A 72089-nucleotide genomic window follows, 5' to 3' on the forward strand; every position below is an offset into this window, starting at 1 on the left:
TTCCTGCTGACTACAATAAACAAGACCAATGTAAGAGTCAATAGTACTTCAACTTCAAGATAATACATTTTCCCTCAGTAATATGATCTACCAACACATATGTGTTTCAGTAGCCTATAGTTGTTTTATTTAAGGATGTCTTAGGAGATTGGAACTTACAGAAAGAGAATTTCCTTAAAACATGTTCTGCAGAACTGGGTTAAAAAAATAGCCAGTGCTGGAAAACAGTGAATTAGAGAAATAAATAATTCAACCACTGTACTACAGCTCCTGCCCCAGTCTCTCTATTTCCTCAATGAGGAAGTCAATGTCAGACTTAGTTGCTGCTGGGTTTGAGATGACCATTCGGAAGAAGTTGACTTTATCGCCCTGAGGCTGATATCCAACCATGGTAGTACCTGACTCCATCATCAGTGCTTTGATTTTCGGTGCCACCTTTATCAGTTAAAAAAAAAGAAACGAGAAGGAGAGAGAAGAGTAATTAAAAAATTGTATTGTTTCTTTGTATGTCACAACTTTTCTTAATTTCAAAAAAATAAATCTACGGATCAGAAAGACACTATTTTTTATAAAAGTTCTGTAACAGAATATGTAGGATTGGATATTTAAAGGAAAATTGACAACAATAATATCCATTTTTTTGATTAATAGACTTATAGCATCCTAAAGTATTCACTGTGTAATAATTTTACATATTAAATGTACATGTCATTTCTTTGTACTGAAGATTTTGTTACGAATAAATGTTTTCTGTCTTTTTATGAAAATCTACTCCAGAACCACCTTCTTGAGGGTAATGGATGTTTTCCATGAGAATACTCCGTATTCTCAAAGTCAGTGTCGGCAGGGGGGATGGGCAAAAACGATGGAAATTTTTCAACAAGATCTATGTCATAAATAATATTTTCTGTTAGCATAAGCCATGGAAACCTTCCAGTAGTTTTGCAGTACTGTGCATTTATTGCAATCTCACTTCCTCACTTTAATTTACAAGGAATAATGTTCTGACAATCTTAATATCTGGTATTGACTGAGCCCAGTTTTTCCATCCAGACCTTCTTTCTCCTGCTCTACTCTCTGCCAGCCAAGGTCAGATGTCTGGCTCTTTTACTGTTTTGTAGATGCTTTATAATGTCCTCTAATATTTAACAGGGTCAAGTCAAACATTTCATCCTTCTTACTGGTTTTATCTGTCTTCCTCTTTTCTCTCTTTTTTGGCAATTTCTTTATCTAACATGTCACTGGGTTGACCCAGGAATTTCTGTTCTTTTCTGTTCTCTTTCCCCAGTGTGATGCAGACATAAACTCCTCTACAAAACCTCCCAAGTTTGCCCATTCTTCTCCCTTCCCAAACATAAAAAAATTGCAATTCATTTTGACAACTATAAAATCATTCTTTTGTCTCCTGAATGTATTTCATTCCACTTCTGTTTGTCTGAAATGCTACTATAAAGTTAATGTACTTCACTTCCCTCAAGTCCTAAGTAACACGATACTTTTCCTGGTGGTGCCTCTACGATGCCTTCACTTCCCTCTATAATTTCTTCAAATAAATTTATCTCAAAGTCCTCCAAATGGTATTCATTTTCACTGAAATGCATTAATGCATGGCTAACCAAGCACATTTAAAAATCAAAATAAAGACCTGAGAAGGACTTACAGGTTTCCATGTCCTTTACCTGTCCCAGCATTTTCAAATACTTACCCTTCCATTTCTCTTGCTGATATGCTGTCCTATTCAAACAGGACTGGGACGTCTTTGTGCCTAGCTACTTTTTAAAGATTCATAACACTTTTGGGAGCAAAACAAAGAACAACTGAGTACGTTCTGTATCTGGTTCTATAGGGGAAATGTGACTTCAGCCTCAGTATAAACGGGAGACGAACGTGAATAAATATCAAGGTCATAACAAGCAATTGGAGAACTGACGTCCCAAAATTTGGAACACGTGTCAACACACAGATGTATTATTTTTAATAAACAGAATACTTTGGGTTGAAAGAGTAGACTTTATTTTTGCATTTAACAAAAGCCACATACCCTGTGTAACTTTTCTCTTTTCTCATCACAGTCTGGCATGCCCCTGAGACTTGGTGGAAAATACCAAAAACATACATTTGTATGCTCTGGCTGCAAAAAGAACCAAACACATACATCAATAAACAAGATAATACAGATCAATAACACACTAAAGGCTAGTCAGTAGCATATTTTAGCACAGATGTGGAAGACAAAACATAGTATTAACTTTCCTATCTCTGCATGTTAAAACAAAATAAATGGATTATGGTACTGCTGGTTGCATCTGCCGTCTTAGATTCCCTATACATTGTCCCATTTACAATATTTTAGTGTGCTAATGAAGTGCAAATGCTTTTCACCTTCATGGAGTTTTATGAGGAACCATTTTCCAGGATCACAGCAAGGGCAACCCAATTTTCCTTTTTTTAGTAAATGGAGAGACAAAGTATATTTGTTATTCTATCAACCAAGAGCTTATGCAGTGGCACTAGCAACAGAACATACAGCAAAACCAGCAGATTCTCAGTTATGTATGTTACAGTGTGGAATCTCAGCATGAGCAGATTGTATTAAGGTAGTCTTCATGCACTAAACTGAGAAGTCCTCTGCAGAAGAGAAAGAGGGGAGCTAAATCTGACATTGATGGTACAAAACCACGTGCATTTGGCCAAAAAACTGCCCAGATGCCAATAGTCATGTAGTTGTTTAGAAAATAGGAGCAGCTTTGCATAGCTGGCTTGAAGAACTGTGAGAAGTGTGAAGACTGTTTTCAAAATTCCATACAGACTTGGCTCCTACACACAGGTTAAATGAAAGAAAACTTACCTCCCCTTCAAAAACCATCTCAAATTCTTCTCTGTTTTTGATTTTAGTGTAGAGATATTCTGCCAGCTCCAGGCATTTGTTGATCTGATTTTCAAATCCTACTGTACCCTGTTTTAAAAAGAAAGTAAGTGTTAACTATATGACCATTTTTCCCCCTCTGATGCAATCATCTTTTCAGATAGGCTTCACTCCTAAATGTTTTCAGTCATTCAGTCAGAAAACATTTAGCAGTATTATTTCTTGCAATTTAAAAGTAAAGTTAATCAACACTACATAAGTGGCTCAATGTGGCCTAACTGTAATCTCTGTTTGGCTTTGGTCTCATTTTAAGAGAATTTATTATAATAACAAGGGCTTTTGATATTTTTAACAGATTATTTTTAGCTCTTTTTTTTTTTATTTTCCAAAAATATTATGAATATTAAGTCTTGGCTTCCCAGCTCTTACTGAAAGACTACGAACATGGAATGGGAACTCAGTTGAAAGGGTAAGAGTTGGGAAGTAATTTATTTCCTCTGAACAGTTTGCTAGAAATTTGCACTTAAAAAAGTCAGCAAGCAAAAACCTGCAATATGCTTGCTAAAAGTAATTTGCTTACCCACTGATCTTTTGTCATATCTGATTTGTTTCAAAAGATCATAATCTCAGAAAAGGTATGATATGTTGATAATAAATAAAATAAGAAAAAAAGGGGTTTTTTTAAAGCACAGTTTGTACATGAATGAAGAAGTAAGAAAGACAGGTACACTCCAATTATTACATATTTGGGCTAAGTTCTTTGTACTGATAAAATGACTGAAGGTAAAGTCACAAGAATACTTCTGGACCTAGGCTGTATATTTCTACTATGAGGACAAGAGTATGATCACTCACGGTGGCTAATGCTGAAGGAAAAATTTCCATAGCTCCTAATATTTTGGTTTCTTAACATTTTTGTAATATAAACATGCAACCTGCTAGAAACAGGTTCTATCCAATACCTCAGACAATTCAGGTCCAAGAAATCGGAATCTGTCTCAAGACCAAACAGAAATCCAAAGTAACTAATTTCTGGAGAAATTTAAATTCCAGATATACAGATCAACTCAGCAATTTTAATCTATATTATTTTTAAAGAATCACATCCACAAATATTCTACTTCTGAATAACCCATATCCATTATAGTTTCCACTGTATTTTTTTTCCTTATTGTGAAGTGGTGTACTTCTTTAGTGAGGTCAGCTTAACAGGTGTATATAACAGCAGAGATAGAATCAGCATGCTAGTTTTAACAAAATGTGTTCGGCTGGTATTTAGAAAAATGTTCAGTCCATGCTTTAATGGTGTCTGTAGTCAGCACCTGGTAATTAGAACCATAAACAACACACTTCAAAGCTGCTAGTCACAGTCCAAATCTAATGTGTCGTAAGCAGTTTCATGTTACTGGATTACAGTACCAAAATGATTTATTTTGGAGGAAGAGCTGAGTCTGAACTGAAAAGTACTTAGCCTGGTAATCAAACGTATGCTGATTACTGAAGTAATTGTTATAACTATTTTGTGTTGTTGTGTTTCTTTTTCTGAAGTACTTTTTAAAATAAACAATGACAACTCTACAATCTGTTTAAAAATAACTGTATATCTAAAGTTCAGTTACTTTCTTCCCTCAGTCTTCAATATTGAGGAAATCTGCATGAAAACGTCTTTTATCATCACAGGTTATTTACTATTGCTGTCTAACTCTCACTCAAAGGGAAAATGTTTTATGATTGTACATTTTGCCATTAGATTTAATCTCAGTTTTATAAAAAAGATTAGACTGTGGACAGGTTACCCAACTGAATTTTCATTTTGTCAGAAGAAGAGCAAGAAGAACGGTAATAAGATGACTGCAGATAAAGAAATAAAAATGAAATGTGTTTTCTTGACTACATGGACCCTTGTCTTGTGAACATGTAAGCCTGTATGTAAGCCCATGCTTAAATTCAGCCATCCAGGCATATCACAGTAGTATCAGGGAATTGGCTGTTAAATTATCAGCTAGGGAAAGCTTAAGAAAAAGGCTTTGTTTTCAAAGTTGCTTATAAAACCTATGCATTGAAATGTGATGCTTAAAGGACCCTTGTAAGTCATCAAGTCTACTCTGCTGCTACTACAAGTAATCTGTCATAAAATACATATATAAGTATATAGAATCACAACAAAAGACCATTTCAGTGTCCTGCCCTCACTAGTCTTACAGCAGGACTCATCTAGTGACTTAAACCTTTCTTCTAATTTCCAACTGAATTTATTGATGGCTAACATTGTTCTACAATTCAAATGGCTCTTTTCTGACTTAATACTCAGATACCTGTGTGTTTAGAGATTGTAATTACACAAACATTTATGTTAAAAAAAGTGTTCATTACATGAGACTTATAAATTAAACAAACACATTTCTGAATTTTGAGCTGAACTTCTATGATTTACCTTTGCCTTCCACATCAACCAGAATTTGAAAATGTCCACATGTCGACCACACTGTATTGCCTTGTCTCCAGTGTCATAGGATACATCATACTGTTTGTCTTGCTGGAAGAGGTAGCCTGCACACATTTGATTGCAGCCTTGAAGTATACCCTGTAATGAAAAACATGTACTTATTTGATTTATATGGCATATGTGCATGTGAAACTGTATGCATTAATAATATATAAAAAGGTATTTCAAATATATACAAAAGACTTGTTCTTCAATGGGCCAAATTTTAAAATACTGACCTTGTTTTGTAAACCTGAGCCACAAAAGTAATTGTGCACCTAAGGTGCTTCTATTAGAAGTCCCTGAGTAATCATATGGTTTTACACACCCACACACCTACACCTGAAAAAACATTCTCGGATTAACTTGGATTCTTAGGTTTTGATACTAACTTTTTCCACTTCACTTTGTAAGGCTATGTTCTTAAGACTTAATTTTTCAATGTGTTAAATTACACACTAGAATAAAGCTGTGCTCTGTCAGTGCAGCAGATAGCTACAGAAAATGAAGAAAAAAAGTAACTGAAGGCTTCAACTTTATATATTGCCCAGCTTTTTGACACTTAACATTAGTGGTAAATATAAGTACAAATGACCTAAACTAGACATTTTTTGCTTACAAATAAATATGGTCCACAGACCAACAGAAACCTACAGATTACTGGTAAACATCTCTGAGGGAAATACAGAGGAGCAAATTCCTGTATGTTACACTGAAGTCTTATACATGTGACATTTCAAAAGCAGTTTCTATCTCCTTTAGAGTTTATTAGTGGTTCTTTGAAGAAGCTCGAAGACAGTGGTGCATTGATAAATACAAAAACACCTACCAAAGGCCTCATATAGAGAACAAAAAATTTTGCCAAAATCCTGAAATAGTTAGCGTGATAAGCATGCATGCCACTAAATAACGGCTAGTGCTTCCCTCCAATAGATGTCAGTGTTTTATAAAGGGAAATAAATGCTGCAGTCTTCAGCTTAGAAATGGGTCACTGGAAGAGCAATGGCAGACCTAAGGCTGGAACCCACAACTCCTACATCCAGGGACCATTTCTTCAACTAACCTCTTCTAGTAGCAATTGACATGCCAGAAATCAGTAGACAATAGAATTAGTCCTATCCAGAGATGACATGATTTTTTTTTTAATCATCTAAGGAAAATACATATTGCTTTAAAGAATTAAGCCACTGGTCTTGCTTTTATCAATGACAATGAAGAATTTAGAAGACCTAAAAATACATATGGAGTCATAATAAAAGCAGCATGGTTTCTTTTCAACAGAATTGAGAAATTTTTAAACCACTGTGTAAGGTAAAAAAGTTGCTTTTTATTTAAGCAGTTTAGACTGTGACCAATTACTAAGACCAAGGGTGTATGTTCAGTATATCATAGAAACAACAGGGCAGATGCTCAGATGAAGTATATTAGCATGGCTCTAGTGTTGTTATTAGAATATGCAAAGATTCAACAGCTAAAGATCTGACGCATATTGTCTACAGCTTTACAAAAAAAAAACACACACCACACCAAAAAAAAACAAAAAAGATAAAACAACTTCCTAAACACAATGTAAATCCACACAATTATTCCTTCCAAAAGAAGTTTTGAAATTAAACGGATTTTGCACTACCCTCTTAAAAAGTAGGGCTTAATATTTACATATTTTTTTTTAACTGCTTAAGTATTAAATATAAGGCAGACCTTCTCCCGGACAAGAATGGCAGAACATTGTAACAACACTCCCATCATCTTGTGTGGATTCCAAGTGACTGAGTTGGCTCTGCAAAAAAATTACACATTCAGACAGATCTGGAAAACAGAAACTTAACCCAAAGCAGTCACCTTTGTTTTCTGCTTTCAGCTGCAAATGTATGGAGTGTTGACCATGATGATTTCACTATGGAGATTATTACTGTCTCAAGTGTCTTCTTTCCCAGCTACACTGTCCAGGAAAGGAATTTTTCATGCATTAACATTGCAATGTCAGACTTCTGATTAGTTTTTGTTATTACTAATACTGGCTAATTAGTGTCAGACTATGCTGATTAGCTGATATAGTAACTTCATCCTCTGAAGACTCCACTTCTAGAAATAAAACCAACAAAAACAGTTTGACAGGTTATATTGATTCAAGGTACTGATTGGAGGCGGGAGGGTGTCAGAGAATTAAGGGAATAATATGAATTCTGGGAGAATACAGTTCTTTACTAAATAGCTGCTGGAAAGTAGAAAGGAAAGGAAAGGAAAAGACACTCTGCATGCTTACCTGCTTTTCCAGCTAGAGCCACAAGAGGCCTTTTCTGTACTAGCTTGTCAAGCCCATGGATGGTTAAAAGGCTATAAAACTTCACATCACAATCCTACCATTCTGTATGTAAAGCTTAAAACTTTTTACATGTAAGCACAGGTGGATGCACAAGATCACCTAATTTACTAGCCAAACAGATGAGATGTTCCATATTTTTAACATACTATCCTAGACAGTTTAATGATGATGCTAAAATAAAAGTACCAACATTGCACATCCACTGACCTCTTCACCCTAAGTCATTAATTACCAAATGTCTCCTTGATTCACTGTGTATTCCAGAGAAGGAGAGCGTATAATCATATTTCACAGACCATACATATATTCTTACAATGTGGTTGAAAGAAAATTCAAAGATATTTCCTCCTCTTCTACACCCTGCTCTCAGAGGACACAGACACAACCACAGTTCCTGTTTTGAGTAACACAATGAATTCTTCACCCCAGTCTGAGGACGACTAATTCCCTAAAGATTCCAGATATGATTCCAACCTCTGTCTGCACTAGGTTAGACCATAGCACCCCTCAACCAAAAGAACAGTGCAGCCTGTGCTACACCTGGGGAGCTCACCATCCCTCTAAAATATCCTGCTTAGGCAGCGCAAACCAGCAGGTATATAGCTCAGACTTAGGAGGCAATTACCTTTTAAAAAACTTCACTAGTAGTTCAGATGGAGTAGTCAAGAAACAGGAGTTTATATAACAGCTCGTTTCCTTTTGAGAGCGCTATGGTTTGAGTTTAGCACATTTATTTAACTTTCAGGGTTCCAAAGACAATTTGAAGTTGTTTTCGCAAGGAGCATTTGGTTGATTTCAACATGAAGACGTCACCCCCAACCCTGCACAGCCAGCCAGCCAGAGGCTATCCTACCACGGGCAGTCCCAGCTCTGCACCATGGCAGCATGCCAGTCCCTACACACCCATGGCTCCAGGCAGGCCAAATCTGGCCTGAGTGCTAGCAACAGACCCCAGCTGGGGCCCGTGACAGGCAATTACACAGTACACGTGGGCCCCGTCCCATGTTTGAAGATCCATACAGCTGACTAGAAAGAAATAATATCACGCTTTATGGCCTGCTGCTTTCCGTATTTGCAAAAGATCACTGTCTTGATTAGCACCTCTGAGTTGACCTCAGGTCAAGAGAGGTGTGTCAAACTACTGTGACCAAACCTGTGTAGCTTAAGGAGGTTATTTTACAGTGCTGAGCTCATATTAGACATGTTGCCATAACATGAGTGACTTGCAAATTGGATTGGGCAGAGGTTGATATGATTCTGCTACTTCAGAGTACTCCTGCCACACCACACACTGCTGTCCCTGTGACAGAAGGGTCCACATGGTTTTTCTACCAGTCCTTCTGCACATTATTCCTTATCCTGTACTTGTTCTTCACTTACTGTATGAGATACTCACCACTAGGCAAGTTTGTTTTCCCTAAGGAAGAGCATTGCTCACTGTTCTCATTTTACACCTTTACACCGTGCCCACTTTCAGCACGGTTGACTCAAGGAAGCAATTTGGTGCTAATTTGAGAGTATGTGGGTAGAGCTTGTTTCAAATCTTTTTTGCTTCCCCAGAAGCGGACAGCTGCAGCGATGGGAAAGATCCTGTGTTTCTGTTTCTTCATTGCTTTTCTGATTTTTATTCAGATGGGCAGCCTTTTACAATAGAGCAGTTTCAGAGGAAATCTAGAGATTAATACATCCCTGGGGTTATAAACATAGAATCTTCTACGGACTACAGCCTCGTCATCGTTGGATATGGGAACATCTGTGCCAAAAACTACACATGGGACTTCTCCTGCATCTGAATTGTAAGGGTGGGGGGGATGGTTATGCTGTCACTCTGCTATCACTTCCAACACAAATGCTTTGCCTTTTTAAATTTGGTTCAATCAATTGTGTAATAAAGGCAGGCTTCTGGTCTCAGTGGGCATCTTGGTAATCTGGGTTATGTGCTTGGGGGTACACATGCACTCTTTTCTGCAGACTTCACTCTGGCTTCTACAAAAGCTTCCTGCTTGTTTCATATAATCCCCCCGTGGCACCAACTCATAGGCCCCTTTACCCTGAGACATGGTGAGTATCTGTGACTCTTTCTGGCCTCCCTGCAAGTTCCCTCAGTCTTCTGTCTACTATGGTGGAACTGTATCAGCCCTGTGCTATCATAGTCCTTTTCAGCCTGATAGGTACTGAAATTTGTTCCTGAAATTTGCTGCTAATTCAGTCTCTGCCATGTGCTACTCTCTTTGTTGTACACAAATATATATTTATCTGTGTGTGTATACATAAGCAAACATATACAAAAGCAAACGTATACATATATTTATAAACTTCCATTTACAGAACACTCATTTTCAGGCAGAACATATACTCTTTATTTTCTGGAAATAACTGCAAACATCTTTCAGGAGAGAATCTCTACAAATTCCCACCATGGCATTGCTTCCCATCATAGGTATTCATGCTCAAACACCTTCTCTGGATACCTCACTTCTGTTATTCTCAAAGCCCTACATTTCAGAGATTGTCTAGCTTTCACACTTCATTTTTTCCTCAAATCCTCCTTCACCCATTCCCAGACTTATGATCCCGTCAAAGCTATGTATAGAACGGTCTCCCTTCCTTTTTGCCAAGCAATATCCTTGTCCTCCTTCAAATCTGCTGAAAACTTACCTTTCACTCAGCTGTACATCACTGTATTCTTCTGCAGTGTTGTTTCAATCTGCCTAGCGTGAACCTTTCCTGTCTGTCTTGCTTTTGTTTAATTTAGTATTTAAAATCCTTAATGCAGCAAATTCATCTTTTCATGAATTTGTGAAGTGTCACGTACCTTATGAAAGTACTTTAAGAACAGCATTACAAATAAGCACAGTGTAGTACCTTTCTATTCCATTCAATTTATGACGATGCTTTCGAGACATTAAGAGTCCACCTCCCCAGGCAGCCTGGAAGAGACAGAAAAAAGAGAAGATTCATTGTTTTGGAAAAGCCTAACGTATTTTAATTTACTCAAGATCTAGTAATAAATATTTTAATTCAAGACAAAACGTGTAAAAAAAAAAAACTTCTTTTGCCTGAATAATAGCACTTCATTTAGTTACTTACATCTACATGGAGCCAGAGGTTGTATTTTTCACATATATCTGCAATCTCCTGTATTGGATCAAAGGCTCCATATACTGTTGTGCCTGCAGTTGCATTTACAAAAAGAGGAATGTATCCCTACAACAAAAATAGAAATACTAAATACAAAATCCAACCTCTTTCAGACAAAAAATATATGTGGAAATCATTTTAGAAATGTTGCTATCCCATTTTCCAGCCTAACAATTTTTTTTGTTCCCATGTGAAAGGTACATATAAGCAACAGTAGAAACTAACAAATTGTATACATAGTAGCAACAAACTCTGTTTTCATTGTACTGTAACTTCACAAAATTTACTAGTCAGATGGTAAAGAATAAGATTTTGTCTAATCTCTTTCAGTAAGGAGATTCAAATGTTCTAGTAGAAGACTAGCAATAGTCAAATAAAGTTGAGACTTTTACAGCAGTACAAAGGAAAATGAATTAAATGTGATTTGCAAGCTGTGATTTGAAGGCTTGAAGTTATTCCTTTAGTTTTTATCTACTAATAAACAGAACAAAGCAATCCAAAACAAAAGCAATAAATGTGGAACTGTCAGATCAAAGTGAGACAATTTTGAATTAGATGAAATAAAAGTGAACTGTAATTTCATACAGTGCCCAAATGTAATGAAGTTAAGAAATAAAAAAATAATAATCTTGATTGCTCTAACTTTGGTGTTTTTATACAAAATTAATGGATTTTTCACTGTATTGATTCAAGAAATAACAATTAATGCCTCAAAAAATTAAACTTACTGGCTATATTTACTAACCCTGCAGCCTTGAAATCTATGAGAATTTTTAGTACTAAACTTCAATGGAATTTCTGATGGTTTTGGCTAAACTTTAAAGTTGGATAAAAGTAGGTTTAGTTTCATGTTTTCATACTTTTTTCCATATATCTCCAAACAGAAAGTTATTTTTGAAAGTCATAGAATACAGATGTGGTTCAAGAGTTAAAAATACTTTGTTTTTAAATAGTAAATGGAAACCTTAGCAAGACATTTAGATAATTCCCTAAACAATACATGAAAGTATAATTAAGCAGCTGAAAATATTATTATAAATTTATATCATTATAATGTTCTCTTTTAATGTTAACCCTCAGCCTTCAAAGGAAAAGGTAATTTTACTAAGCCAAGCATTTAAGCACTGATTTTTAAAAACACAAACCTTTTGTTTTGCTTCCAAAATTTTTGCCTCCAAGTCAGCTGGTATTATTTTGCCCCTGTAATTATTGTAGAAACAGAAGGACAAAGAAAATTAAAAAGTGCGTATGGAAATACTAGCTACAGTTGAAATAATTTAATAGGATTTTCTCAACAGGCCATTAGCAACTTGACACACTGTACTGAACCAGTCCTTAAGCACAATACAACAAATTTAACAGATGAACACATTTAATACATCAAAACCTGAGCATTCATCCTACCTTTCATTGCATTTTATCAAAATCACATTGTCTGTTCCAAATCCAAGTGCAGCTCCAGCTTTCTTTATTGAGTAGTGACTCTGCAGCAAAACGTATGCACATTTAATGGAGTGGTTGTTTAGTGTTGAAACATCTTCACAACATACATCAATAAATTAAGAATTAGTAGCATATTAAGCTCACATGTTCCGAGGTAAAGAGAACAAGTTTAGGGACTGCAGCCATGCCTTTGGTTTTGACTTCAGGGAAATACTTGTAGCGTGCAGCCATTATGCTGTACATGTTGGAGATAGCTCCTCCTGCGAATGAATAAATGAGTGAATAAAATAGTGATAATGAGAAAAAATGCATATTAGACCAAAGACATACGAGTCTCATTTGCATTATGCAGTGAAAGTGGCAGTGAACTATGAAAAAAAAACCCTCTGAAATGCACGGTCATCTGTCTAAACAGCACAGAGAGAGACCCTCTAGAAAGTCACGCCAATAGTTAGAATTTCCCATCCATCACCTCTTTCAATTGCTAACATTTTGTAACACATTCCTAAAAAGTTCAGCTTTCATTGTGCTGCTTTTGCATGACAATTTCTTGCTAGCAAAAATAACAGGAACTTATCAAATTGTCTGAGAGTGAAGAAATGTTGCGTACTGGATGGATTTATCCCATCTCATTGTAGATATAGAAGTAGATGCTAAAATGTGGATTTCTACAGCTGAGCTAGTTATTCTAAGCGTCCTTATAGCCAGTTAAGGGAAAGAAGCACTTAGCAGGCTATGGTTCAGCTGATCTATTTTGATGCTTACCTTTGAAGAATGTGAATTGAGGGAAAGCACCCGTTTCTCTTGGTTTACGGCTAAAAAGAGCCCAGGACAGCTAGATCAGTTCTGTGACGCAGATCTCAAGATTTAGTAATTTGAATCTCAACCATAAAGTCTAGGATAACTTATTCCTCTAGTATTTCTTTGTCAACAAGAACACTGAGAAAGACCTGTATTTTTCTAGCAGGTAGGACTGGGGACCAAGCAAGTGTGCATTCCTGGATTTTATGTGGGCTGTTCCAGAAGGAGGTAGAATTGTCCTTCATCCTCTGAAACAGGATGGTGTCCCTCCCACCCCAAACCCAGAAATCTGGAGTTCTGCTGGACAGCCATGTTGTCCACACATGGGCCCAGGACCTCCACATGGTTTACTAGTCTTTTCTGCCACTGCTGACTGCCTTTACATCACCTTCATGGGAATACACTTTGTCTTGGTCCTCAGAATCATACTTGTGAATCCAGTCAGATTATGTCCCAGATATGTCCCAGAAAGTGACAGGCAGTCACAGTCTTTTTCTGACTGTGAGACCAAATCCTCACTCACTGACCATCAAAGAAGGCAGTACATGATTCTCTAGGGCTGTTGGTCAGCAGGAGTTGTAGTTGCCCAGCACCTCCAGAAATGAAGCGCAAAAAAAAAGTACCTAACTATGAGCTCGTAGTCGTTTTAAAATGTTGGCCAGTCATGATACATAGCCATACTCAAAGATTTTTTTTTTCCCCAAACTTTTTTTGTAAGATGCTTAAATAAAGCGTGTACTTCAGGTGGGAAATTCCTACTTCTAAATATCTGATGCATTGTTTTGTGTTGCAGACATTGTGGGCATTCAGACACAGCTTATGTTTATTTTAACTTTTGAAGTTTTAGTCAAACCCCTGCAACAGAGCTAAAAAACTCACCAGGTGAGAATATTCCATCACCATCTTTATTTGACCATCCAATAATCTCTCTCATCTTTCGAAGTGTTATTTGTTCCATGAGGACAAAAACAGGGGCAATTTCATAGGTAAACCTGCATGGATAAAGCAAACAAAACCAAACAAGATCAAATACAGATTCTAAAAATGCACAATGAATTCCCAGACTATGATTCTTTGTGAAAATGCTTAAGATTCCTAGAAGATTTCCTATAAACTGAGGTTCTGTTATTGCAACCTTTACCCAAGCAAAAATCCTCAGGAAGACAATACTGGAAATATTGGTCAATAAAACCCAGAGCATTAGCACTTCTGCAACTTTCTATATAATCAACATAAGACCTAATGCTCACTATCATAGTGCTGCTGACTGCTGTACAAGATAGTACTGTAAAACATTTGTTTCCCGAAATGCCAGTTTCACACTTATGGAATAACATATTGCCAAATCCTTATGAAAACAGAGAACTTCACTGTGCTGAACACAACCATAATTAGAAGTATTGAGCCGGGGCTTCAAAGTCTAAATACAATTAATTATGTGGATTTATTCTGTTGATGATCTCCAAGGACAACTTATTTCTACAATACCATGCAATCAATAACTGTCAAGAGTAATTATAAATGATGATTTTCTAATTACAATTACAAAAAACAAGTCAGCAGTCAACTATTGTATCCACTTAACGAGGGCAAAAAGCATTGCATAGTCTGGTATGCCCTGATGTCGCAGATAGATATGTAGATGGAAAGTGACAGCCATACAACCATTTTTGGTGATCAAGGTACATGGATAAATTGTTACTGCTGTAAACAACCTCTGCTTGCTGTGTATGTCAAAAAAAAAAAAAAAGTAAAAAAAAGGAAGCTGAAAGAAATGAAACAATCAACCTGTGATTTCCAAAGGAATATGACACCCTGGCACTTCGGATCTGAGTGACGCCTTCCACTTGAATAATTTCACCAAAATGTATGTGTTGTCTCTCTAATATTAAAATGACATTTTGAGAATGGGTACAGCAAACGTTAAGGAGACAGGTGGTATGAAGAAGGGAATGTGTGTCTGAAAAGCTTGGTTTTTATTTACAGCTACACTGGTTAGTTATAATATTTTTTGTACAATCCTTGTGTGTCCTTAGTCCATCACAGAAACACTACCACTATTTTTAAAACATTCCTTTAAGATTAAACAGCATTTGTAATTCTGTTGTTGTAATTGCTATTTTCAGAAGCCAAAATAGTGCTTATTTTGCTTTTAACATCATTAGAACTGTCAGAGACAGACAGTTGAACACTGATCTGAAGTTTGGGTGCTGCCAATATTTACAGAGAGACAAAATTCATAAACCAGTTGGTGTCTGCTAACAGTGTTTTTGTTTTGGTTTTGAGCACTGCAAGTCTAGGATATCTTCCAATCTTTATTTAGGCAGAATGACGAAATGAAGTCAACAGGAACTCAGCAGTGTATACATTACTGTAGCCTAATGCAAGATATGTTTAAGTCAATGTGATTTTTGCCATCAGTTTAAATGCATTTTGAATTCTGTCCTCAGACCTTTTACGCGGATCCCTACATACTTCCCGGAAGACTTAGAGGCTTGTACAAAAATATACATAATGTTAAGCAAGTTTTTTGTATATAAAATATCAAGTGTTCACAAGGGGAATTTTGATTATACTTAAACCCAAGTAAAATAGCGTTTATTTATTTTATCATGTAATTATTTTCTGAGTCTCCAAAGACTGACAAAGAAATAAAAGAAGACTGCAGACTACTATAAATGATAAGGCCAATGCAGCTATATTAGATGGTGGCTATGACTTTAAAAATCAATCTTGCTAAAGTTCACTTATTTGTTTTAAACTTAAATGATTTTGAAAAATTCAGTTAAACACAGAAAATGTGTTTGGCTTAGAATTAACTGTCTGACTTTAGAACCAATCTCCTGACAAAAAAATGCTGGTTAGCTTTTTCACACAGTTACAGCCTTTACAGGTATTTCTATGAATTAACTAAAACAGTGATGAGTCTCAGCTCTTTACTAAACAGAATAAATGAATGGGGCTTATTGGTAGCAGCCAGTGTTGGCTTAATTCTGCTCTCACCTAAAGGCCAAATCATTTTATCAGGCCAAATCATTCTAGCTACCTGGTTTTGGGTTTGCCAGCATGTAAAAAGCATTCTGAGAATAAATGTAAAGCATTTTACATCATTTTTTCTATGTTATATTTTCATAAGCATAAATGCATAATATTGAAAATACCAATATAATTCTCTCATCTTGGCTAACAGAGGGCATAAACAGAATTTCCATATAATATTATTGCTTTCTAACCTCAGCTGGCTGCTGCATGGTGAGCAAACACCCTGCACTACAGATCCCTAGAGCTGAATGAATAATGGCAACTTCTGAAATTTCTACCCTGAAGGTCTTATGATTAGTGATTGAGCTACGAATAGCACATCGATATATTATTTCCAAGTCAACGTGGGAAGCTTATTATGTTTAATTTAATATATTATCTTCGCAGTGACATTTCAGTAACATTTCCTAATGACAATTTAAAATTTTAAGAGAGTACAGATGTTTTGATTGCTCAAAACTCAGATGAGAAAGAAAACATATTTTTTTCAATTGTTCACAAATATTTTAAGTACTGTTTATAGGTGGAAAAGAAAAAATGGCAAAAGGAAAACATTCCCTACCATAATCCAGTGTTACTGTCGCTTGTGTGTTACATGCTTGTGTAGCTGAAATAGGTTAGAGCAGTTTCTAGGTAAAGGTCAGAACCTGCTCTTCTGTGCTGGAACACTGCTCAAAACAAACAATATGTTCCCCAGAGCTCACAGAGACGATTTGGCTATTTTTAATAACCTTCTCTGTCAGTCATTTGAATCATGTTTTACAAACATCTTGCTTTAACATTGCTTGCAATTACTGTGTTATTTGAAAGCATATCATGTTGACCTTGGTTTGCTGAAAAAAAGAGAGCAATGTATTATTTTGCATTTGCTAAACCTCATACAAGCAAACAGATACTCAATTTTCATGCTCACAGACGTATTTTAAAGATATGTTCTTGTTTGAAGTATAAATGGATCAGAAACTAGCTTTACAGAACTAGCTATTTAATAATTTATTTTTAAAACCAAAGGCAAAAGCAACCTCATTTAAAAAAAAAAAGTTACTCTTTCAGCACTGAGTGTGATGTTTTTAATAATGATGGCAATATTTCATAATACCATCACAGTCTGCCACAGAGCTGAATTCTGTTATATCCTATCAGATTTGTGCAATTTCACTGATTACAAAAGGATAACTAAGCTAGAATAACTAGGTTAGTCAAAGGAAAAGGCAAAAAGTTACACTCTCTGAAGTATGTTTTTGTCACAGAGGAACAGTATTTAAGCAAACTTTTCTTTTAGAAATGTAATCAGGTTTGTTTTCACTTTTAATTGTGGTGTAAAAAAGGAAAAAAGTACTTTGCAATACTTGTTTTACAATTAAAATATATGTTGCTGGGTTTTCTTCCCAATCAGCTTTTAAATCTGAATGTCTCATACCAATTTTTAGCAAACAGAGAACTAATTGAGAAGACAATTATTACAAAGAGCAGGCTGGTTTTGGCTGGAGCACCTTATGTATTTTTCTTTCTTGCTAATGTCACAAAACAGGCACAGCTCCTAATCTACACAGAGCTACTAGTAATCAGCTATACTTAATGAATCATTTACTCATGGATAAGCCAATGAAAATACTGTTCATTTTCCGATCTGCAGATACACTTCCTGTGTTCTGCCAATTAGAAACAAAGTACCCAAAACAGAGGTAGTTTTAGAGTTCAAATACACCCAATTTAGGACTAAAACAGAAGGCAGTCTGTTACCTGCCAAGTATTTGGATTCCCATCACATTTTTGAGAATATACAAATCAATATATAAATAAAAACTGGCTAGAAGGCTTTTTTGTTTGGTGAGTTTTTTTTCATTAATTACAATCTTTATTGAAAAAATTCAACATAATACCTTACATTTACATCTAGCTTTCATTAATTTTGAGGTCAAGAAAAACTAAGAAAAGTTTCCTCATTGATATGTTCTAAATGTAAAATTTTACTTTTTTTATACTTCCATTTACTTATTTACACACAACTTTAATAAGACTAATTCCTTCTTTATCATCAAATTAATTTCTAATGTTACATTTTTAATCATTTTGAAGACACACAGAAGCCATTTTTTTACCAGCACCTGAACAGGAGAAGGTGGTGCCCCAAGCCTGCTACCTCTGAAGTCAACAGGAGAAAAGACAATAAAGTTCTGCATATTTTGTATTCTAGTGTTAATAAATGGATAACTGCAGAATTACTCAGTCTAGAGACAAAGCTTAAAAAAATCAGGAAAAGATAAAGAAGATTGGTCCAAGAGAAGAAAAATAATTTCATGCTATTATATTAGAATCAGCATGTTTTACTTACCATGTGCTCTGGGATATTTGCATTTCTATTTATCAGAAATGTAAAACTGTTCAGCTTTATGTAACTATTTTCACTGTATTACTGCCACATTAAGAAAAGCATGAGATGCTTTTACTGAAGATGCAGCAATTGGCATTTAAAGAGGAAAATTATACACAGCTATGACAATACACGTCTACCATGCTAGATAGCAGACCCTCTAAGCACCAGTCACAGATGCTGATGACAAGCCACTGCTTACATGTTTGTATTAGCAGTTGATGTCAGCCACTCCCCAGCCAAGCCGATAATGTCGAGTCCTGTGGACAGCTGATTGAAAAAGCGAGGATGTCCTGGAAAGAGAATCGAGAGCAACTTAGAACAACTCCACCTGATACCAGACGGTTTAGCAACGGTTTAGCAAGAGTAGGCCTCAGAGTAGGCTCTAAAAGGCCTACTCTGTGTTACCTTTACACAGAATCAACTTTCCTGTCAGTAATTTTCCTTTCAGCTAGAATAACAGAGAATAACAGTATGTTCTGAAGCAAACTGCATGTTTTGTAGATAGAGTCTGCTTATGGGACTGATAACAGTGTTATAGTCGTCAATGATTCTTGCTTGCGCTTAGTCTTAGAAAATCCAAGGTCTCTGTTAAATTCCTTGCTAATTATAAAGAAGGGCCAAAGACAAACAGGACTGTGAAAAACAACTTTGTGATGTCTAAATTAACTTGATTCACAAACTCTGGCGCCAGAGGAGAGATAAGTCCAGTGAGAACCAGAACAACATCTTCTCCTTGAGGCCACCTGCACTTGTGAACAAGAAGGCCTCGACCACACTTGCGCAGAAGCACAATTGGGGGGATTGCGACCACCAGAGACCCCCAGAGATCACCCAAGACCCCTTCCCCAATTTAGTACTCATGCGCAAAGACAATTACATAATGTATTAGCATATGCATAAGTTTCTTGGAATAGGTGGGCTTTTCCTGGAATTATATGAATATTCATTTTTCTATGATGTATATAAGTATGCTTTTGTTCCTAGGTGTGCATGCTAGGAGGAGAGATCCCCCATAGACCCAGCGCTGCAATAAACCAGTGTCGGTTTTCTAAACTATCATTTGGTTTAGAGAGTTTTCTTGGTTACTATTTTCTGGTAACACACCGGTATCTCTCAGGTTTCAGTTTTAAGCCATCCGACTGTTGTGACACAAAGGACAGTTTTGCCCTCATAACATGGTTGCAGCAAAGTTTTCAAAGCAAGTCCTGCTTATAGGGAGCCCGTTAACCAACATTGATGGATCTCTTGTTACAAACTTGAAAAATCGCTTTGCGGGGAGCTCCTGTATGGAATCATTGGCGTTTAAAGTAAAAGAGAGAACCTCAGAGCCCACTGACCCGTAGAACACCCCCGGAACCTGTGCAAGAGCTCGGGCCAGGCCATCTCCAAGGCTCCCCCCGCCCCGACCTCCGCCGTGCTGTGAGCTCGGGGCGGGGGTGGGATACTCGGCAGTAACAACCGGCAGGTGCTGGGGCTATTTGCATTTGAATGGAGAAAGAGAGGGCAGGCTCATCCGCTTGTAATGAGGCTGTGGGGTAAAGGGGCGTGCGGAGGAGCCCGTTGCTCGCTGAGCTGCGCGGCCACGGGAACGGCGTTCCGCGGGGTCTCTGCGGGAAACGTCCCGGTGCGGCGGGGTGCTGAGAGCCCCCAAGAGCCCCTCGGCACGGGCGTTTCCCTCGCATGGTTTAAAAGCCGGGATTCACCTCATAAGCAAAGGCTTTGCCATCAAACTGAAGTCAATCATATTCCTGTATTTCAGCCAAAGTTGTTTTAACTGCTTTGATAAGCAGTAAGGCCCGACTATGGGGGTCTACTTTTCTAACGTGAAGAGATGAAATTCCTAACAAATGATGACGGACCTTGAGGGCAAGGGGAAGGTGTCATGACTTAGCCCTCATCTCCGCTCTCTTGGGAAAGGACACGCAGACAACCCACTGGGGACAGCCCAGCCGAGCGCTCGCCGCCTGGAGAGACCCTGTCCACGTCGCGTTGGCTTAACACTGGGAACATCAGCATCTCTTGACATAAAGAAATAAATGAACCCCCTGCGATTCTGCTCCCAGCGATGTCAGCGGGAGGCGTGAGCCCGCCGGCGCTGCCAGTCCCGGCCGCTCCCGAAGAGGAGGCTGCCGCGGGGAAGCACGGAGGCGAAGCGGACAGGGCTGCTCCCGCCCCGGGGAGCCAAGCGGCTCAGGGCTAAAGCCCAGAAATACCACCGTGGCTTAACTATTTGCTTTGCAAATCAGCGCTTCTCTCCCTTGCCATGACACACAGTTTGGGAAGTTATTTTAAGACACACGTCGCTGGCCTCCAAAAGCTGTCAGCCGTCTCCTGAGGCTGGGCTACAGCTTCAACCCCGCTGCCTTTGAAAGGAGCTTCGTCTCGAGAGATGACGTGAGCCTTTGGGGCTCGGAAAGCCAGGGCGTGTGTCCTGGGTCGTCGCACGGCCCGAGCAGCTCTTCTTCAAAGCTGCACCAGGTCCTGCTTTGAACAGAGCTTGTGTCTGACCGGATACCTGCATCTCAGCGCCCGGGGACAGCTCCTGCCGGTCCCACAAAAGCTCCAGGGGAGGTGGGGGTGAGGGGAAGAGGTTGCTCGACATTCCGACTCAATCAATACCGGAATAACGGCGCAAGCACACAGACCGCAGTGACTCCGGCTTTGCTGCTGGCCACCTGTTCAACAGCCCGCGGGTCTGGGAGTGAAATACTCTCCCCTTTGATTAAGGGCACAAAATCAAAATATGCCCCTGACACTCTCGAATAAATCAAACCGCCATGTAAATGGCAAAGAGAGGAAGCTAACCGCCACATTTGTCGTCAAGATTTTGTTCCCTGAACGCACTGCGTTCGGTTTTCACAGCTGCATAAATAACAGTGGAGAAAGCAGCGCCCCGTCCTTCAGGAGCCATCGCTGGCCGCTGCCCAGCCAGAGACCGTCAGAAGCCCCACCAGAGAGCTCCCGCCGCCCCACCGCCTCAGCTCCGCGGGGAGACCGCCGCCCGCCGTGCCGCAGCGCTCGCCGAGCCGTGCTGAGGCGAGCCGAGGCGGGCAGGGCAGGGCAGCTCCCCGGGCAGAGCTCAGCAGCCCTGAAACGCTGGAGCAGGACTGAGGAGGGGAGACACGGCCCCTGTTCCGTTATCGCTCCAGTTCCTGACCTGCTTGGGTACATACAGCAGTCAGGGCTTGTTGCCAGCCGAGCTTTCTGCTGATACAGATGTACAACATTTCAGGCCAAACAGCCTGAAAGAGCACAGACTTTGCTGTAAAGCCCGGCTACAGCTCACCCACTAAAACAAGTGATTATAAACAAACATTTCTATCTGATTCAGAAGGACCTGGACAGGCAGGGCTCCTGTGTAATGAAATCCACAGGGTTCCTTTATTGATGATTCCTAGGATTTCAGTCTCTTTTTCATTAAACGTCTGGTGAACATAAAGAAGAAAAACTGCAAATTCAGTGTCATTTATGCCCTCATTTACCTAATGATATTGCTCCCCAGAGATACAGACAGCTCGCATTTCATCAAGTGAAAGAGATTACGTCTTAAAAACTTGTTTCTGGGTACTGCAACAGCACTGAGCCCTGCCCGCCGGGGACAGATGGAGCATCAATAACTGAAGTTTCTGAGCAGAGACATTTCCAGCGCCCTCAGACAGCTCCGGAGCTGAGCCTCCAGGGCGGCAGAGGCGAGGGCATGGAGAGGGTGGGGGCTTACCTCCGTGGGCTCAAGCCCGCTCCCTTCACCGTGGGCCAGAGAAAAGCCCCAGGAGGGACTCTCCAGAGCAGTGTGCGACAACTTACCTGTCCTCACTCCGTATTTCAGCGTGTCCCGGCAGTCCACCAGGATCTGCTCCAGGGACTCGGGTTGTCCGAGAGCTCCAGGTTGAAGCCCTCCATGCCTTCCAGGAGCTGGTGCGGGTGGTTGAAAGTCCAGCACTTTGGTGGATCTGTCAAACGTCTTCTTCACGTAGTTGAGGAGGATGTCCACGACCTCCAGTAGGAACTGCATGGTCTGCTCCTCGCCATTCTTGGCCGGCAGCAAATCTGCGGGGCAAACCAGCTGTCAGCGCCTGCTTTGGGAGCGAGAGGAGGAGATGAACCAGCTCCGGCCACCCGCAGCGCTCCCAGCACCTGGAAGCCGCGGCCCCGGCGCAGCCTGGCGGGCCCCGGGCCGCCCGCTCGCTCCCCGGCGAGTGAAACCCGCCGCTGCCACCGGGGCTCCGGGTCCCTCTCGCCCGGTGGGGAAGGGGGAGCTCCGGTCACCCGCGGAAACAACGGGGCCATCTTCGAGGCACCCCGGCCAAGAGCACGCCCTGCCCGGCTAACGCGGTGCGGGGCACTCACCTCCCGGGGCCCAAGAGCACCCCAAACCCGCACCTGCCCTTCTCCTGCAACGCTCCCCCCCACCCGCAAAGGGACTGATTTCCCTTGCCCACCCTCTTCGTCAATGGCCCCGTACCAGCAATCACAGACCGTTTCATTGCTATTTTACTGAGGAGGAAATAAAATACAAAATTACCCTCCTGCCGGAGGCTGGATCGGGAGTGACCCCGGAGGAACCGCTGGAGCTGAGCTGCAGAGGATCAGCCCAAAGTACGTAAAACCGCATTTCAGGAAACTTGTATGCCTCGCCAGTACGGCTCTCGGCAAACACACAGACACGCACAGAACTTCCTTCAAAAACAACCCAGCAAAAGGACAGCCTGGACGTGGCTGCACTTCCAAGGATGGCGAGGGCAGACTACCAAGGGACGTGCCCTAGCTGGAGCAAGCAGAAGCATGCAAAGAGCGTTTACCTCTGGCATACAAATTGGAGAAGTCTGTTCTCGGTTGCGCCGGAACCTGGATTCCTTCTCGCTGTTCTCGCACGCCAGCAGGCTCTTGGAGGACTGCCTTTCCTTCAGGGAGCTGACGATGCGGCCCTTGTCTTCCAGGCTGTTGGTCCTTTGCAGGAACCCTACATTGTTATTGCAAGGTGCACAGGTCAGTGTTTTCTCACTTCCCAACATGTTTAGAAATATCTAAAGCAGCTCTCCAGACAACAGTTCAAAGCGGTGTTGGCTCTCGATCTGACTAACGAGGTCAGAAATAAGAGTATTTATGGGGATTATTTGCCTCCAGGAGGGAGAGCTCAAAATGCCATCAACTGCAAAGACCCAGCCATGCAAAAAAACAAATTTTCGTCATTTAGCGCAGTGGTAAATTCTTATTAAGTCGATCAGACAGATTCCACTTCAGTAATCAGCCACTGGAAGAGAGTTCAGGATGAGTCAATGCTATTTCAGCCTGCAGGCGAAGTTTATGGACCCAGCAGACAGGGGCAATGATGTATGATTAAAATCAGGGCCACTTTCAGTTCTCCTCGTGGTGCTCTCACGCACAAAAGGCATGAAAACGAGCAGCAATTCTGGAGCAGCCATCCTGAGAGCGCCGGAGCTCTAAGGACACCGGCAGCACTCATCAATCCCCCCCCGCTTCCTGTTATCAGCACGTACCGGCACGTGGTCCAGGAGATGAGTTTTTTTCCACCTGAAAAGATGCTTTGATACTAATACTAATCATCCCCGGGCTCTCCAGGAGCTCCACTCTCACCAGAGACGCAGCCCTGGCGCGCGGGACCCGATCTCACTGCTGTTGTCATGTGCGATAATAAATGCCCTCACCCCAAAAATTACGGCGGTGCGTGCCACGCAGGGCCCGTGGCGAGTACCGAGACCCGTCTGCTTTAACAAGGCAGGGAGAAGAACTGATTTTCAGGATTTGATTCACTACATCCATGCCCGCTAAAACACGCATAGTGCTGGGCTTTTCGTTATTAAGGAAGGCAACGGATTTGACCTCCCAGGCTGCAGCGAGCGCGCCTGTATGTTTGGAAAAGAGAGTACGGCAGCGCCGACCTCCTTTTTTCTTTCTTTTATTTTAAAACAAGTAACAATTGAAACCAACGCTCGTCGCGGCTGGGGAGGTCCGCCAGAGAGGAGGACTTCGGAGGGAGGAAAACCAACGCGTAACTTCGTTTATCCCGCCCCCGACGCCGCTTCTCTCCAACGCCCTCCTCTCTCCCACCGTGTGCCTCGACGGAGAACCGGGACTGCGGGCTCCTCCCGCCGGGCGCTCACCGCCGGCCCGCCCGGCCCCTGCAGCTTGGGCAGGCCCGGGGGCTGCATGTCCGTGCGGAGAAAAGGGAGAGACACGGAGCCGCTGGGCGAGTGGCTCCCAGCACGGTACCTGTGCCTCCGACCCTGCTGCCAGGCTGACAGTCCCGCAAGAGCTACCGAAAATGTAGCCCCCGGCCGGCAGCCCCTCTGCATCCGTCGGGCACCCACAGGACTCCCCAAGGGGGTTGTTCGCAGGCAGGTTTGTCCAGCCCATCCTTTCAGTGAACACTTCACATTTTGCCTTTTAATATTGATCTTCTACTAACCAGTTTCTTTCTATAATGCTTTTAGGAATACGAGTAAAAACTATTTAAGGGAATTTCTCTTCGTCCATAAGTTACTAAGAGCTGTCCATGATGACTTTTTTTTTTTTTTAGTTTGGTGTTACTGCTTTTAACGGTCCTCGCAGCGATCACTAGCTCCTGCAACAGCTGCTGCTGTTCGCCTGCTCATGAGGTGGAGCAGCTGATACCGAAGCAGGTGCAGTCCAGACTGAATTCCTGGAGCGATCCTCTTTCCCCACGTCCTGTGGCTCCGTTTTACTTTATTTTTCCACTTGTCCTTCCTGTAGGCCTCTCGGTGGCGATGCTCAGTGGGGAGAGAAGAGACGTCTGCAAGCACAGCAGCGCTCCCCGCCGAGAGCGTGCTCCCCGCCGCGCAACTGCCGCTCTTCTCGGCGTGCAGACACACGTCCCTCGGAGGCTCCGGTGGGAAAGGAGGGGGGCAGCGCTTCACTAAACGAGAACGGCTGCATTGCCTCCGGTTCAGCACCGGGCTCAGAGAGGCCGGGGCTTCGCTGGAGGGTCTGACCTAACTAGAGCTGCGCCAGGGAGGCGGCGGTGACAGCACGCCGGGCGCACGGAGCTCACGCCTTGCCCAACGACTTTCGCGGTGGATCTTCCCGCGCGGGCTCCCCGGCCCCCTTATTATCTACCGTAAGCCGGTGGCAAGCGAGCTCAGGCGCGGGGATCAGCCGGGGCTCGGGCGGGCTTCGTGCGGGGCCTCCAGCGTGGGGCCCGCGGCGCGGATCGGGGGCGGAGACTGGAAATAAGCCTGGAGCGAGGAACTTGCTGCTGCCCAGTATCGGCTCATTCGGCTGTGGATAACGTGTCGTTCGCCCACGTCCCTCGGCCAGGGCAGGATCTCACGGACCTGGAGGGTCCGGTAGATGGGGGAGCCCAGCGGGGTCGGGGCAGCCCCACGCTTTGGGGTCGCCGGACCCTCTTGTTCCCCGAGCTCCTCCCCCGGGAGGGTGGGGACTCTCCCCAGCGCCGATCCGCGTCCCGGGCCGCAGGGAAGCGCGGCAGCCTGCCCCCGAGGGCTCCTTCCACGCCCGGGGGGAAGCGCATGACTGTAGCAAACCTTTCATCTGTATCCTATGTGAAAAGGTAAGGTCGCTGTAGGAGAGATCCAGCAAGTAGCAGCGCATGAAATAGCATCCGCGCTGCTGTTCCCGTAGCAGCGGAGAGCACAGCCTTTCCCAGCAGCAGCTGCCTCCCGCAGGTGCCCTACTGACTGGTATTTCCATCGATGCGATTTCATCTTGTTTTAAGACACCAAGTTTTTAAAAAGCCGAGTGCGACCAGACTGGCGAGGGAGTCCGCCGGTCCCCAACGTGACCACAAATCAGGCGTGATTTCACCTCAGGCCTTGCACAAGGCAGGTGTATGAAGGCCCCTCGGCCTCGCTGTCCTGCGGGGACCTCAGCTTCAGAGGCGGGGACAGACCCGGCGGGTCCCGGCCCCTGCCGTGGCCGCGGGCCGAGGCACGTCGTCAGCAGCTGCAGGAGATCCTGGTTCCCTCCGCGGCCGGGGGGGTTCAGCACCGCCTGCCTGACTTAGCAGCATAAATCCCACTCGCTCCGGAGACGAGCTGAGTTTCTAACTCACATGGCTGCTTTCGAAATCCCATCCCCCCGCGTTGCTCGCTGGGCTGGGAATCATCAGCTGTGGGGACCAAACACCTGGAGACACACCTGAGCAGTTTTACTACTTCGAGTATTTTCACTGATGCCAAGCAAATGTTAGCAGGATCGGTCCCAGCAGCGATAACAATTGCCGAGGTGGGAGTGAAAGGTGCCGCATGTAACTCCAGACACAGGGAAAAAGCTGCCCCTGCTTTGCCCGCCGTGACAGTTCATTAAACCGCTCTAAAATACGTTCTCTTTTTTAAGTGGGTATGTGCAAAGACGACGAGCGTGGGGGTGTGGCAGCAGCAGGGCTCTTCTCAGGCGGTGGCTTTCAACCAGAAAGGAAAGGAGCTAATCCTTAAATCGGTCAGTTGTTTGAGAAGAAATTACATATACATCTTGGATACGTAATTACTGAAAATGTCAAACATACAATATACAACACAGGTGGAAGAATCGACTCATTGTTCAAGACTTGCCTTTTCCGAGCTCAACCCATATTTAAAGTTTGCATTCCAAGTTAATCGATTTCAGTGTGATACACACAGAAAGGTCAATTCCGAGGCGCCTGGTTTACTATAGCTTTGTGACTGCACAATATTTAGGGTCTGGAATGATGTTTTGTGAAAGGGAAGGATGAGGGGATATAATCTGTAATAGTCAAACGTCAACTCGTTTAGCATGTTTAATTAGGATTCTTCGCAACGCTAATACTTCACTCTATGTATTTACCAAAGGCAACCTTCCCTCTCTGTCTTTGTGAAGGTGTTAGATTGAAGTGGGAGGGGTCATACGAGTAAAACCAGTGGTCGCGATCGAATCCGATTATTGTGAATCGCCGTCACTAGTCACGGTGTATTTTTCGCGTAAAAGAGAAAAGAGCCAGAAAAGGAAAACCAAGCACCAAACCCGAGCCAAAAATACAGAAGCCAAGCTTGTTTTGAATTCCCTTCACAAAGCCTCTCCTACACTGTCTTTTGCCCTTTTCAAATCCAAAATGGTGGAATATTTCATTTTCAGTGTATTCGATCTCACCGAGAGAAGCTGCGATGTCCCTCTATAACCCCGGTAGTCTAGCAACACGGAGCAAGCCTAACGGTGCGTTACTTTATCAGTTCTGCTTGCCGGGCTAAATTAAAGTGATGATGAAAAAGCCCGTCGCTCCAGCCACTGAAGGGACTGGTAGGGAAACGGTCCATTAAACGCAGATCAGGAGCTATTTATAGAACTAAGGCGACTGCTCGTTATGTCGCCTGCGGGTACCAATGAAATCTCTACTAGACACAGGGCTAAACATTGGCACCCTGATTCTTTTCCAGTCCAAACTTCCATGTAACAAAACGTTTAGTGGATGAGCTTCGACTCGGGCAAGTAAGGCAAGAGGTTTAAATATATATTTTCTTTGAAAAAAGGCCTGCTTCTCCGACGAAATAAGCTCCCACCTGCCCCAAAAGAGGCAGCTGGGGAAAACGGGAAATAATTTCTATTCATAAGGGGCACGGGCTAAGCTGAACGATTCTCCCATCAGAAAATGAAGATTTGTCTGTTTGTCTGCGAAAGCGAAGGCGCTACTAAGAAATCTGGAGAAGGAAGACAGCTTGTTATCTGCAAATGAATCTCTTGCTATAACGTTGCGATCTGAATTGTGCATTTGTTTCCTTCCTGCATTTCATGTGCCTGCGCGCTGACTGGCTGCCAGCGCTATCTTACCGGCACAGCAAGCTGACGAATTGCTCTTTAATAAGGCTCATCGTTAATCTTTTCCCTCAGGAGATCCGTATTTTCTAGTCAGATAAGGTTGAAAAATTTCAGACGGTGAGAGGCGGCCAAACCCCCCCCCGCTCGTTCCTCGCCGCCGGCCTCCTCAAGCGGGCCCTGCGCTCCCCCCGCCGGGGCGGCCGGCGCCTGCACACCCCTGTTTATCTCAGCCGTGCCTCCCGCGGCGGACAACGCACATCCGAGGGAGGGCACGGCGGCCGGTGTCAGCGGCGGGGCCCGCGGCCGCGGAGTGAAGCCGCCGTGCGACCGGCAGGGGGGCGCCGGAGGCCGCCGCCCGGGGGCGGGAACGGGGCGCTCTGCCGGCGCTGCCCCCGGCGCTGGTGCGACCCGCCGCGGGAGGGCCCCGGGCCACGGCGGTGGCCGGGCGCGTCCGCGAAGCGTGGGTGTGTGGGGCGTCGCACGGCGAGGCAGGGGCGGACTTACCCGCATATCTTCAGCCCGATCTTCCTGGTGCACCCGTGAGCCACGCCGCACCACGAGTCGTAATCTGGAAGAGAGGGCAGAGACGTTCCCTTGGGGCGGCGGGTCTCCCCGGCCGCCCCGCTGCACAGCCCCCCGCGCCCCCTTCCGTGAGCTCCGGGAGAAAGGGCTCCTTCCCGAGCCCGGCGGCGCCGGAGCGTGCCGGGCGCGGGGCAGCGGAGGCTCGGGTGACAGCGAGGTGACACGCTGGCCCGCCGAGAGGAGCGGGAAAGGCACCCGAGGGACCCGAACATCTAATAATTTACTGGCGGGGCTCCAGGGAAGTGGCAAGCTTAAAATAAAGTGGCGTGAAATGGGGTCACAAAAGAGTTCAGGAATTAATTGGGTGAAAAATAGTATTTGACTAGATGATCGGACTCGCATGACTGAGCCTCGGCCGGCCGATTGGGCCGCCGACGGGACCGCCGACGGCCGCTGAGGCGAGGCCACGGGCGGGAGGAGGGGCACGGGCCGTGCCTCGCACCCCCGCCGCTCCCCGCCGGGCGGCGGGAGGCCTCAGGGCGGCCCGCGCGGCGGGCACCGCCGTCGGCGGGGAGGGGGAGGCGGCGGCGGACATGGCGGCCGCGGCGGGGCACAAGAGGCTCCCCCGGGGGGGTGTGGGGTGGCGCTGAGGCGCGAGGGGTTGGGACATGGGGGGCTCACCCGGGCGGGGAGGGCAGCGGCCGCGCCCTCGGGGAGGGAGAAGCGGGGGAAGCGCCTCAGCGCTGCCGGGCGGGCGGAGGAGCCCTTTCGGCGGGGGCGCTGCCCGGGCGGCAGGCGGGGAGCCCCGGACGGGGAGCCCCGGGTGGGCAGGGCGGCGTGCTGCTGACAGAGGTTAACTCAGTTTTAGCAGCGGTCACAGTTAATTCGATTTCTGCGTGTGACACCTCAGCCGAAGGCAGCAGAGCCTGTCACCCCCGCATGGAGCAAGACCCGGTGCTGCCGTTCGCCCCCTCCCCGTTCCTTCCAGTTGCAGAATAATGACAATAATGACTCCGATGCTCGTGCCTCGTAGCCCTTTCAGGGTAAAAGCTGTTCCCCGCTTTGCTGTGCCTGACAACCCTTCATTTCTGTTGTCCGCTCTTTGTCTCCGATGCTTTATAGCATCGAGCCTCTTTTTTATTTATTTTCGGTAGGCGACGGACTGAATTGCCTGGCAGGGCTATAAACTGATTCTTTATCCACCTGCAGCAGCCTCTGCTTCCCACTCACACCTCAATAACTCAAGGCGAATTCAGAGCAATTAGGAACACAAGGCTTTGAAAAGCTACAATTAGCATCCAAATTTCGCTTGATTACATGCTTCAGCGTAGGCTGAAAGGAAGCTGCAGCACTAGCATTTATAAAATGTAAGGGGGGGGGACACCCGCTTTAAGCCACTGGTGTAACTTCGCCCTTTAACCGATTCATTTTCTCCACACTCGTTACAACATCCCGATTTTTTGGCCATCTGCGAGTTCAGTTTATTGTCTAAATCCCTCAAATGTGGTTGTAAGATAAAGGCAGCGCTGGCCGCTGAGGTGGGCTTTTCCTCCCACCATTATATTCGCCACGGACCAACCTCTCCCGCTCCCACCAGGAAGGTGGTTTCTTTGTGTAGAGCACTATCCGCCCCTTGCTTTAAGCGGCGCGGAACAGGGCTTCACGGATTTAATCGTTTCGTTTCCAAATTGGTCTTTCCAAGCCTAGGTGGAGAAAGCCTCCAAAATACTTTAAACGAGGAAAATATTAAAACCTACTTGTGGGTCGGAAATTAGTTGGGGTGGGGTCCGGAGCGTCGTTGGAGGATGAGGGAGCGGAGGAAGCCATCCTTTCAGAAGAGCCCCAGTCCCCGGAGCCCGGGTTTCCTCCGATATTCCTCTGAGGGGTGAGCAGCCAGGAATTTGCTGGAAGGAAGAAAAGACGGTTTTAGTAGTCCTGGGTCTCCGGGAGAACCGCAACCGGAATCCCGTCCGGAGGCGGCGGGCGGCAATCCGCAGCCCAGCGTGAGGCGCGCAGGTCCCGGGGCGGTGGCAGGAGGACAGGGGCCGGGCGGGCAGGGGGCCGGCCGCGCCGGGAGGATGCCTCGACAGGCTGAAGAGCAAATGGTCCCTTCGCTGGCTGCGAGGCGCTACCCCCCGCGCCTGAATGACGGATGTAGCAGAGCATGAAGTCTATCGCAATTATATGGTGGCCGCTGAGCAGGGCAATTATGTGGCTCGCGTCAAATGGAAACCAACGTGTAAAGCGGGCTTCGAAATGCCCAGCCCAAACGACCTACCATCCCAACCGGAGCCCGTTTCTGCGCGGTATCATCCGAGCCCCAAACACACGCCAGGCTAAGCATTCAGGAAGGACTGACAGATAAACACCCGCCACCACAAAGGCGCATTTTGCCCAGGTCCAGCGTCAGCCGCCACACACGTATGTATTCGTACAAACACGTTTCAGCAAATCGGGACCAGTACTGGCCCCAGCACTAACCAGCGCTCCCCCGTGCCCGCTCTCGCCTTAGCGGCACAAATAGCAGGAGAAAGCATGTCTGGCTGGGGGAAGGAAGGTGCTGGACCAGCCCTCGCTCCTCGCCAGATGTTCAGCTCCGTCCTGGCAGACCCGGCGCTCCGATAACCGGTACAGGGTCGCTGATCGAGAATTGCCGGGTCAGTGACCCGCTCGTCTCTTTGTTCCCACGGCTACCTGCGATTTATTTTATTCCCCTTGTAAAGAAAATGAAGGTCGCGGTAACGAACGAACGCTTTCTTTGTTAGCCGCTTTTTCCAAGTCGGTAGCTACCGACTCATTTCCACTGCTGGGCGGATTTACGCCTTCGTGTAAACGCAACGGATCAACGATTTCAATTGAAAACAGGTTTTCCTCTTTTTTAAGAGGAAAAAGAAAACAACCATAAAGCAGAAGAGATTCGCTAGACAATGCCTGGAAGTGAAGTAACAGGTTAACACAATGTCTAAGGCGCTGGCTGTCTCAAAATACCCGTTGTCCCTCTATAGGTACGACAGCGACCAAAATCGATTTTAGGGAGAGAAAAAAAAAGCTCCAGATCCTGAAAGAGGTTCCCAAACGTTTGAAAAAAATAGACTGCTGTTTAGAGGAGACTTACACGAGGGGGCGAGAAGACACTCTTACTGCCGGAGACCAGGCAGACAGGTGACTCCAGCTTGGGAGCGACCCGCCGCTTATAAACTCCGCCAGAAACGACGTCGGAATACCAATCGCGCCGCAGAATTTAATGCGAGATGACCTGTTTTTTCCAGAAGTGCTCGGATTTGCTTTTTAAAAGCGTGAATCGCCGGTTGATCTGCTTCGACGCAGGCGTGAGTCCGGGACTGCCGCACCCCCTCCCGCTGCTCCGCTCCACACGGGGGCTGGGGACCGCCGGGGCGGCCGGCTGGGGCGGGGCGGGGCGGCCCACCCGGCTGCCGCCGCCGCTCCGCTTTCGCCCCGAGGCGGCGGGGCTGGCTCCCGCAGCGGGTGGGGTGCCCGGTAGCGGCGGGGGGCGGCAGCCTAGGCAGAGGTTTCTGCCTTGCGAGTCCTCCCTTTCTGGCCTTGCGAGTCCCCCGTTGAGTCCCTTGGCGGGCGGCGCCAGAAGGCTTTCCCTAGATAGAGCTGGCTTGACCCGAGGTCGCCGGCTGTGCTAACAGGCGGCACAGCACGGCACACAACCCGCGTACCGGCGGAGGCGACGGGGCCGAACTCCCGCTCGGACCGTCCCTGCGGCCGCCCGTACTCCCCTGCGCACGGTGCGGGCCACGAGTGACCAGGTGGGGTCCGTGTGGGCTGTAGCTCGCTGTGCTCCGTGTGCCCCGCTGGCTCGCCCCGCAGCGCCCGCCGCCCCGCTCTCCGCCAGAGGGTGGCAGCGGCACGGGCACCGCCGCTCCGCGTGTCCTCCCGGCCGCGGGCGAACACCTGGATGGCTGTCACTTGCCCTCAGCGTTGCCGTTAGATTACGACTTCATACTAGACATCCTTTTGCTAAAACGAGAAACGTTAAGACAACAGGGTTCTTTTTGTACCCCCGACAGCCCCAAATATGTGTTTCTCCATCCCACGCCCCAAACGTGCTTCGCCAACACTTTGCGGTGGTGATCGCGGTGCTACATTTCAGCATGTCGCGGTAGCTGCGCAGATGCCTCAACCAAACCCTCCTCACAAAGATAGCACGTAGGGGGCTGGGAGGAATCTGCAATGAGACGGGAGGAGGGGAAATAGCCCGATGGAGCCAGAGAATTTCATCCCGTGCGGGCGGTGTTGGGCAGCGCAACGAGCAGCGAGGACGTGTCCTTCTTGAAGGACTCGAGGGAAGAGCAAAAACTTACAAGCCCTTTTTGGAAAGGAGACCGGCCGACTGACAGCATTAAGTAGCCAAGACGATTGCTTTGCTGAGCACACCTACTGTCTAGGAACTGGACACATAACGAAAACACCGGCAGCACACAAGCCAGCTTTTAAACATAGCTTTAAAGGCATTGACAGCCCTAGCTGACATGACCTTTTGCCATCTGTTCCCGGCTACCGTTTTAAAGGTGGCTTCAACCAATCGGGCAAAATGCTTGCTCAGTGCAGAGCGTGAGAAATAATAATATAACCGTAGCTAATTGTCTTTATAAGCGTAAAAAAACGTTCACAGGAAATCGTGGCAGGATTGCAGTGCAAAGAGTCAACGAAAGATCACGCAAAGAACTCCTAAGCCATCAGTCACTGCAAGGCGCGACCCGGCTGGGTCTGTGCCCGGCAGGCACACAGCGTGTGCGCTCATTCCTTCCCTTCTGGCCTTCCAGAAGCGCGTGTGTCTGGAGTAAATAGACATGTTTTAACATAAATATTTACATCCTCGGAGAGGCTGAGGCCTGACAGGAGAAGGAGCCAGACACGAAGACCGTGGGCTTTTCTTGCACGCTGGAAAATAAGAGTCTTCTAGCACCTTGATCCCCCGGCGGCGCGCGTCCCCCGCGCTCCGGCCCCGGCGCTCTCGCTCAGCACCGCGGACAGCGCCCGCCGCGCCCCCGCGGCCCGCCCAGCCCAACCCCGCAAGCAGGCGGCCTGGCGCGGCTCGGCGCGCTGCCCCGGCAAGGTCAGCGGCACGGCCCGGGGGAACGCGGCGGAGGGCAGCAGCCCCACACGGGTATACACGGCGGGGTACACAAACCCCGTCGCTCCCGGCCGTGCAGGAGAAGTCGAAACCAAGCCCGCCGAGCCCGGCGCTGCCGTCTCGTTCCCGCTAGGTGGCGCTGTGCCTTAAGCGCAGCCCCTCCGCAAGCCCGGCCTGCACAGAGCCCGCCCGGGCGGCCGCGGCTGCTCGGAGCCGGCCCTGGCGGGGGTCTCCTCATCCTGGCCCCGGCGGCGACGGGAGGAGCGAGAGGGAGCAAACCCTGGGGCTCCGCGGCTCCCTCCCCCCGCTCATCTACAGCGCGGCTGTACACCGCGCAAGGAAACGCTTGATAACTCTCGTTTGCAACGGCCCCCCTTAAATATCCGACCTCAAACCAGACCACTCCAGCTCTGGAGGCTTCATTCAGTACTCGCCCCAGCGAGACGTTTGAAACACCCTTGCCCGACGTACAGGCCCAGGCGGGGCCACTCAGAGAGCTACCGGTTTCAGTGAGGGTTCAAAGCCTTCCTCTCCAGCCCTGCTGCCTGAGCCTTCTGCTCAGCCCCTCTTTGGTGTTTACTCTTTCCATGTGTCAGTCCCTTCCCTGTGGCTATTGCTCGAGTGCACTGTAGGCACAGGTTACACGGAATTTCTTTGCAGGCTGGAGCCCCAGAAGACTTGGGTTTTGCTTTGAACCCAGACACTTACTGAGGATGGGAAACTCACAGGAAAAACCACTGACCCACAGTATCAGCAAGGCAGTAGGATGCAGATACATGATTCCCTTAGTTGAAGCTTGTAACCAGCACATCGGTTAAAACTCACTTAGAAAAGACAGACCATGGAGTCTCTTTAGTTCACCTCCATCCACTAACTGGACATGCTAAAAACAAATCTTGAGTACCCTGGGTGGGCCACAGGAACAAAGTGATGCAATAAATACTTTTAGCAACAAAGACCAGTTGATGATTATACAGTGTTTATAACTGGATGTATTAAAAAATGACTGTTGAGCAGAAGAAAATTGTTTCTTCTTTGTATTGCAGCGTGTGGGTTTGAAGAGTCATTGTGCTAGGAGCTGCATACAGTAATTTAAGAGACAGGAGCGCCTCCTGCCCACACTGCAAGGAGTCCACAGTGTAACTACATGCCAATGGAAAAGCAAATAGGGGAAAGGGCACTGTGCCATCATGTTTCTTGTTCCTTCTGATTCTGAACTACAGTCATGTTATATACGCATCTATCTGCAGGCAGGGAAGTAAACTGGCCTCCTGGTGATTATGATGATCATTGTTTTTTTCCTCCATGAGTGTTCTCTCTCTGTTACCTTTTAATGCCATTTTTCTTCAGGTTGTGAATATTTTAGCTTGTTGGGACCAGGCACGCTCCTTCCTTAAAATGTACACAACAGTAGGGGACACTGAACATCTATGATGTTCCATGAAATTGTGGGTTTGTATTTTTATCTTTGCAGCCTATGATTCTTTTTTTTTAATCACACAGTTATAATCATTTGTAATCCAGTATATTATTACAAAATATATTCATTGCATCAGGTATCTGTTTCTTTTCCTACCCTTTCTGGTACACAATTACATCTCATTTACTGGTATCTTTGATAGAATGGAATAATTTAAATTACAAATTTCCTTAACTCCTGACAAAGAAAAAATTGGAAAACTGTTCAAAACTAAGTATTTCAGAACTTTCCTGGCTATCACCTGAAGTGCTAAAAAATACAGACGGAAATTACTGTATATCTGTAACAAAAAGGACAAGGGGCAATGGGTGCAAGCTGGAACACAGGAGGTTCCACTTAAATATGAGGAAAAACTTCTTTACGGTGAGGGTGACCGAACACTGGAACAGGCTGCCCAGAGAGGTTGTGGAGTCTCCTTCTCTGGAGACATTCAAAACCCGCCTGGACGCGTTCCTGTGTGATATGGTCTAGGCAATCCTGCTCCGGCAGGGGGATTGGACTAGGTGATCTTTCGAGGTCCCTTCCAATCCCTAACATTCTGTGATTCTGTGAACACATCAAAAAAATATCAAATATTGCTCTAATTATTTGGCCCTGCCCAGAAAATTCTACAAACGGAAATTTGGTAAAGACTATGGATTTATACTCCTATTCTACAGATAACTTTTGCTGTTTTATGGCACTTGATAAAAATGTATTGAAGGTGAGTGATATGTTTGCTTTGGGTTTTATGATCAGTCACTGATCGTACCCAAATGTCCCCATATTTAAGGATCATGTCCATCACTCCAATTTCAAAGACAGCTCAAGATGAGCTGCCAGCTAGAACATTCAGCACTGCTGTGATGAAGGGCATTTAGAAAAGTCTAATCTGGAGCACATTGTTTTACATACTTTGTGGCTTCTTGTTTCAGGATGTCCCCTTCCTGATCCATGCTGGCATGTGTTGCTGTCCGTTTTGATCTGCTTCATCTGAAAAACATCCCAAAGAACAACCCACATCCTGAAACAACAGCAGCAGCAAATCCCAACTCTCAATACCCCCAAGCAAACATAGAAGTAAGCAAAGAACCCCTTTACTTCCAAACTGTAACAAAATAAAACCCAACAGAAAACCTTATTTATCTAGATGGATCAAACAAAATTACTTAAGTTGGGGAACTGTGACTATAGCATGAAAAAATGATAACAAGAGTGATAGTACACCCAGTACGTCCGCCGTCTACCAGTTTTAGGGAATTGCAACTGTTTACTCTGTGTTTGAAATAAAATTTATATCCCACCTCCCCCAATAACCCTGTAGAGCTAAGACAGCTAATGCCTGGATTTTCCCCTTGTGATATGTTGTTATAATTGTTACATGTCTCACTGAATTATATCTTTTTATCCCATAGGAGGGCATCAGTTTACTATGAGAACATTCAGTAATTTCAGTAACACTGCTGCAGGAGATAATGCAGTTTGGCTCTCCAATCTCAGAATGATTTTGGAGAGCTGGACTCCAGGACTTTTTAATACACGATTTATTTAAATTAAGCATATTTCATAAAGAATCTGCAGGAAACAAGAAACATGGGCTTTTCTGCTACTTTTAAAAACACTTCTCAAATCATAACTCAGTCTCAGCATGGGCTTTCCTAAGTCTCAAAAGTTTTCAGGACCATTATAGTTGTGAGCTTAACTAGGCTTTAAAAATTTTTCTCTCTTTTCTCTGTGGTGGATAAACTTATCAAAGCCAAACCTGGTTTATCAGTCCACTCTGAATAGTCATCAGTACTAGTGAAATAGTAGGCCTTCTGCATCACCATACTTGAAACCCTTCACCCTTCAGCTACACCCTATCTTTTCAGCTACAATATTACAGAAATTGAAATAAAAAACTTCCAAAAAGGAAGGTTAAGTGCACCTGATTGAAATGAAAGTGGTTTAAGCAGAAAACTAATACCTAAATTTTATAACAAGGTGCAAACATAGCACAGAAACACAATCAGGACAACATGAACAGCCACAAAAATGGACAACTGGCACACTGTACTCTTGAGAAGTTAGATATTGAGTTTGGACACCAGAGAATACAGTCAGGCAGGTAAGAAAAAAGGTCTTTCTCTCTGTTTGACTAAGTAGTTCATACTCCCTAGTCTGAGCAGATCTCATTAGCACTCTCACAATAAACAGATTCCTGTTTTAAGGTAATGGAGGAGTGCATGAGCTTTAAGCAAATCCATCAGCTGTAATACACGTCTCTTTTTAGTATTAGTATGGAAGATTATGAGAGCATTGAGGGGCAATTTTAAGTAAAAAACACTTCTCCCAGATCAAGAGACTGGTCAAGAGGTGATTCAAACTGAAGACACTGTCTCCCAGTCAGAAAATCAGATTAGAGTTATCATGTTACAGACACATATTCAGATCTATTTATATAATAAATTCCTGTCCTCTACTCTGGCCCTTCAAAACTTCTCTGCAAGCCCACATTTACCTAATGCTCTTGACTCCTCTCACTGGCATTTTGATAGCTGCACCAGAAGAAGATGACCACAGGAAAAAGCAGAGCCGCTGTCATCTGGGATGGTATTAGCAACTCAGCACTAGAACAAGAGACACAACTTAGCCATGCTATCTTTAACAGTTCACATTCAGCCACAACAAAGTTTTTTAAAGTTTATGCACATCAGATAAAGAGCAGCACTGCTCTGAACAATGAATCAAGCATAACCTTTCTCTTTATGATCTTAAGGGATATACTTAATGTTTGCAAGGGTTTAAAGCAAATGTCTGGGAAGGGAATCAGGAGAATACAATGGATAGTGCTCTGGTTTCTGACAGCCCTGCTGTCCACAGGACAGGTAACAAGGCTATCCACACTCCTCTCCAACTACAATGAGAGAACACCAATGTGGGTTTCTTCGTTTAGCCTGCACCCGGGGCTAAAAAATAACAGTTTTTCTCTCCCCCAATGTCCCTTCCCCAACCAAGGAAGGAAATTGGGAAAAAGAGGGAGACTTGTGGGTTAAAATTAAACAGATTTAATAAAGAAACAAATATAAATGATAACATAAACCACACAAAAATATACTTAGCTAAAGTTGCAGCAGGTTCCAGGAATACTGATCATTGGCAATGAGAAAAAGAAAGGCTAGAAGAAAAGAGAGCAAAAACAACTCCCCACCTCTCCCCAGCAATCCCTCCCTTTTATAGTGAACTTGATGTTAATGATGTAGAATACACCTGTGGGCCAGCCTGGGTCAGCTGCCCTGCATTTAACTGCTAAGGGCCTTGATCACCATGGCTGGCCACAAACTGGAACAAAATCCCAGTGAAACCAGGACAGTGGGACTTCACTCCTCAGCATTCTTCTACCAGTTATCTTTTCTCTTTAGAGATTAATAATCTCTTTAAACAGAAGTCTGAACTAAACTACACTGACAGTAAGGTGAGCTAGCAAAAATTCTGAAAGATTTGACAGATATCCAAGCTCGTGCTATTCACGCCATATAGAAAAGCTTAAAGTTAGAGATCTAGTTCCACTGGCCTCTTCCTTCACACAAAATTCTGTACAAAGGCTTTAGGGATGTGAAAACTGCAAAAAGACCAACATGTAGCTTTTCTAGGATGTAAAAGAGTCCAGAATCTCCCCCTGTGGTATCTGAAATGTTAGACCTGGAATCTGGCTTGTGTATTGGTGTAAACTAGCCCTCAATGCCTTCAGATATTAAAGTGTCCATTGCTTGCTAGAGGCAGACACTGCAACAGATTGCAGTTTGCAGTAAGAAAGACTGCTATGACTGCATTCTGCGTACTGGTTTTTAGCATATTAAAAAAAATTACTGTATTTATTTGCAAGTGAATAGGCTCTTCCTCAAGACACATACAGCATGGAAACTAGGTGCATGAAAGACAACTGCCAAGAGTTGTAAGAAATTCTTGTTCAAGTAAAGGCATTACAGATTGATCTGCTACTTTAAAATGTTTGTTGGTCAACAGTTTGAAAATGCAAATTAAAAAAACAAACACAAAAGATGCAAACTCCTTTCAGAAACCATTTGACCAATTTCAACCACTCAAAAGATGAAGAAACAAGTGTTTACTAATGAGGTTTAAAAAAATCTCACATTCAGCAGAGAGTGAAAATTAGTTTTATGTTTTACAGCTATAACTTGTGTCCTTAGACATAAGAAATGAGATCCAAGATATTTAATTAAATACTTCATTTCCTTAAAAATGAAGGTAAAGACAAACTGGTTTTAAAAAAGTCTACTTCCCAGACAGTCCTGAGAAGCTCTGAAAAGCATCATTAAAAGCCTTCAATGCTTTCAGCTGAAGAGGTAAAAATCCCTTTACTTTGCTTTGCATCTTCAGTTTTAGTTACTCAAAATAATCTCTATCTTTATCAGAGTCACTAGGTTGATCCTCCCTACAGGTTCCTAATTTTGATTAACCAGACAGAATTAGTTTCAGTAAAACTTAGGAGCTTTTCAGACACCCTTGATATTAGTCCATTTGTCTTTTCTCATGCTTTTCTGTCCAATTCCTCAGCATGTGAGCTTCTCCTAATCTCATTTATGGACACTGTATGAGGATAACAACAAAACAGCTATGGCATTCATTCAAACTTCAGAGCACCTTAAGCACTCCCCACTCCCAGAGGGCCACTTTCTGAGTACTGTGACATGTACCTCGTTTTTTTCATGGGCATGGGACTATGAAAGCAGATGACATTCCCATTTTGAAAGTAATTTGAAAAAACCCCCCACAATTATCTTCCGCTTTGCAGTAACTGTCTATAAGAAACATGAAGAACAAGAATATGCTGGTAATGACAGGGACTCCAGGAATGACTTCAGATGCCACTGAGATACAGAGACATAGTACCTTGTACCAAGATGAAGTACTGGAGAACTGCAAAGGCACCTCTGCCACACAGGAAGATCTCTTCAAGTAAAATAAATTATGTCAAAGATCTGTGGTTTCACATCCTTTATGCTGCTGGTGTTTCATGTCCTTTATGCTGCTGGGGTTAAACAAACAGATATTGCAAAGCTAAGCTCTGTTAAGAGTCATAAGTATTTGATAAGCATCTTCTCTGTCATATTTGCCCAAACAGATCTGCATCAGGAATTACTGAAAGAAAAATAACACAACACAGAAATACCACAGCAGCAAAAGGCAATAAGAAACCAATGGAAGTTTTCTTATATAGGCACATCTATCTAAGCATGAGAATATTAACCAATTATTTCTCCAAGACTTATAAACTTAGATAGTCTCATTATTACTTGAGTGTTTATTTTTCATATGAAAAAGAACATGCGAAGCATTTTTTCAATAACATTTAGACACATCATTGGTAAACAGAGTTTTTTCTTACACTGAGGTAAAAGGAAAATATACCCTTAAAATTACAGCATGAAATGGCTACTATGTAGTCTTAAACATTAATATCAGGCCTTAGAATTTCTGTAGTGAAAAGCAATACTACACTTCAATGTACTCCTGTGTTTAATAAAATATGTTTATTGTATCTTTTTTTCTGCCTACTCCTGAACAGCATGTTAGCTATGTTTGGTTTTCATTAGTTGACTTTACTGAATGTGACTACACTCAGTCCCGTTCTCCATTCCCATATAACTTAAGGTTTTGTGCAATAAAATTCTTACTATTTTTAAAAAATAAACGGTAAATACAGTAAAAGTTGGGTACAAGCCTTACCTGCAGTAGCACGGCTTAATCAAAGTATTTTTTCATCATTTTAAAACAAGAGAGTTGCACTATTTGTCAGTTAAATACATACCTTTTACAGGCATGTCAGCCAATTTATATCCAAACTTTTAAAAACACTTAACTTATTATCTATTCTTTTCAGCATTGTAACATGGTTCACTTAGTGCTCACCATGTGGACACCAACTGATTTGAGGTAATACATATGGCAGACATCCCACATAGATGTCTGCATTAAAAATGGCAGAAGATATTAGCACAAAATGTAAACCATCTTGAGTTTATATATCTGATCTATTCTTGAGATACTATACTAAAAGGGAGTTTGACTCTCAAGAAAATATCTGATTAATTTTAAAGTTTTAATGCTAGTCCAGAAAAATCAGCATATTTATAAAGTAGGAGGAATGACTCCCAGTGTATGACTTTTCCCTGTAATTTTTAAAAGCTTGAATATGAATTCATTCAGGTCTTGAGCAAATCGTTCTCTCCTAGAAAAATCTCCAAATTAAAAAACAAGCAATAGGAGCTGAATGATGTGGACACTGAAATTAGTATTAGTAATTCAGGAATCAAAACCTCAAAGAAGTTGATAATTTTCATTTCTTTAAGTAAGAAGGGAGGTGCTCCACTTCTCTCTGGAAAACAGAAACTAAACCTTTGTTCTTTCTACAGCCTAGCTGTGGCCAGAGAAACAGCTGAATATCTGTGCTAAATTTACTCAAGAGTCTCAGTCCTATAATCTCTTTATGCAGATCAAACTCACCAGGAGTGTGAATTCAAAGTTCCCCAGATGAGTAAGAATATTTTACACAACAGTGACCCCTACCATCGCTACTGTAGTTCATGCCATCTCAGTCTCTAACTTTTGTAAATGTTAACAATAAATGAATAATAAATTGGTAAAAGTTCCAATCTCATCAGTTATGTAGATTTTCTGATCAATTTTACAACTGGCACTTATTCAACAGTGCTATATGGTTTATCTCCAAATCTAGACAAGAGACTTTCAGTGAAGCTATACGTTTTTACAAAGACCTCAGGTAAGGCTTTTCAGTTGAAATATTCTTAACAGCTATTTCATTAATCTCAAGGCTATAAAAATCACAACAATTTTCAGTAAGCAGTGTTTTTATTTTAAGGCAGGATTTCTGTCACGCAAAACTACATCATCATTTTGCAGAATAGGGAGTTTCATATAATCATGCTAGAAGATTCATTTTCCCCTGTTCAAGTGGTGAAAAGGAATGTAGCAAGTCTAATACTCCTAAAATACTATGTTTTGCTCAACTGACAATCTGTGCCACAGTTTCCATGTGACTTGCTAGTCCAGTGGGAAAATACTTCATCAGTTACTTCTGCATACATCAAGTTCACATGTGTCATCAAGTTATAGAACAAGGTAATTTTTGCAGGTATAAGTTTGAAAATATTACAAGGACTACAAAAATTCTAAGATCTGATGTTAATGTTAGTAAAGACTACTGAAATTTGTAAGAAAAGTTATGATTAAACAGTATATTTCAACATGCCTGTTGGAGAAACAAAATCATCAACTGAAATACTGTAGAATCTTCAAACTAATTTTCCTCGGAATCATCAGAACTTTCTTCATTTTCTTCATCATTGCTATTTGAACAGCTAGTACTCTGTACTGCTATTGCTGCTTTCATCACTCGTTTCTTCACCATCGTCACTCTCCACACTGGCAAGTTTCTGTGCTTCTTCTGCCATAAAAATACACAAGATCATTCATTGCTGCACTGCATTTTATATTAAAAAGAAGTTAAAAAGAAGCAAGTAGGGCAACTAGTTTCACCTACTTTCAACTAAATCGTTAAATACTGATTGATCCTTTCTAGCAAGTGAAGAAAGCCCTGTAATGATTGTGTGGCAGACTGCAGAGTTAAAGCTATGAAGCCAGCTTGTATCCTGAAATGTGCTGTGACCACTTTGCACTTGGAATTGGCTCAACATAGCTCTAAAACCAGCACAGCTGGTCACCAGAATATCACTCATTTATGGGAGAATGCTCAGATGAATTAAGCCACTGTTTAAGCTTCTTTCTTGTTCCTGTTTCCTGTAGCTACACAGCAGCATGAAAATTGAAGATTCCCCCTCTTACCCCCTGCCCCAGGTATCTTTACATCCTAATTGATACAGGATGAGGAAGTCTTGATCACAAATAAGTGTTATAAGCTAAAGTTAATATGTGAGAGAAGAAAACGTACATCAAAACCAGGCTTGGGAGTATCCACAGATGGATTAAACTAATCTTTGTAATTCTTTCCTTCTCATTATTTTCTTCTCATAATACAGAATTCAGAGAGACTTCTCGAGGTTAATGTCCTTCAGCCTAATACTCATTTCATAACAAACACGGCTTACATTTTGGCACAATTCAATTGCCTTGATCACAGGTAACAGAGCATCATCAGATGTCTTTTTGTGAATCTATCTGGGGTAGTTTAAAAACTGATTTCCTTTACTAATTTTTACATATTCTCTGCTGGAAGTTTCCTGCCCAAGTGCTAAAGGGGTTTTCTTGAGTGTTCCTCTTCACTTCAATGCAGGGTGAGGCAGATTCGTTTAAGGTCTTCATCGATGCTTTGGACTAAGCTAGTTGATATTATATTGAAACAGATGATGGGAGCTCACCTGGTCCATTTTACGTGTTCAGAGTTTAGAAGACTGTTTCTAAATTTCTAAGATCTCTGACTCTTTTCTTCCTCCCTTAATATACTGTAAAATGAATACTTGCAATTGAACATTAACAACTAGATAATGCTTACTCTGTCATTTTATAGACCGAGGCAGCCTACTTAAGATGTAGAAAATCCAGATGTAATTTAGGTATTTTCTCAATTACTGGCTTTTTAAACACAAAGTCAGGTTCCTATCGGTGTAGTTATGATTCTCAAACTTACCTATGAACACCTTTTCTGCAAGAAGTGGAAAAAAACTGCTTGGACTCAGTATTTTCCGTTTCCTAGATCAGAACTGCAATCTGACAGCATAATGTATTACAAATATGTGTATGATGACAAAATAAACAGAAAAAACCACAAATAAGTCTGCCACTTATGGCTCATGAAAGTGCAATTACACCAATGAAAAACTTTACATATACGAAAAATGGATATTCATAACCTGAAGAATATCAAGCTTGCTGTTACAGCCTCTGCTCTTGGGTGGTATCACAATTTTGAGTAAGTGTCTGCAATGCAAAAAAAAAAAAAAAGATTTCTCAGCTAATGGCATTAATAATTTCAGGTAAAATTTTAATTCTAGAATTAGGATGGAAAGAAGACCAATGACATTTGAGAACTATAAAATCATAAAGATCTTAAATAAAGATCATAATTGATATAATAATTATATCATAAATAAGAATAACAAACACAGAAAATTCAGACACCAGGTTAAATCTGAGAGAAAGCCAAGACCAGTAAGACATGAAAAAACTGTAACATTATCTTGCATACCACATGCACACACACACCACAAAGTGAGCAAAAACAATCAAATTAAAAAAAATTTCACATGGAAGAATAATTTTGAGGTGAAAACTGCCCTAATTAAATCCCTCAAGATTCAGTTAGACAGTGGCTGTGCAATTGTAATTTTTCACAAGATAGATAGTACAAAATTCACTGTTCTTGTTATAGTAAAGTGCCCACTATTTTGGGCTTTGCCAGTCTGCCTCCCCTTATCAACCTTCCTTCTCCATTGCATTTTCTACAAAAAACAATTACATTAATTGAAATTAAGGTTCCCTTCCCCATCCTAAAGAACAGTGCATGCAGGAGCTTGTGACCAACTCATGAACAGGGAGCCAGGAGCAATCAGCTGAGGTCACTTGGAAATAACAGCAGCAACAGAGATCCAAGAATATAATATTAAAGCCAACCACTCAATTAACTGATGGGAAGCAGGCAGGCAAGAGAGAAACAATTGTAACCCAAACAACCATGTGTCTCCAAAGCTGTGCGGCTTGGCAAACATAGCAAAATATATAAATATATTTATCACCAGGAGCTGTTCCTGAGAAATCATGCTAATAACTGACACAATGTATCATTTTCATTTATGAGTATTTTTCAGTATAAGCCAAAATCACATGTAAACTTGGGCCTGGGAATGAAAGTCTGGCTAACTAGGTAATTAATACTGCTGACAAATCTTGACAAGAATTAAGAAGTATTCACTGCAGAACTGGTGCCCCATCTTATCTGAGTCCATAATACTTAGTCAAGCTGTTAATTTGTTATTTTAATAAAGACAATTCACCTCTCTCAACAATTCTATTGGTGCAGTAAGTTTTCCCTCTTCTTTTTCACTTTGTTCATTGTTACTTTCTTCATCATCATCTGATATTTCTCCTGGTGGCTCATCATTATTTTGATTTTCAACAATATTTGGCTCAATTTCAGCACCAAGTTCACTACTGGCTGCTTTCTTAATGTTCCTATATTCTTCTTAATCTGAATTTAAAAAGTAGAACAATTTATTAATGACAACAATAGCAAACAATAGCACCTGCAAAGCATTTTATATGTTCAGACTAACTCCCAAACATTTATTGATTCATGGTGATCACTGATAATGTCTTTTTGTATATATTTTAAAATATTTTCTATTTAATGACTACATCAAAAAGGTTTCTTTTAAAAAATTACTTAAAAGAGGTTGTGAACCTTAAAGATACTAATATTATACCTGAAGAAAAAAATAATATCTTCCTGCAAGAATGCAATGAGACTGAGGTGGTATCTTCCACTGGTAAGAATTCAAACTGCTGGCTGTCTAAACCTCTATTGTCTACATGTCCATCTGATTTTAAATGCAATGCTCCTGTTGACACATAGGACAAAAAGCTGAATGAATGTGTTCATCAATGACTAAGTTTGAGTTTAAAAAAATCACTCTTAGGCTACAAACAGAATCACATTATTTGGCTCGACTTAGTGATATTAATTTTACTAGATTTGTCCCATACGATTCAGTTGTAAAGAAATTTTTGTAAAAGCAGGCATCAAAGAACATAGTAGCAAGGAAAAAAAAAGTAAACAAAATTTAAAATTTTATATTATATGAAAAAGTCAAAGAACTGATGCACACCAGAACGTCTTTATGGAAACATCAGTTGCAGCTCCAGTGTAACAATGAGTTATACAGATTAAAAGAGAGAATTAACATCTTTACCTTAGATGAAAAACATGCATTGTTCACAAATAACTTTTCTTTTTCAATCATACGATTCATTTTCAGAACATGTAAAAATATATTGACCAATTCAGAAGATAATGCTAAGTTGAAAACAGATCACAAGAAACTAAATATGTACTTAGAATTTCTTTGTTCCTAACATAACAACATATGTTGTTTCAGACTTCTAGGATAGCTTGAATTCACTGCAGTCTTGTGGGAAAGTTCATATTTCTTTAAATTTGCTTGTTCTTCTTCACAAAAATGAGTTTTGTCTTTAGTAGAATGCATACAGCCTAATTCCTTTATTTGAAATTGGCTGTTCTCTAGCCTTGTTCTCAACAGAAAGTCACAGGCTAAATTCTGCCATTTTCCCAAGGGGCTTGTTTTCAAAAAAAGTTTGGTCCCTCATTCCATGGGCACTATAGTGAAAGGGAGCATCTCTTGTCAATTTTTAAAGAAAGCAATTTCTCAAAAATTTCTCTGAATATTTTGGGGACGAACCCTTCACACAAGATGGTGTTTCAGGTAAGAAAAACAAAGCGAAGTCATGGCAATGAGTCATTACTGTGTATTTTAGGTCTACCCAACTGGGACGACAGTAGGAAAGACAGAACTAAAATATGTGATTTTGTACAAGGTGTAGAGGTCCATACAAATAAGGGAAGGCATATAGGAATGAAGAAAAACAGAAGAGGGTGCATATGCTCAGAGGGGAGCATGCAAGAACAAGATCGGGTGGAATTAGAATAGGAGGGAGAAATCTGATGCATTTTCCCTACGAGACAACCACCTTGCTCCTCCCATCCATCCCTTCTATTTCAAATTATAATTTATATATAATTATATATACAGTTTATATATAATAACATATAATTAATATCCCTTCTATTTCAAAAGTACCAACTATTGTTTCTCTTGCAGTCTAACTAATATATATCAGTTTAAACTCAGACCACCTTAGTCTTAGCTTACACTCAGCTTTGAAGTCTTCTGTTTCAATACTAGACCTGAAGAAGTGCTTCTGTGTCCAGTATTTATCTTTTCCTCAGTTAGGCAAACTGGTCCAACAAAAGACATTACCTCTGTCCGCACACCTTGTCTATGTCTCATTACAAATATCAAAATGCTGTCATAGAAGTCATTCTCACACTTGTTCTTTCCTTGCTGGCATGATGAACATTTAATAATATAATGAGAAAAAGAATAATTTCAGAAAAATGTCCAACACAGCCTCTATCCATAATGGCCGAAATTTGGTTTTGTTTTGTTTTTTTTTTTTCCTGGGGGAGTGGAAATTGAGTTTTAAATCTCTGCAGGCAAAAGGAACTGAGTTTCAAAAAACCTCAGAATGTACAACTATCCAGATTTCAGGAAAAGGGAGAACAGCATTCTCGCTCTGTCTTTTCCTCTATGCTAGAAGAAAGGATGGATGCCTAACTCTTGGAAAAGGCTCAGGATGGTAACTCTTCTGAGGAGACTTAAACTTCTTATTTCCAATTTACTGGCTTAGGAGGCTTCTCAGCTCAGCATGTTGAATTACAGGCATCTCTCCTTGGGCATCTAACCTTTCCCCATAGCGGCTATTTATTTATCATTAATGCCAAGAAGGAAAAATTTGAAAAAAAATGGAAAAGAGAACTCTACAAAAAGATATCTGCATGGAGAATTAACAATAATTCAGAGCACACTCCACTTCAAATATTCATGTCCAACTTCCTTGATTTTTGATTTCTAGATACAAGTAATATAAATACGGTTTTAATAACTGATCATTGTATTACTTAAAAAAAAAGTAATCTATTTCTATAGTCTGTTGAGATAGACATAAAATAAAATTTTCACTGAACTCCCCTGCAGGATTTCTTTGGCCAAATCTTCTTGTCTGCCACACAAAGTTATTGATGCAATCAGAATTTCAGACTCTCCAGCTTCAGAAACTACAAACTTTATTTTGGAGCAATTATTCTGTAGCGTCTGCCACTAGGTGTTAGTTCCATGTCAATCTAGCTAGAGGGCATCCACCATATATTTACTGAACTCCGTAACACACTGGTAGAAGCTGACTGTTTTCTTTTTTTTACTGCATAAAAGACTATTCTCCACAGAGTTATATTCAGGAGATAACAGAACTAAAAAACATCGTTCCCATAGCTTGAACTATGTTTACAGGCACACACTTTACCGAGATAAGCACTCATCCCACGGGTGAAACTTTCTCCATAGAGCCACATAAAAACAGATCCCAAGACAGCATTTTCAGACCTGAGGGAAAAAGAATTCTTTTGCACAACTGAGCCGCACAACTACAAGTTGCTTATAACACCTACTATAAATCAACCCATTGTAAGTATCACAGTTGACAGTCATACCCACAAACCATAGGTAACTTCAAGCAAATACGAATCATACCTGTATTTTCTTATATAATCTGGGGAAGAATGCTGGATGAATTCTTATTTTTTCACAGTTTTGGATGAAACATCCCATATATATATTGCAATAAATTTTCCAGTAGTGGGGAGGGGGGGAGAAAAAAGAAAAAATCAAGCATATAAATATGAGAAATACTAAAAATTGCATCATTATTCTCCAGACTGATCTCTCACGAGGTTTTATAGCCACAGCAAAATAATATACCAATTTGTGATAACCCTATACTAAATATTAATTCTTGACAGAAAAATGGGTTGGTTGAAAAATGAACATATGTGAAAATGAAGGACAAAATAGTTCTAGACATAATATGATGCGTTAGTAACTCACTCTTGGAGCTGAAAATTCTTCATTCATGAAGTATCAGACAGGAACAGTCATTTCGCTTGCTACCTTTCTCCTTTCCTGCTTTCAACAAAGAAAAAGAAATTTTATCTCACATTTTAACAAGCCTTCTATTATCCAAGCTTTTCAAGGAGTATGATAAATAATGAATTCTTTCTTTGCAATTAATTTCAAGGCAACCCAGACAAAAGTTGGGTTCACTGACAAAAAAATAAGGCTTTACAATAACTGCAAGTTTTAGAATATGCTTATTTTTAAGACATGTCCAGCAGACAAAACCATGCAGCTCAAACCCTGTTTTCTCTGGCTGCCTGAGATGCTGTTTTTCTCCCCTCTGTTTGTGTTCACCCTAGGCAATAGCAGATCATGCTGACTTGCAGGTGCCTCATCTGACTCGCCAGTCTCTTTGGGACATCTACCATGTATCACAAAGACAAGCTGGGATAGAAAATATATAGTTCCCAGAACATCTTGCTAACCTGCAGTTGGAGACTGTGGTCATGAACCAGGGAGGTTCATGGGAGGAGCCACAGAGGTCGGTGTGGCAAGATTTCTTTCCAAGCATTTTCTCCCAATGGCCATCACCCACCTCCTGTTGACAGACCTCCCACTGATCAACCATTAAAAGAACTGGATACTATCTAAATTATTCAGAGGATTTAACGCCTGTTAAAAAACCTTCCTGGTAATATTTACATAGCACACATTAATCAAAAGTACATAGAGGGGTGAAATCAGTCCTATTTTTCAACAGATATCTTAGAGATTTGTTTTGCAGGGGAGACACCATTGCTTACCACTTACCTAAACTGCCTTATACTAAAAAATCAATGATTTTCCACAGGGAAAAAAAATATACATTCTCCTCCAAAATTGTAACAACATTCCAATAAAAATACAGTATTTTTCAGCTTTTGCTGAACAAAGCTAGTGAGCTTCCAGTCTGTACCACGGCAAAAAAAGGTTGTGATCTGAACATAAGTCCCAAGAAAAGGTTATTTTGCATGTTTATTTTTCACTTAAAAATAATTCGTGACACACAAAGCTCTCACACAGTAAGTACTCATCTGGGGTCGACAGCGTCATTCTGTTCTTTGACGCATATTAAATGATGGTAACAGTGGAAATACTATTTAATGACTCCGCATCGTTCAGCAGTTCCGTTCACTTCCTTGAACTTTTTTGTTTACAACTCACAGATATTTGCTTCCCCTTTTAAATGGTTCTTTGAGAATGACACTGAAAACATATTTAAGCAACTAAAAGTGCTCCAAACAGTGAGTATATGAAGTAAATGTGCTAAAGCATAAGGAAAGCTTATTTCTGCTTATTGAACCTTCAAATCCCCTCAATTATTTGCCATTGGAGGTCTTACAAATAGATCATAGCTAGTATTATCAGTAGCTTCCATCATCAGCCTGATCAAATCACCCAGTATTTTTGTTGTCAGTTATAAGGGTAGTGAAAACAGTACTCCAAGAAACAGAGACAGAGACAGAAGATTAAAATGTGAAAGTTCATGCTAGAGTTATAAAATTCAGAGTATTTATCTAGTGTTCTACAAGGTTTCCCTTCATCTCTCAAATCCAAACCAACAATCTAAAAAGTCCAATTCTAATAGAACAGGGACATGACAGAAACATGTTTCTTTAAACAGAGATTAATAACCACCCTCAGAGCTTCTGCATAATGGTGCCCACTCCCGAAGTCTATGCTACTTCCAAATGGCACACACAAACATTTGAAACACCATTTATGTCCAGAAGAGGTATTGCCTGAGCAGCTGTCAGTCTCTTTCAGTGCCACAGGCAGCCCCAAGCAGACATGGAAGCTGCTGCTGCTTTTGCCTCCATAGGGGAGAAATCAGCAGCACTGGAGGTATGCCTTCTCCTGGACATGTTCCTGGTGCTGCTTTGTTACATGTTCAATGTCTTTAACATGGTAGCTGAGCAAACTTAAGCTTGGGAACCCTTGAGCAGTGCAAGGTAGCAGGGCTCATGAATAGAAAGGCAGTAGTCATTATGCATCACAACTTCAGTAAATTGCACGTATTGTTTCACGTTACGCTACAGATAAACTTTTTTCAGTCCAGAACATGCTTGTCTAGAGCAAGTATTATTTTTAAGATAAACCACCCAGAAAGCCATACAAACGTAATAAGCAATGCTAGGTCTATAGTCTTCAGGCATACAGAAGTTCCTTGACTAAGTAAACAATTTAAACTTCAGCAAAAATACAGAGGTCATTACCTCTTAATACTGGAATGTGTTAACCTAGTGTACATATCACAGTCAAGTAATCTTCCCTGTACCTGAGCTGAATGATAAAGAATAACTTTTTTTTTACTCTTTCTAGAGCTAATGTTCCTACTTTTTAATTAATTATGCATGTACATACACAGAATTATGTGACTAACCCTCTTTACAGAAAGAAAAGGCTTCCCTGTAAGATGTGGCAGAAAATCACTTTTCTGATTAACATTATATCAGAATAAATCTAGATGCACACCCCTGAAGTCCTTAGCTTTATCCCAAATTTACTTTAGCACAAATAAGTTGACAGTCTGGCAACTCAAGATGAGTTTATAAATACTACCTATAAATGCAAGATACAATTTTTAAGAGAGTCACAGATCAAGAAGGTGAAAAATACCAAACTTTCAGATTATCTGAAGCAAGACGACACATATTTCATTTGATTAGATATTTAGGTTAGGCATCAGGAAAAAACTCCACACAACTTCATTATGAGGGTAGTCAAACACTGTTAACAGGCTGCTCAGCGAGGCTGTGAAATCTCCATCCTTGGAGATACTTGTTTCTTCACTGCATGAAGCCCTGAGCAACATAAATTGGCTCTGCTTTAAGTAGGGCATTGGACCAGATGACCTCCAAAAGTCTCTTGCAACATATATTATTCCACAATTCATACACCTCTTTCCAAGACAACAAAAATCTGAGTTAGCATTTGCTATGCGTACAAGTTCAGCACAGAAATTCTAGAAATTAGGTCTCAGTACACTTTCCATAGTGAATTGCCTTTACACTGGGAGGAGCAGAATCTTGTCATGAAGCATCATTCTGATGCACTGAAATAACAGGATATCATGACTTCAGGATTAGAAGTATAAAGAAAAGCATAGGAACTGGTTTATTTTGGGATGGCCAGAGCTTTCTTTTAGCCTTATAAGAACTTTAGCTTCAGTGCTTAAGGTTTTCAAAGCTGCGAAGATAATATAGGGCAGAAGCCTGCACACATTAATGACCTTGATAAAGTTTCTGTTGATGTCAGGGCACAGAATCAGCCCTGGAGAAACATTTTCACAATAATTTTTTCAATTATTGTTTCTAATTGTAATGAATTCATATATTCTATAGAAAACAAAAACATGTTACATTTATTTATCCATATGTTTATCTGTAGTAATAATAAAAATATTTTAAACATCAAATGACAAGTCACAGAACATGAAGATGTTGAGTTCGCATAACATAGCTTACACAATACTAATAATATTTTTCATTTGATCTAGATAACAATGGTGCCAAGTGAACCACAGGTTAAAGAGTTCATCCATGTATTTCCAGTCTTTCAAAATTAATTGGGTGACAAATGATAGCATTATCAAGCTCTAATTGCTTAAAAAAGCATGTAATAGATCAGCTGCAAAACCAAAGACATCTTCTTACCGTGGTACTGCTTGAATTGATTCAATAGCCACTTCTGAAAAGCAAATACAAAACAGCTGTTTCACATTTTGGTTCACCTGATGCAAATTTTGTTCCTCAACTCTAAGATTTCTTTAAATTGAAGCTACACAGTGATCTTTTTAAAAGTTCCACTTTAAATATACGCTACCAAATCACTCAATCCCATGCTTACTTAGATTTCCCTGATTAAGTAACAAGTATTTTAAAGCAAGTATCATTTGAAAAGTTAGCAATTGCTAAATAATTTACTTTTTGGCCCTCACATACACAATTTTTTATTTTGCCTATCTGTACACTCACAAAATAGAAACAATAACTTTAAAAATCATTAATTTTCTATTCATCATATGGTATTACTAAATTCCTGGGGCAGTGAAAATTTTCAGCAATTTCAACACAAATCCACACAAAGATACAAACTGAAACTTTGGCATAATTTCATCTACTGCATGAATATTCACAGCAATGGAATTTAAAACATCATTCAACAGAATATCTAAATAAGAAATGAAACTAATCTATTGCCATAAAGGAGGTGTATATTTAAGTTCTGGAGTAAGCGAACGCTTACCTTCTTGGTCACTGTCCTTTTAAACAATTGTACCTAGTAAGAAAAAAAACCCCACCAACTGTGTATTTTTTTTTTACAGTAGACTACCAGAATTTGTCCAAATAGACATGCAACATCAAAACAAACAGAACACTTTTTTTTTAAATCTTGGGACAGTATGTTTTTACTTCAGTTACTGAAGCAATTCATATCGACTCAACATCTAACTCAAAAAAAGAAAAAAACAAACAAACAAAACAAGGAAAACCAATCAGGACTTTCTCAGTGTTTTCTACAAGCTGTTGAGGTGGGCTTCTTCCCTGGGGTGTCCACCTCTGTTCAAAGCGATCTATCTAGCAAAGCACTGATGCACATGCTCATGCTCTACCCGATTACGTAAACAACCGCAGTTTGTTCTTATGCCCTATTGAGATCACTGAAACTTAAATGCATGCTTAAATTAATTTCTCTGGATTCCCTAGTAAGCAAATCACATGAATGCTGCTATTAGGCTCTTCAGCACTGCTAGAATTTGTAATTATAATTTTTGTTGGCCTTGATTTTCTACTGTTAGGAAACCTTTATCAGTGCAGATTGATGATGTGGTACTAGTGGATCATCACAACAAAGCAATATAGAACAAATGTATAAAGATTTAAAAAATGCGTCTCATGAATACTCGTCATTAGAGAAACAAAAAATTAAGCTTCTATGTTATGACTTCCACATATCTTACTCTAGAGCCATTTGAAGATCTTATTTGCTATATCTTATCAAAATAATGTTTGAGCCTACAACAGTTATTTCGCACCGTGCATAAGACAGGTACCTTGGCCCATCCCCTGGATAACAGCAGTTTAAAACTCACCTGGGAGAGAATAGACAGTATACAGCCCCTCCTGATTCACTGAACTATTGTTAGCAGTCAAGGAGAGCAAGTGGGAACAAGATAGCTCTAGAAACAGACTAATGCTGTAGGTCATGCAGTCCCTTTTCCTCTGCCTAGCAGATCTCAAACCAGGTAACTAGGAAGTGTTGTTTGACATTTTATGACAGTAAAATGGTGAAGTTCTTCAGCATGAGGAGCAACAGCAGTATCTAGAGTTGTAGAGCAAAGAGACACCTAGAAATTCCTGTGAATTAAAAATGAAAAAGACTTGCTACGCTTTCACAAGCACCTAACCTAAAAAAAACCTCCAGTAGCTACAAAAACCTTTCTCCTCAAGTGTAGTTACAGCATCACTTACATAACTACATAAAATCTAAATACAAAAATTTAATGTGAAAGTTTGAACAAACATTTATAAAAAAAAAAAGGTTAAAATTTGACACATCATAAAAATGATGCCAAGCGCAGTGAGAACCATACTTAACCTGCATTGCCCTTCAGAATGTGCACTTTTTATTATAATTCTAATTTGGTCCATTGGGTGGATTGCTCCTCTTTTATCCACTGGGCTTGATCAAATCAGTGCAATAGAAGAACTGCTGATGCATGAAATGATAGGTCAATGTAACCTTGTCATGGAGTAATATCCCTGCAAATCACAGCAAACAAATAAAACGATTCATTTTATATGCTCTAGATATTAGGCATAAATTACCAAAACCTAAAGCAGGAACATTTTTAGTTCAAATATAATATATTCCTGCATACTACTATATGAAAACCTCACTTAAATAACTTCTTAACACGCAATAAGGGGAAAAACATTTACAAAGAAATGGTGGTTGTAGTGGCCATTACCAAATCCCCTTCATCCACCACTGGACTTTCCCAGATCAGTGTAACTGATTTCTTCTTATGGCCTTCGTACAATGAAGGCTTTCTAAAAACTTTTGCCATCAAGATATGTCTTTCCTTTCTTGCCTTATCCATTACAGATGTCTCTAGAGTAAGTTTATCTAAACACTAGGCACACTACAGTTAGCACAATTTTTACATATAAAAGTTCTTTTTTTGGAGTTTGTATTTTTTCATTTTAGTTAGTTTACCACAACAAAGTCAGCATTACATTGTTAAAGTTTCCATGTACTTAAAAAGAGATTTGTCTTTGAGATGATTCATGATCATATAAGAGAATACTTTGTAAGACAAATGTAAAGATAGTAAAAAAACTGAACTACCACCCCAGTAGTCACATGCTAAGATACCACAGAATCAGTTTGGTTGTAAAAGACCTTTAAGATCATCAAGTCCAACCGTTAACCCAACACGGCCAAGTCCACCACTAAACCATGTCCCTAAGCACCACATCTACACATCTTTTAAATGCCTTTAAAATATATCGGAAATATGAATGTGTGATTTTACTCTTAACAGTGTTAGATGTTTTATACGGATTTCTGCTGTGCATTTGCTGTGCATTGCTATTAATACAAAATTTTTGGTTAAAACTTTTAGAATAAGCTACATATATGTTTGTGTGAGCATACACACACACATTTCTGCAGACTAGGGTTGGTAAATAGAACTTACAGGAGCTTACAAGGCTGGTGGTGTGTAACTCAGAGTATATGCTCACACTGTTTTTATGTAGTGACAGTAAAACGTAATTCAAACAAAATTTAAATAGTATTTCTAACTGGAGTCTCTAATCTTCAATGGTTTGCTGTATGTGACAACTGTACAGAGGACAAATTCTGTGTAGTACTGAGCATCTAATGTATGTTGAACTTCTGAGGTGGGTGTGTGGTTTTTTTTCTTTCCTAAAATATCCTTAGGTAGTTATAGGGATAGTTAATTAAAAAGTGTTTAACTTTATAAACAAACACAGAGAAACTATTTTACACTTTAGCAATCAGTGAATGGAAAAAACCTTACATGATTATTTTATGTCAGACAAAAAATATTTAAAATACACACGTTATACATAATTGCATAGTTTAACACGAAAAAATAGTGAAAAATAATATTAAAGTCTGAAATATAGTGTTTATAGTTATACATTTAACAAGGGAAAGAGGTGTTGGGAACAGGTGTTGAAAAGATTTTCTTTTTCATTTGGGACATGAGAGGGAACACACACGTTCTCATGATCGATATCTCACATAGGGTACTTGTCAGAGCGATTTTTCAGAAAGTGTCAACTACACAACCTACACAGTAAAACCAGGAGACAACACTACAATGCCATTATTAATCAGGGTCTGCCAGGCCACATGAAACACAAGATACAAATACTAATAATATTTCTTAAAAACCTGAACAAAAAATTCAAAATAAAAATGATAGATATTAAAATATGCTACTTGTGCTCTCATAATTAGCTGAATAAGAAATACACTTTCCCATGTTTTAAGAAAAGACTTGGAAATTAGAAACTCTTTACTTAAAAACAACACCCACATTATCTGTAGTCACAGATAGCTCATAAAATACCTCTGGACTGATCATTTCCGGTGCTCCAAAAACCTGAAAAATAAAAATAAAAAATAATTTTTAAACAAGTTTCTTGACCATATCCACTACAAAATCTAGTAGAGCTATCTGAAGGCCCCTATAAACAGAATCAGCTGGTTTTCCTTTAATCTTAGCCTGAAAGGGCTTACGACACAGTAGCCATACGCCAAGAAAAATATTACGAACTTTCAACAAAAAGATCTGGAACTTCTCTGGGTGAAAAATAAAGCTATCTATTTTCTGGTCAGTCTTAAAGACACATACATTTTCCTATAGCATACAGCTCAGAAGCTCAATAACAAAAAGCAGCATTCCTCAACACTCAGTAGCTGTGCACCCTTGAAAGCAACAGACCAACGTCTCTCCGCTCTCCTTGCCAGCGCTGGCATTATAAACGTTTTCCCCCTGTCGCTATCTCACGTGGAAGCGGCCAAAGCAAGCTGTATTTTGTTGCTGGGTTTTGGCCTCCCCTCACAGAAGGCACACAGCTGTCAGGGAAGCATGATGTTTTATGTTCAAATTCCATTGAAGGGCCAGACCCTGCTCCCTTAAAAGTCAGAGAAAGTTTTTCCTTTGACTTAATTGGGAGCAGAAAGAGGTCTTGCGTATTAAGTTTCTTCAGTAATGTGTGTATTTCAATGGAGTAAAGTGACAGGCAAAAAACAGTGCTACCCCCTGAGGAAGTGGCCAAAACTCAAGACATCTCATCAACAGCCCAGATGCGATCCTACTCACTCTTCTGACAATGGATGGGAAAAGCCACTGAAATAAGCATGGCAGCACAGCATAGGTGATTAGCAGATTTCCCTATGGGTGCCTATAACTATGCCTATACTTATGAGTTGCTCCACATACAAGGCCTCTCTGCCTGTGATGAGCACCGACAGCAATGTAAGCACATGTTTAGCCTAGCACCATAGTTTCCTCCGCATCCAAGCCCAGAGCCCCGAGAGCTGACGGCACCACTGCACAGCTGCCGCTCTTACCCTTCCTCATTCCCACCTGCTGTTACTTTTTGTGCCCTGGGAACCGATGAGACCCAGTACTCCCTCCTGCTCCCCCAGGTTGGTTATTTTTCAGTTGACTCATCAGCTGGACACTGCAGGGGCTGGTTCAAGAGTAGGAACAAACAGCTCAGGCAGGAGGAGGGAAGAAAAAAGAGAGAACTAACTACTTAACCTGGCCAAAGTAGCATAGACTCTGAATGTTGAACCATGTCTCTTGTGACAAACATCTGTCAGCTGAGGCATATAGGAAACTCACCAGATCTTGTACTTTGTCTCGGGAATATATACGGAAGACTGTAAAGTGTTAGGAAATCTATCCTGAGAGGAATAGTGTCAGAAGGACTCTCACCTTTCAGATGTTAATATAACCATTTTCATCTTTTTGTACAGTACAATAGAGGGACAAGATAAAAGTCAGGACTATCTGCTTGTCAAATCACATTTTATACTTTAAATTAAATCAGCTTTCATGTTCTAGAGGCATATAAAAAGGTTTGGAAAGCAGTAAACCCACGTATTTTAACTCACTCCTTTAATTCCAAAGTTTTCCGCTAATGGCAGAAAAGCTTCTCTAGACTTTGCATACCATGCTTCAGCCTATGGTGACATTTTACAGCCCAGGGACAAGTCCTGAGGAACACTGCTCTGAATGGAAATACCAGTGCGCATCTGACCTTCAGAAACAACGACAATGCCAGAGCTTGCACCACTATAGTGAAAGACAGACAAGCCACGGGACACAAATAAAGGCTAGGAGTCTCGATACCAAGTGACTTTTTTTTTGAAAAAACGTTGAGGGACTTGGACCTACGGCTCTGCGAAATGAGTTTCTATTTGCCACAAAGAAGTCTGAAATGCGCCTACCATTCCCCTCAGGTTTATTTCCTCCAGCCCCCACCGCTACCTGCTGTCCCCGAGCAGAAGGCCGCCCGTGGAACAGGGTGAGCCCACCTGAGGGACCGGTGCCCCCGCGCTCCAGCCCTGACACCCACCTCACGGCCACCGACAAGCGCCGGGCGAGCCGTACCTCAGGTACCCGCCTCTCACCTGGGGGCGGGTAAGGCGCGGCCATGCCAAGCAGGCCCGGCAGGACGACGAGCGAGTTGGCGGCGCCCCCAGATACAGGGCTCGGCGGGCAGCACCTGCCGCCGGGGGCGGAGACCTCCTGCTGCGGGGGCGCGGGGAGGGGTGCCGGGGGGGCTCGGTGCCCCGCGGCTGCGCCGGGCGGGGAGGGCCGGGCTGGCGGTCAGAGGCGGGGCCGCGGAGCCGCCGTAGTCCGCCGCTGCGCCGCGCGCCTGTGTGTCCGGAGCGCGGTACCAGCCCGTGCGGCCGGGAACGGCCTGGCCGGCGGGGAAAGGCAGCGCTGTGCGCGGTTCCTCGGTGCTAAGGGGCACCCAGGCAAAACTGAAATAGGTATAAAGCCATCGTGCTCCTTCTTTTCAGAGAGGATATAATCGAGCTGCACAAACAACTGTTGAAAGACATTGCGGACCCACAAGGCGTAAATCCAGTCATAAAGGGATGAGAGACATCAGCGATGGATCGGCCTATCTGCAGCTATTAAGCATAACAAACGAAATGCGATTCCAGCTCGGGAAGTTTCTGAAGCACTGTTCCCCAGAAGCTGAGAGGCCATGCCAAGGGGAATATCTGGTTTATATATGTCTTGTTTTAATCCACTTTCCTTAAGCATCTGTCACTGGAAAACAGGCTCCTAGGTTAAACAGACCTTTGGTCTGGCTCATGATAGTTATGCATCTCCATTATGTTTACCATTTCCCCTGAGAAAACCATTGCAAGCTTCTCCATTCCTGCTTGCCGAAGGAAGCTGCGTGTAGCAAGGACTCTTCCTGCATTCTGGGACTCTCATGATTACTTGGTTGCCTTGCGAGGCATGTGCAGTTCTGCAGCTTCCTTAAGGCCTTACACACACAGCGCCCCAAAGGCGCTGAAATGATTTTAAACAGATGTAGTTGGGATACTGTTAGGTGTTTCCTGAGAGCATTACAGTGGAGTGGGTAAAATACTCTGACCCCAGAGGCATGAATCAGAGCCCTCCTAAGAAGTTAGAAAAAGCTGCATCTTGGTAGTAGAGGTGTTAATAAAAACCTAATCACTGAGGCCTGAGAGCTGAAGATCGCAAGATGTGATCCTAACTATGCTGTTCTGTTGCCACAGGCCACAAAAACTCAAGGGCATTAGCTGTGTTAGCTGATGTGCTACCTAGCAGATCTTCAGGGATAGTCAAAATAAAAGTCAAAATGTGAGAAGAGTGTGACTTTACACTCACAAATGTTAGAATTTATTTGTAGAATTCAAATTGTAAAAGTCCTTGGTATTAATCATCATTAATATAGCTCTAGATGCATCTCACACTAACGGGCATTAGTGATATATTCAGATTACTTGGTTAGGATTAATAGAGGATTGACTTTCTGATCAGCAATTAAAAGAATGTTGCACCTTTCTAAAAACAAGTACTGCTTTGTGTCAGCCGAGCTGCTGAAGACAAATCTTTTCTTTTTAAAAATTCTAATTTTGATGCTGGATTGTAACCTGTGCATAAGAAACTTCTATACATGGAACAGGAGAACAGAAAGTCAGGTCGGCCACTTAGTTTGTCTCTGACTGATGTAAGACTTCACAGCTTAACCAACAAGGACATCTCCTGTAGGCAAAAAATCAGATGAGACTATTTTATGCTTTTGATTCACCTTTTTGAATAAATGATGATAGATAAAAGTGATATCACTATAAAAAAGAGCTGTGGAATCAGCAGCAAGTCAAGAGGTTTGGTTGCTTTGATTAAGCTTTTTCATGTGGCATTGAGATGGTAGGAACTCGGTCATTTCTGCAGCAAGATTTCATGAGAGAGACTGCTCTTACTACTTTTGAGATCAAGAGCAATACATTCAGGATGTATTAAGGATCGTATATTACATAGTCTATTAGTTTTAAAGGGGTGAGGCATGCCTATAATTGGAGGTAATCTTGGTTGGATCATTTATCTTATTCTGTTTTATAAAATGTACTTTATTGTATACTTTCCTCATACCTTTTAAATAGGAAGGAATGTTTTCTAAACTGAAATAACAAATAATTAATACAGAATTGGCATATGCTCCATGGGTAGACGTTCTGCTGTGATTTAACAGTCTAGCCATGGGAGCAGGATGAGGACTGCAGCACCCCATGACTATTGCTCCCCAGAAGGAATTGTGCAGAGAGGAAAAACTCCTCACCCACAGGCAATGGATAAGGGTAAAGCTTGAAGGGTAAAGCTCCTTTTGTCAGTGTACCCAGTCAGCTCAGGGAAGCCAGAGCCATGTCCCAGGGCATCCCACCCACTCCGGGTGGCTCATGTCCCTGTAGGGCACACAAATACTGCGGCTGTTTCTGGACCTTGTGCAGAGAAGGCAAATTCCATGTGCTCATACCCCACGCTGTCTTGCAGATCTGTACAAAAACCACAGGGAATCTAAGCCTACATGATCATTCTAATTGTTTTTACCAGCATCTAAGTATTGCATCTTTGATAGTGTGTGTATCTTAATTAGAAGCTGGTTCTCAAGTGTATTGAAAAGCAACCGAACAAACCAAATAATTGTATAATTCTAATACATCATTTTGAGTACTCAAAATATCTAATTGCTGTAGCTTATTAAAAACAGGCCTAAACTTAGCCTCCTCCTTCCCCTTTCTCGATCATGCTAAGTGGCACAGGTTCTAACATCTAGATCAGAATCGAAATCTGAGTATTATAGCTGATACCTGACACATATTTTAAACAGTCTAGGATGAATGAATGCATATAATAAAAAGACAAATGAGGTTCTAATGTATTTAGGCACTTTATGAAGAATTATTTTAATGTAACCTACTATTCTGCTTTACTGGCTGTTTAATATTTAATATTTCTTAGCTGATTAAAACTGTGGTTCTAATGAGCAAAATAATTGAATGGTAAAACTAGAAGCTAATGCCCACATTTAAGTCTTTGCAATTTCAGTACTGTGCAGTCATTGTATTTAGCTTAGGAAACTTTCTTCTTCACGCGTACCGAGGAATTTCAAAATAGTGTAATTGTGCACAACAGTTTGCTTTTTTTGGGGACAGGGAAGAGAGCAAACCCCATGAAGGCAACGTAACAGCTGCACACTGGAACACCCTACAGAGAACTTCGGGGCTGCACCACAAACTCTCCTGAGTTGTGTGGGGAAACTGGGGGGAGTGAATCAGCTAAAGGCTTCTAAAAATTCTTGGGTCTTGTGTCTCTCCTCTGCATTCAGGGAGCAGAGAGGGAAACTAGGACTCTTTCTTAGCATCGATATTTGTAGAGCATAAGCAAATGTGGCTCATGAAAAGGGAAGGTTCCCTAGCTGCTTTGTCTTCTGCCTCACCCTCCTGACTGATAGAAGAGTAATGATCTTCAGATCCATGAACTTATTTTTACCCCTTGAGGGAAAAACTTTTACAAGCTCTTCCTCCGATAAGAAAAAAACACTTCCCTGTAGACTGCCAGGATGTGCTGAGTGTGTTTAGTGTTGTTCTTTGCATATTCAAGACACCAATGGGTTGCAGAGTTACAGTTCCAGTGTCTATGTGCATTAATCGAGCTGCTCTGGCCAGTTTTAAATAGTGTTACAGAGAACCTACTTCCCCTAACAAGATTGCTCATGGTTCTGGTCTCAAGTTAACTATTCAAGCACTGAACGTAGCCGATTACAGTATTCTGCAAATGGCTTCTCAGCGTCATTATACAATTTATTCAAGCATTTTATTAAGAAGCTCAGACATAGCCTTATGTCTCATGTAGGCACATAAGAAGATTTGGTTAATATTTTGGAAAACATGAAAGTGTAATCTTTGCCTGCTTAAAACTATTTCTTTCAGTTCTTTCAGAGCAAATTAACAGAAAGTCAGTGGAGCCACACTGCTGAAGGATCAGGTAATGCTGAGAAGTGGCCTCCCATATTGGGCTTCTAAGGTGTAGAAGCAATGTTTCATAACATGTAAAGTAAGCAGATGTCAAGTGTTTGGCTGTTCTTTGCAGGACTCAACAAAAGCAAAGCATTACCACTATTCTTGGTCAGAAGGAAAGCAAATTATTTAGATGTGAGGGGAAGAAATGAAGCTGTTTCCACACTCAGCTAACATACGGTAGCTGAGAACACCCAATATTCTCAGGCTGTGTTATCTTTCCTGTCTAATCTTTAATGAGTGAATAGTGCGCATTTTCCTTTCTCTTCCTCACATGTGCATCCTAGACTTGTGGAGAGCTGTCTAAAATGAGGGAGAATGTGGCAGTGTGTCTGACATCTCCTTTCCATACAGATGAGAGATCCGCATGTGGAGATCACAGGCACGCCATCTGATCCGGAATAAAGCATGTGGGATATGACCCCAAGTGAAGATACAGGCTTTGGTCTAATAAAATTTCTTTTAACCTGCTTTGTAATTAGAGCCTGTTTCGAAAGTGTGCTCTGTGATGGCTGGTTCATGTTAAAAAGGAAAATGAAAAATGTTTTTGCGTAGTATATAGGTTAACACTGGAACTTTGTTTAACAGCTAAGTACTGCTAGAAGAACAGGGACTCACAGATAACAGGAATATATAGTTTTTGCAGACAATCCTACCTTGCAAAAAATACAAAACCAGAGGCACACACTTGTTTCTGATGAAGCTGGTGATGTGGGTATTTGTAAACAGAACATTTAACCTGTGAAAAATACCAGAGTTTATGGCATTTGAATATTATTTTTCATTTCAAAGATAAGTATGTTCTAAAAAAAAAGTGTTTTCCTTATTTTTCATTTTTCCCCTTGTGGTTCATCATTCCTCCATACTAAATGCTATGGTGAAGTAATAGTTCAGGATATCTCAGTCACTGTCATGGTAAAAGTCTGTGATTCAGTGGCAACAGGAAATTACAAATGTAAAAAATATTGCCTTTTATGGTGGAACAGGTTGACAGGAAGGGCAAATTATGATCTTGCCTAAAGTGAGTTACCTGCTCAGTTTTGGCACCAATGGCCAGCAAAAACTGGTGACCAATGCCCTAGAGAAGGGGGATTAAGATGAGCTAGATAGAGGTTCCTACCTTAAGGCAAAGGTTACATTATATTGTTAGGCTAGAGAGAACAATTAAATCCAAAGCATAAAAAGTCTGTGCTTACTTGAGGACGAGGTAAACCAGGCTTCTACCACATGCTGCTGCAGGCACAATTGTGCCAATCATGGGGGAGAAAAAGCAGTAACCCTTAACTGAGACATCTGCACCAGCAGAAGACTCTACTGTAGATGCAGCAGGACAGAAAAGACAGCACAGGTACAGCTGGTACAGCTTCTTTTTTACTCTGGAGGAGGGGAGGCAAAAGTGCAGGAGAGGAAGGGTCGCTACAGTGATGCACACATTAATATACAATATTCCTACACTGGTAAAGTGTTCCTTGCCTAGGCAGAGCTAAAGGGGATCAGCTATCATAAACTGGATTATTCTGATTTCTTTGGTAGTTCAATTAGACGAAAGGAAGTTCTAGCCTTACTACCACTAACAGAGAAGTCTGAACCTGTACAGAGACTCTGTTCGAGGCCTCTGCACCATTAAAAAGTGCACTTAAATTGCTCAGCGAGTAGCTACTCAGTTCACACCTCGGTACAAACTTGCCACTTCCTCAAGAGTTTCTGGCCACTAACTTCAGTACATCGCAGCATGGGATTCACCACACAGCCACCTGTAGAGGAGATGGACCCCTACTGTGTGCCTACACGCCCTTGAGTGGATATCCATAACCTTTCTCAGTGAGCACATGGGATTTGTCCGCAGCCTCAGGCTGGGTTCCCATTAACATGGCTAAGCAGTGATGTAATCACCAGACCTGGGTCAGGGACATGCTGGGATTTTGTGTGTACTTAAGTAAACGTGTACGGCAAAAAAATTAAGAGATGATGAGAAGAAAAACAGCATCAATGGCCTCCAGGTTAAAGGCCAAATCTCACTATCCATAATCTCCCACTGACTTGTCACAGTCACAAGGTCAAAATACGTGTTTTCTTTGGTTTTCATTATCCGTAACGAAACACCTATATAACTTCAAATCAGTTGGGAGTAAATATTAACAGAGAATAAAACCCATAAATTTATTTAAAAGACCCTTTGAATTACACACACTTCTGCTGATTTTTCTCTGATCAAGGCTACTCGTTCAATCAGCCCAGGGCCTTGGATCCTTCCTCTCTAAGCTGCACGTTAACACTTACCTGACAATTGTGAGCCTTGCTGGTTGCTGAACACCTCCAGGTCCGTGATGGCTTGGATGCTGTTTAAATGCAAAGTTATTGAAGACACCTGCTAGGCAATCCCTTTGTAGGAAAGCTTTGCTATCAAGCTCACTGGTCCCAAAGACTTAGGGAGCCTGTTTGGTAAGTATTTTTAAAAAGTTTGACAGGAAAATCTCAGAGGTCTTTGAGTTGACTCCATTATGTGCCAGAGCAGCAGACTCCATATTTTTACCAGAGGATTCACAAGAATCTCATAAAAAGTGTAAAATAATTGGAGAAACTTTTAAAAAAAGGGAAAAAAGATTCTATAGCAAACCATGAGATCTGACAATAAGCTAGGCATTATACTTTTGTTTCTCACCACTCAATACAGGGATAAGCTGACAAGATCTATTAAATGTTACAAGGCTCATTTAAAAGTGCCTAGATAACTGTGCAACTGCTTGCACAGAGATATATATTTACCCTATTTATGAACTTTTGAGTGGTCTGCTAAAATCCTTTAATATCACTGAGCAGTAAAATGTATCTTTCGTCGAAGTTTCAAGACATCAGCATTTTATATTCCCTGTTTCTGCAGTATTCAAGACTAATATTAGATATAGGTGAGAATTTACAAACTGAAATAGTTAAGTTGTAGTTACTTTAAAACTTAATGCAATATCTCAAAATCTGCAAATAATTTAAGATTAAATATTTCTTTCAAAAATTACATTTATAATTTAGTATGGAAGGAAGAATTCCACGGTTCTAGGAAGGACGTCTCCCAATATTGTTTAAAAAAGCCTTTATCCTACTTTTTCTGTAAAAGTAGTTGAGGAGGTATGAAACATAACTTCATAAATTTGTTGGATTATTGCAGTGAGAATCTGGTCAGTCAGGACCAAAAGGTGAATCCTGCAACCTTCTCCCGGGTGAAAGTCTTATTCAATTCAATGTGAAAGCTTTATTGTCATAAAGCCCCAAACTTGGATTACATGAGTTGGCCCTTAACTAGAAAGAATTTGTTAACAACATGTTAAATAAAACTATCTGAAGAATAATGTTGGTTGTTTTGTTTTTTTTTTTAAATATTCTCTACTTAAAACTTTGTCCAAGTGTGAAAGTCACTTTTCAACACAGAAAACATGCCAAATCTCAAGATTTTAAACCATATCTTAATTTTTGGGTAAAGATTAATTAATTTGAATTAACTACAAGATGAATTAGTTTATATGATGTGTCTATTATACCAATGACATTTAAGATTTAAAATTCAGAAATGAATTGACCTTGAGCAGCATATGTACTCAAAATGTATAATTAAAAAGAATATTAATCATTTAATTTTATCAAGTGAACAGCTGTTCTAGTTGATTGGAAACAGCTAAAAGTGTAAAATGTATTTTGTGAATGTAAAATTAAAAGTTAATTTTATTATAGAGTGCAATTTGCCAACTAGAAATAAATTCTTGAGATGTAAGCAATGTATTTTTGTAACGCTCTACCCATACATCAGAAAGGTCACATGTATATTTAAGAGCCATATTACTATAAAAGTTTAACGATTTCAATTTAAAAGCTATCATATGATTTAGCTATTTAGAGACGAATATGAAACAGCTATGATGGATATTCTTTTTCCAATGAACTATTTAAAAGCTTTAGAGAGAAATAATGTTTCATTAAGTATTTTTTATATTCGAAACTGTTACTTTTGCTTACTTTGTGTCATAAATCCCTAGTTTTCTGCTTTTTTTTTGGTACTATTCTCACAGATTAAGATTTTCATTAGCATTTGACATCGTGGGGTTTCACTTAAATGCATCTCTCTCTTGTGACAGGTATTTAACTAATTTTGACTGTACGTATTTTTAACCTGTGGACTTTCATGCTTTAAATGTAGTCATTATACAGATATAATACAAGGTGCATAGGCTACAATGTGCCATTGCTTTTTTTTTTTTTTAAATCAGATACCACCACCCCCTTGACATGGTGCTGGCACTGCCTGGGCTATGGTCTTTTGCTTAAAACCCAAATTACTTGCAGGATCACACTTAAGTGAGTGGTAAAACGTTCAGTATTTCAGTACAAGTTGTGTCTTGAGGAATGAGTAAGAACTCAAAATAGTCCGGCTAGACCAGACAACATAGATGCTGGGTAAATTCAGTTTGTCATCCAACTGGAGAAAAATCTTTCCATGATGGTCCAGCTTAGAAATCATTATGTCTATGATCATCGGGCTGTTTTCTGCTAGTTACATCTGCCCTATCAGGAACAGTTCTCTAGTTCTTAGGCTAAACTTGTGCGAGAAACCATCTAATACATTGCTTGAGCTCACATTAATACTTCGTCTTGATCTCAGCACTTACTTAGCAGTGAAAGGCCATTATCGTGTGGCAACACCCAAGTCCGTTATTCTGTCCTCTAAGTAGACGTTTCGTGCTCTGGGATACTGTCGTTTCCCCTCTCCTACTACCAACAAGAGCACTTTACTGTCTGTTTTAAGTAGGTCTGCTCCGAACACAGAATTGAAAGACTATTTAGTGAAACAAACTCTCTTTTAAAGCAGTCTTGAATTCTGGAACACTATATTCTTAATGTAACTTAGTATCGAAGAAAGGAAGCAGGTTGTCACTGTATGCCATGAAATATTTTAAAAAGCAGAAACATTATGTTATTCCTGATGACATATTTAAATCATATGTCAGTAGTAAATGGGATGCACTTTTGTCTTAAAAGACTTTTTTGACTAAGGACTTCTGGATCAGGTCCGTCAGTTATTTCCTCCATCGCTGTGGCTCATTCTGGAACACTAAAGGTATCTTCTACTTAATATCCTGCAACAACATGCTTCTAGAGCCTCAATATTTGGCAAAAGAATGCTAACCAATGAAGCTAACATATTTCTCACAAGGCTTTCTATAATAGGACAGGTTATATAAGATTCTTCAGTAGTAAAGAAGGTAACTGCTTGGTTATTAATTTAACAAGTTGACCCTAAGAATATGGTGTGGGAGATTAATTCAGAATGATAAACATTAAAAGACTGTTGATCTGTACCATGGTAACTGTCCATTAACTTCTCATTTCAGATGTGAGGGTTGTGGTGGTATTGTCTCACCTCATTATTTCCCGAGAGAACAGATTCTCTGCAGCATTTGACACACAGACAAACACATCATTTTTACACGTTCTGTCATTACCAACGTTTATCGACCTACTGCTTTTCTTGATTCAGAAGTCCATGGCAAAGTGTACCTCTGTCATTATGGTTGTGCTGAAGCTTGTTTGACAACTGCCACCAGAGGAACCTGTCTGAGGCTGAAAGGTTCCAGATTAGTCCCAGTGAAGTTTCGATGGCACTTTTTATTTGGCTGTCTCATTAGGTAACCAGAAAATAAAGCTGACTTGGTAAAAATATAAGGAGCAAATAACATATTCTCTATGTTAAAATGCAAAATGTAACAAATTACTAATTGGGTTCCTCATTTCTTTGTTCTATACAAATTTCAGTTAAAAAAAGAAATAGGGGACTCATGACAGTAAAAAGGTCATTATTTTAAAATAAATTTGCCAAAATGAATGTATGTCCAAACACATACTTATGTGATGCCCAATGAGACATAAGGAACCCTAAAAGCTGTCACTGTCTACCAAGTACTTTTAAACACAGTTTTGTGCCAAATATCTTCCCCTGTGCAGGAGACTGACTGCCATTTCATCACACTGGGAGGATAACAAGCGTCTCCCCCTTAAATTCTGCCATTTTACAGAAAGTTAACATATGGAAAGCATGTTTTGGCTGTGCCACAAACAACTTCAGGCCCCGCGGGAATGGCTGGTTGTCGCAGGCCCTGTGGCCTGGACCTCTCTGAGAAAGGGCATTATTAACTTTGACTGCTGCCCACCTCTGCTCAAACATACATCCCAGTCTGTAGTACCTGACCTGTACGTTCACTCCCAGTATTGGCACCGTGAGTTTCTCTTTTCTCTCACGGCTTCATGTGTAGGAAACAAAATAATGACAATAATTTAAAACCACAAACAAACAAAACCAAACCAACAGGCCAACACCAGTCCGAAGAAGCTAGGGATTTTAAAGGTGTTTACCATGAGCAGCTCGCAGGTCACCGTGTGCCGAGTTCCGCTGGACCGCGGCGATGAAGCCGGACCCGTCCCTCAGCGCCCGCCGCCGCCTCAGCGGGAAATGGCGGGAAGGCGGCGGGCGCGCGCGGAGGGGCCCGGGGCTCTGCGGGAGGGGAGAGCCCGGGGGACGATCAAATGACACCGACGCGGCGGGACCTTCCCTGCGTGACCCCCGTGTTAACGTGTTTATTTCACGCTGCAGTCGCGGGTGGCTTTACAGAAACATCTCATGCTGGAGCCCCGCGCGGGGCCGAGGACGAGGAAACACTTGTATTCAAACAGAACTATTAAATAACCTGTACACGAAACTTCAGTCTTTTCCCCTGAAAGCACCGAGAGCCGGGCCCCGGGACGGCCGGACCGACGCTGCCGCCCCACCCCCGCCCACAAGCCCCGATCCCCGAGGCGGCGGCCGGGGCGGCCCCGCTCCCGCCCCAACGGCCGCGGCCTCCCCTCAGCCTCGCCCCGGGGCGGCAAGGCCGGGCAGGGCGCCTGTCCCAGGATGAGGGCGCGCAGTGGCGGCCCCGGGGCCTTACGAGCGTCCGGTCCGGGCTCTGAGGGTCCGCGGTTCCTCCCGGCGCCGCCCCCAGCCGAGCTCCCGCTCACCGGGCCCGACGCGAGTCCGAGAGCCGGCCGCCCTCTCTCCCCGCCGCCGCCCTGCTCCGGGCTGCGGAGCGCCCTCAGCCCGGGTCCCTGCCGCGGCGCGGCTCAGCTCGGCCCGCAGGTGCGGCGGCCGCCGCCGGGCGCGGGCCGGCCCCGCCCGGCGGTCACAGGTCGCGGCCGTCCTCCCGCTTGACGCCGTCCACCGCCGCCTTCAGCTTCTTGTTCTGGTGGGTTTTGACGTGCTTGGCCAGGTGGTCGCTGCGCATGAAGCGCTTCCCGCACTCGGGGCAGACGAAGCGCTTCTCGCCCGTGTGAGTCCGCAGGTGCCGCTGCAGCTCGTCGGAGCGGGTGAAGCTCTTCCCGCAGAAGAGCCAGTTGCAGACGAAGGGCCGCTCGCCCGTGTGCCAGCGCAGGTGCGCCTTCAGGTGCGAGGTCTTGCCGTACACCTTGCCGCAGCCGGGGATGTGGCAGATGTGCTGCTTCTTCTTGCCCGGCTCCGCCTCCGGGGCGCTGCCCGCGGCCGACTGGCAGTTGGGGCAGCGGCAGCGGCGGCACCTCCTGGCCGTGGCCGCCAGGGGAGACTTGGTCTGCAGCAGGGCGGCGATCTGCGTCTGGTACTGGGCGAAGTCCGAGTGTCCCAGCACCAGGCTCCGCGGCAGCGCCGCGGCGGGGAAGCGGTGGCCGCAGCCGCCCGGGCCGCCGGCCTGCTGGATGCTCCACCAAGGGATGTCCTCGGGCGGCGGGTTGGGCGAGAGCTGCCGGCAGGGCTGCGCGGGCGGCAGCAGGTTGGAGTAGCCGGGCGGAAGGGCGGCCTGGGCGGCGTAGGGGACGTATGCGGGGGGGCAGCTGGACGGCAGGGCGGCCATGGAGGAGGGCAGCATCTTGACGGGGGAAAACTCGTAGGGGTAGGAGGGGTCCGCCGGGGGGGTGAGGGGCAGTTCGTGCGCCCCCCCGAAGGAGGGCTGCAGGTGGTTCTTCTGAGGGGTCAGCCCCAGGCTGGGGTGCGGCGGCGGCAGCCCCCCCGGGGAGTGCGCCGGCATCTCGCCGCTCCACGGGTGGAAGATCCTGGAGGGGGATCCCAGCGTCGGGTCGTAGGAGACCTGCAGGAAGTCCGAGGGCGCTGCGCCCGGCTGTCCGATCCGGCTACAGGTGGCGGCCAGAAGAGCCAGGGGCGAGTGCTTGGCCAAGTCTGGGGAGGCGCTGGGGGTGCGGTCCTGCGCGGAGCGGGAGGGAGGGAGGAAGGAGGGAGGTGAGCGCGTTACTCGCCGCCCGCCGCCGCCGCCGGCCCGCGGGAGCGGCCGCGCCGCCCGCGGGAAACTTTCTGCGGCTCTGCCCGCGCCGCCGGCCCGCGGGCTGCCGGAGCCGGCCCGCCGCTCCCCGCGCGGCCGGCAAACTTCCCAAAAACAGCGCGCCCGCCCCGCCCGGAGACCGGTCCCGCCGCCTCTCCTGGGCCGGGCACGGCAGGGAAGCGGCCACTGCGGGCGGGGAGCAGTCCCCGCCCCGCGCCCCCTCCCGCCCCGGGACGCCGCCTGGAGTTACCGCCGGGCTCCTGGCGGGAGAGGGAAGTTGCCGGCCCGAGGAGCCCGAGCCCGGCCTCCCCACCCCCGCGGAGGTCCTTACCTACCTCTCCCGGGCTGCCGGGGGGTGAAGCCCCGAGAGGGAGGCGGCAGGCGCTGGCTGCCCCTGCGCAACGCAGGTCACGCCCGTAGGACGCGGCGCCCCGCAAGCCGCCCCGGGCGCGGGTACTGACCTGGAGGAAAGCCTGGAGAGAGTCGTTCCGGAGGACAGCCACCGCGGCCATGGCTACTGCGCCCGGGGCGAGGGGAAGGCGCCGGGGCACCGCCGAGGCATGGGGACGCCGAGGGGAAGACGAGGAACTGCCCAGTTTCCTTCTCTCTCTCTCTCTCTCTCTGCCCCCTTCCCTCTGATCTCCTCGCCGCTGTGCCTGTCCCACCCCCCGCGCCGCGCGATCTCCGCGGACTGTCTGCCTGCACCAGGATCACCTCCAAGAATTTGATAAGGACTTTGCTGGGCCGCCAGCCAGTCAGAGGGAAGATTTATAGCTTTGAAGTTTGCCGCTACCCAATCATCAAAGAATAGCGGCTCTTTCAGAAGCGAAAGCAAATCCTTTGAATCCACAAAGCTCCTATGGTGTGTTTGTTGGTCTGGATAAAAGAACTGATTATTAGGGGGGATGGGAAGGGAGGAGATAAAGGCGGGACAATTAATGAAGTAATCACTATGTGGGAAATGTATATACACAAATAATTGGATTTTCTTGATCAAAGGACCCCTTACCGTCTGGAGACCCTCGCATTGGATGTGCAAGACACTGGATCC

The 72089-nt window shown here is 42.8% G+C and overlaps 2 protein-coding genes across 2 annotated transcripts in view; both read right to left on the reverse strand.

The window, feature by feature from the left end:
• Positions 1-261: 261 nt before the first annotated feature.
• GAD1 (glutamate decarboxylase 1) lies at positions 262-36327 on the reverse strand. The gene is given in 21 exon segments (XM_068407732.1): positions 262-435; positions 2042-2131; positions 2849-2956; positions 5301-5450; positions 7053-7131; positions 10543-10607; positions 10768-10884; positions 11964-12018; positions 12223-12302; positions 12406-12521; positions 13942-14054; positions 18681-18771; positions 22286-22345; positions 22348-22411; positions 22413-22528; positions 23281-23311; positions 23314-23441; positions 28746-28817; positions 30529-30634; positions 30636-30675; positions 36251-36327. Coding segments are annotated over 21 exon segments (1932 nt in total).
• A 33586-nt stretch (positions 36328-69913) lies between these two features.
• Positions 69914-72089, reverse strand: part of SP5 (Sp5 transcription factor) — a 3016-nt gene continuing 840 nt past the window's right edge. Inside the window, 4 exon segments of the mRNA XM_068408179.1 lie at positions 69914-70963; positions 71500-71658; positions 71660-71708; positions 71710-71917. Coding sequence (XP_068264280.1) covers positions 69914-70963; positions 71500-71658; positions 71660-71708; positions 71710-71917 — 1466 coding nt within the window.

The sequence above is a fragment of the Nyctibius grandis genome, chromosome 9, assembly GCF_013368605.1.
Source record: "Nyctibius grandis isolate bNycGra1 chromosome 9, bNycGra1.pri, whole genome shotgun sequence".
Classification (NCBI taxonomy): domain Eukaryota; kingdom Metazoa; phylum Chordata; class Aves; order Nyctibiiformes; family Nyctibiidae; genus Nyctibius; species Nyctibius grandis.